Raw genomic sequence first — 72,089 nt, 5'->3', positions numbered from 1 at the left:
TTCAAATGGAAGTGCTGAAGGTGAATGTGCTCGTGCAATTGTAAGTAATTTTACAAACACAATTATGTTGTATGAAAGAATCAAAAGTGGATCAAATATATCCTACATATGATACCATAAACCACTTGTAAGGTTTTTATTGCATTTGAAGTAGACTCTTAGTGACTTTTACCTTCTTGATATGTTCCTACGCTTCAGTTGGGTTATTTAATCTTTAAGTTAATTAGTTGCAGTTGACACTTCAGACGGTAAGATAAAAATGTAACAGATCTAAGGATGTTGATAATCTTCTAGCCAATTTATTTGAGGTGAATAATAATAGAGTATTTAATTGGTAGTGACCACTTGCATTTCATTATGTCTTAATGTCGAATTCCCAAAATCACAGTTTAGCATTAATATGTTAAGCATTTCATATTTCTAATATCTAGGTGTGATTGGTCTATACTGTGATTGCGTATTGCATATATCGAATATCATAGTAAAATCATGTCTTCTGCCATACCGAAATATGTTGCATGACATATATTAATAAATCTGTTTAAATATTATAATTTTTATGCAGGAACAAATGAAAGAACTTAGCGAGAAACTGTGTGATGTTTTTGCCAAGATAATGGGTCAACATAAATATGGTTCTGCGGAAACGTATGGACTGGGTGTTCGCGCCAAAGATTTGTAGGGTGCAGTATCTGGTCCATCAGCTATTCGCCAAGAGAATGCTCAGCTGAAGTCTGAAAAAGCGGAACTTGTAGATGAAAATGAAAGGTTAAAAGCCCAGTTGGTAGAAAAGCAGAATGGTTCAGGGGTTCATAATGATGGTTCGGTTGTTCATGATTCGGGTTTTCAACGTTTAAAGGTATGTTTCAATTTAATAGCTTATTGTTTTTCTACCCTTTTAGTGTTCATAAATAGTTTATTTTAAACTAAATTTTAGGTCAAGGATGAGATATTTATAGAAGGCATTACAAATAATGAGAAGGTAGCAAGAGGAAGGTTGAAGAGCATGGATCCAAGTACGGTTGTTTTTTGAATAGAAATTGGACCTGGTTGGTTTTAGGTCGAGGTTTAAGTGGCCATAAATAAAGATGAAGTATTGTTTAGGCTATGATCATTTGATATACATTCATGACGTCATTGGTACGTCTATTGCTTGGCCTACTACGTTAAACGAGGCATGTCCTTATTAAATTTATAATAATTAAGATTAACATTAATTTTTAAAATGTGCATCTTTATGCTTATACATGGATGATTTAATTGTACGTGGTACGTGATGATTGATCAAGATGGATGGTGGCGGGTTGAAGAATTTGTGTGTTTGTTAATGTTGGCAGGTTTGATTATGAATGTTTGAACATAAATATTAGTTTATGAGTTTGTGTGTTTGAGACAATCTGTTTATGTATGTTTTGTTGTGTTTGAGACAATGATTGTTGATGTTAAACATGTTCATGTGGTGATGTTATTTGGATTTAAACAATATTATTGTACTTGTAATGTGGTGATCAATATTATGTTTTATATTTAAAATTTGTTTTGTAATTTAAAATTTTAAAATTACTGTAATTGTAATGAATAATAAATTGATGCATCAAAGAAAACAGGATCTGAACCGGGCCCAAAAGGCCCAAATAGCTAAAGCAGGCCCGTAAGGCACAAATAGCTGAATCAGAACTGTATGGCTAAAATGAAATGTCCCGTTCTTATTGATTAAAAACGTTCCATATTAATTGATTTCGTTGCGAGGTTTTGACCTCTATATGAGACGTTTTTCAAAGACTGCATTCATTTTTAAAACAAACCATAACCTTTATTTCATAGATAAAGGTTTTAAAAAACTTTACGTAGATTATCAAATACTGATAATCTAAAATATCCTGTTTACACACGACCATTACATAATGGTTTACAATACAAATATGTTACAACAAAATAAGTTTCTTGAATGCAGTTTTTACACAATATCATACAAGCATGGACTCCAAATCTCGTCCTTATTTAAGTATGCGACAGCGGAAGCTCTTAATAATCACCTGAGAATAAACATGCTTAAAACGTCAACAAAAATGTTGGTGAGTTATAGGTTTAACCTATATATATCAAATCATAATAATAGACCACAAGATTTCATATTTCAATACACATCCCATACATAGAGATAAAAATCATTCATATGGTGAACACCTGGTAACCGACATTAACAAGATGCATATATAAGAATATCCCCATCATTCCGGGACACCCTTCGGATATGATATAAATTTCGAAGTACTAAAGCATCCGGTACTTTGGATGGGGTTTGTTAGGCCCAATAGATCTATCTTTAGGATTCGCGTCAATTAGGGTGTCTGTTCCCTAATTCTTAGATTACCAGACTTAATAAAAAGGGGCATATTCCATTTCGATAATTCAACCATAGAATGTAGTTTCACGTACTTGTGTCTATTTTGTAAATCATTTATAAAACCTGCATGTATTCTCATCCCAAAAATATTAGATTTTAAAAGTGGGACTATAACTCACTTTCACAGATTTTTACTTCGTCGGGAAGTAAGACTTGGCCACTGGTTGATTCACAAACCTATTCATATATATCAAAGTATGTTCAAAATATATTTACAACACTTTTAATATATTTTGATGTTTTAAGTTTATTAAGTCAGCTGTCCTCGTTAATAACCTACAACTAGTTGTCCACAGTTAGATGTACAGAAATAAATCGATAAATATTATCTTGAATCAATCCACGACCCAGTGTATACGTATCTCAGTATTGATCACAACTCAAACTATATATATTTTGGAATCAACCTCAACCCTGTATAGCTAACTCCAACATTCACATATAGAGTGTCTATGATTGTTCCGAAATATATATAGATGTGTCAACATGATAGGTCGAAACATTGTATACGTGTCTATGGTATCTCAAGATTACATAATATACAATACAAGTTGATTAAGTTATGGTTGGAATAGATTTGTTACCAATTTTCACGTAGCTAAAATGAGAAAAATTATCCAATCTTGTTTTACCCATAACTTCTTCATTTTAAATCCGTTTTGAGTGAATCAAATTGCTATGGTTTCATATTGAACTCTATTTTATGAATCTAAACAGAAAAAAGTATAGGTTTATAGTCAGAAAAATAAGTTACAAGTCGTTTTTGTAAAGGTAGTCATTTCAGTCGAAAGAACGACGTCTAGATGACCATTTTAGAAAACATACTTCCACTTTGAGTTTAACCATAATTTTTGGATATAGTTTCATGTTCATAATAAAAATCATTTTCTCAGAATAACAACTTTTAAATCAAAGTTTATCATAGTTTTTAATTAACTAACCCAAAACAGCCCGCGGTGTTACTACGACGGCGTAAATCCGGTTTTACGGTGTTTTTCGTGTTTCCAGGTTTTAAATCATTAAGTTAGCATATCATATAGATATAGAACATGTGTTTAGTTGATTTTAAAAGTCAAGTTAGAAGGATTAACTTTTGTTTGCGAACAAGTTTAGAATTAACTAAACTATGTTCTAGTGATTACAAGTTTAAACCTTCGAATAAGATAGCTTTATATGTATGAATCGAATGATGTTATGAACATCATTACTACCTTAAGTTCCTTGGATAAACCTACTGGAAAAGAGAAAAATGGATCAAGCTTCAACGGATCCTTGGATGGCTCGAAGTTCTTGAAGCAGAATCATGACACGAAAACAAGTTCAAGTAAGATCATCACTTGAAATAAGATTGTTATAGTTATAGAAATTGAACCAAAGTTTGAATATGATTATTACCTTGTATTAGAATGATAACCTACTGTAAGAAACAAAGATTTCTTGAGATTGGATGATCACCTTACAAGATTGGAAGTGAGCTAGCAAACTTGAAAGTATTCTTGATTTTATGTAACTAGAACTTGTAAAATATATGAAGAACACTTAGAATTTGAAGATAGAACTTGAGAGAGATCAATTAGATGAAGAAAATTGAAGAATGAAAGTGTTTGTAGGTGTTTTTGGTCGTTGGTGTATGGATTAGATATAAAGGATATGTAATTTTGTTTTCATGTAAATAAGTCATGAATGATTACTCATATTTTTGTAATTTTATGAGATATTTCATGCTAGTTGCCAAATGATGGTTCCCACATGTGTTAGGTGACTCACATGGGCTGCTAAGAGCTGATCATTGGAGTGTATATACCAATAGTACATACATCTAAAAGCTGTGTATTGTACGAGTACGAATACGGGTGCATACGAGTAGAATTGTTGATGAAACTGAACGAGGATGTAATTGTAAGCATTTTTGTTAAGTAGAAGTATTTTGATAAGTGTATTGAAGTCTTTCAAAAGTGTATAAATACATATTAAAACACTACATGTATATACATTTTAACTGAGTCGTTAAGTCATCGTTAGTCGTTACATGTAAATGTTGTTTTGAAACCTTTAGGTCAACGATCTTGTTAAATGTTGTTAACCCAATGTTTATAATATCAAAAGATATTTTAAATTATTATATTATCATGATATTATGATGTACGAATATCTCTTAATATGATATATATACATTAAATGTCGTTACAACGATAATCGTTACATATATGTCTCGTTTCAAAATCATTAAGTTAGTAGTCTTGTTTTTACATATGTAGTTCATTGGTAATATACTTAACGATATGTTTAATTATCATAATATAATGTTAACTATATATATAACCATATATATGTCATCATATAGTTTTTACAAGTTTTAACGTTCGTGAATCACCGGTCAACTTGGGTGGTCAATTGTCTATATGAAACCTATTTCAATTAATCAAGTCTTAACAAGTTTGATTGCTTAACATGTTGGAAACATTTAATCATGTAAATATCAATCTCAATTAATATATATAAACATGGAAAAGTTTGGGTCATTACATAAAATAGCATTACCAGGCCCAAAAGGCCCAGTAAGCCTAAATGTAAGGACAGGCCTAATTAGCATAACCGGACCCAAAAGGCCCAATTATCTTAACTGGGCTTGAAAGGCCCAATTACCATAACCTGGCTCAAAAGGCAAAATGGACCCGAATATCTAAACCGGATATTTGAAACTCCTATGACTTGTTAGGACGTTTTTTTGTGGTACTAAATTAACATCTACTTATATTAGGACCCTTTTTTGTGGTACTAAATTAACATCTACTTATATTAGGACCCTTTTTGTGGTACTAAATTAACATCTAGTTATATTAGGATCTTTTTTTGTGGTACTAAATTAACATCTAGTTATATTAGGACCCTTAAGACTCTTTTTTCCTTGGTACTAACCTACTATATTTTTATAATACGACTCTTGGGTACTTAAATAGTTTATAATATTTTAGGACGCTTTTATTGGTACTAACATAGTTTATCTTTATATTATAACACTTTTTTGGGGTCCTAAGATGCTCTAACAATACAAATTTAGGCGTCATATAGTGTTTTTAAGACCCTCTGTGTGTCTCAAAATATTATAAAGTGTCCTAATATGTCACCTGATAGGACCATTTCGAAGTTGTTTATAAGATTCAAACAAACGTCCTATAAGCATATATGGCGTTTAGGACCCTTTTCAGTTAATAGGACAGCCTTAGATAATTCGTTTGGTTTGAGGGTCCTATTAGGCCAGAGGTCCTTAGAATGTGCTTTTTAGGACACTTATGTGTGTCCTAAGATTACAGTTTTCTTGTAATGACCCAAAACATCACAGAATCATCAACTCATCTGTACAAATGACATCTTCACTCATCTAAGTGACTACTCACTCGTACGAGTGACAACTCACTCATGGAGTAACAACTCACCCGTGCGAGTACGGACGAACATCAGCAGCTTAACAATATCGAGTTTTAATGCCCAAATCGATTTTGAACTGTTTCTAGTCAATTGATGGTTCACGAAGCTAGTATAACATATATACAAATCATCAAACATGCTTAAATCAATTTAGGGAAAGTATCCAGTCACAAGTTAAAATCGGCTATAATGCTATTCCGCATGTCACACGGGTACTTACTAGTTATCTAGTATCTTAACTACTTCATTAAACGACCCTAACAGAGTCTAAATTCAATAAACAAATATGTTTTTAACCCTTGTCACAAAATGCATCTAAATAATTTATCAAATAACTGTAAATACATAAGTAAAGTAAAACATACCCTGCGTGTTTCATGCACATCGAAAAAAGATTATTCCTTTGAATTTAAAGATTCAGATGGAGTAGATGCTTTCTTGGAAAAACAATTTGAAGACTTATTCAGATATCCCTTTTGCTTAACTACTAAGGCTAGTGGATCAACATGTACAAATTCTTTCATATCAACATGTACCAACAAGATCATGAATACTTGTTGATACATATTTATTAGTCCCTAGTCATCTATCGTATTTTTAACAATAACTTTGTACATTCGTTTCCTGATACAGTTTGATATAATTAACTGCTTATGGTTGTACTTTGATATATGTATGCGTGAATGTATAACGGGTATTCATAGCCAATTAAATCAGATAATGACATGATAGACTCAGCCAAACGCATGTGTGAAGACTCACACTTTCTAGTGACAATACTCATACATATAAGTGGCACTGAGTAGAGTCAAATGAACAACATGAGTGAGACATTAACTATACGGTTGAGTGATCTCGCACGTATGCGTGAGAAGTGATACGTGAAGTTGACAGACCATTAAGGAATATATAAGCATTATGTTCTTCATTTGTTGGTGAGGCTCACATTTTCACACACACTTGGAACCCTAGCCAATTTCTTTATTGTGCTTCATGTCCAAAACTTTTGTATATGGTGAATAACAAGCTCAAGGTGTTGATCCAATCACAAGTTCTCTTGTAGTTTGACTAAATCATCCCCAAAAGCTTCACATATTCACTAGAACCCTAATCACTTGATTTTGCATTGTGATTGAAGGTTTTGTTAGTTTCTAAAGATCTAAAGAATGTTTTAGTAGTGGTGTCAGATCTTGGATATAAAAAACAACATAGATCTAATGTTTTATGGAAGATCAAGAGCTTAAGCTTTTGGGCTTTTGTGTTCTTAAGAGAAATCATCATTAAAGTAAGTCATTCTATGTTTAACCATCGTGTTTAGGAGTGTGTTTACGTTATGCTAGTTATATTCCAACTTATAATCGTAAAATCTCAAGTTTTAATATCAATAATGAAAGATATAGATGATTACCCCTATAGCTCTGATGATATACGTGTGAGAACACGTTTGAGGTTCATGCGTACGGTTGACTACACGAGTCAATAGTGAAGCGCACACTTCAACTTTTTTTTTTTTAGTTATAAGATTTATTAGCTAGCTCACACGCAAGTTTGATTACAAGGTTGAGTACATGTTTAAGTGTCAGTGTCTCGTATGCTTGACCTATATCCTTAGAAGGTATTAAAGGTTTGATCACACGCACGAGTGACAACTGAAACACATGGTTCAATACACAATTGAGACCTGAAACTTACGTCTCATCACATATTTTACCTCAAACATACGCTTCATGTTTTTAAGTTTGTGTTTTCTACTTATTATTTCACTCACACTTTTGACTGTTCACTCATACATTTGATAAAGTAACTCCTGCACCTGAAGCCTCAAACGCATGCCTCATTTCCAATTTAGATTTTAGTCTTGTATAAATTGAACAATTATGCGATGGCTTCACAACTTATGCAAAGCATCCAAAGTATCTCTAAAGGTATGCTGTTAGCAGAGATTGAATCTGGTAGTGGAACGGAAATGTTCGAAATCATTCACGATGAATAAGTACTCTAGTTGGAAGTCGAAGCTCAGATTTGGTTCGACGGTCAAGATCTTAAGCTATGGAAAGCGATTGAGAGTGAGTACGAGTGGCCAATATCTCTAGTTACTGATGAAAAGTTCTCATTAGCAAACCTGCCATCCGAACACATGGAGGATTTCAACATGGAGAAAAAGATGTACTGAAACCTTACGAGTGCTCTTCATGGTCTGATATATCACCAGCTCGAGAGAAAGACTACTTCGTTTGTAGTCTGGGAAGCATTGACAATGTTTAATTACAAGGCCAGTAAAGGCATTGAGCTTCAGAATGAATTTGTCAAATTTCACTATCAAAAAGGAGAATCGGTGAGACAGATAGTCGAATGCTTTCAACACTTGTTAGTTGAACTTGTTAAGCTTAATATGATTATTGAAGATAAGGATTGTGTTAGCTGAACTTGTCAAGCTTAATAGATCTCTGATTTAAGTGCTATAGTAGTGGAAAAGAATGGATCGATTGTTTTATCTCCACTAACTGTGCAAACCCCTATTTGAAATCTGGATTCCAAGGGCGTAAAACAATCGATGGGATTAAGCTTATTCGATTGGGATCGAAAATATTAGAATTTTAGAGTGATGGCTAACTCCGATATCGACCGATATCTTTGTCGGAGTTGTGTTATCAGCTGGAGAAATGTTATCGTAATTAATTTGTGCAAAGTAACGTTAATGCATCCAGTGTTGTGGAATGAATGATCTTGTTCGTGTATTTATAGGTGTTATGAAGGAATGATTTTTTTTTTGACAGGCAAGGCCTCAAAGTGAAGTGGGTGGGGATTGAACCTGGGTCTTCTTTGGAGATTCCCAAGCACCCAACCACTCAACCACCACTTTGAGGGAATGATGACGTGACACATGTCCCTTTCATGATTATAACAAACTTCACTAATCCCTAGGGCTGACGTGGCGTCTGTCCCTTTCATAGGGATAAAAACAGTTCCTAATAAACATTCCTAGATTCATGGGCTGACGTGGTGTGCAGCCCATTTTTTTCTTTGTTCTAGGATCATGTGTTTGTTCTGGGATGGTGCACTTGTTCTGGGATGGTACGCTTGTTCCGGGACAGTGTGCTTGTTCCGTGACAAAGCGCTTGTCCCCGGGACTAGACACCTACGTTGGCAAGACATGGTAATTCCGGGAGTGTGGTAGATCCGTCTAGAGTGTGATGGTTGAATGTCTTGCTCAGACAAAAGGGTTTTACCTGATGTTTTATTCCAAGTGTTTCTTCATGGTAGTGTTATGTCCGGGTGAGATTGTAACCGCTTCATAGGTAATCTTGTAAAAGGTTATCGGGTACCCGGCGTACATGGTCTAGCAGGCCTTTTATGTGATGGTACGGTTCTTGACTTCTCGATGCTTTATACTCGACTAAGTGATGCCGGTAGCCTGCACACTTGTCTGGTTAGGATGATTTTTATGTAGCGTCCCGGCTAGCCTTTGTCCGGTATGCTTCTTCCCGGATACGTACGTAAGTAACCTTCTGATCAGGTTACTAATGTGGGGCCGGGAAGATATTCATTGCCTGGGATGGTTCATGTCAGATACACTCTAGGCGGAGTGATACTAATTGTGGGCCTTTCTGAGATGGATCGTTATGCGTATCATCAAGTCCCCCCAGTTTGATGATGATAGCCGGAACGGTTACCGTTATCAAACTCAAAAATGAACCCATGTTCCTGATTGAATGTGCATTAAATGCTAGTCAGTTTGAAAGGATAATTTCTGCAGACACGCCCCCTTTTTCTGTTTTTTCTATTTTTCAACTTTTTGGAACGGCGTTCGAGGAACAACCTTTTGCAATTTTAATCATTACTTCTTGTTATCTATCTCTTAATCTTGACCATTGGATCAACTTTCCTTAAACCTATAAATAGTTCCCCTTCTCATTTTTCCCACTTTTTACCACTTCTGCTCTTGCAAACGCTCTTGCATCTAAAAAATCAAACAGTTTTTTTCGAAAAAGGTATCCTCTTCTCTTTTCTTCTTCTTCTTTCTTTTTTGTGTTAGCCTTTTAGTTGTTGTATTTAAATACGTATATGGCGGATCATTCTTCCACATCTACCAGTGTAGGCGTTGCCGAATCATCTTCTAGGGCTTCCGTAGATATGGACGATATAATGAGTTGGGTATGCAATGAATACCTTAACGAATTAGTAGAAAAATACCCTTTTTTAAACAATTATATCTTAAGAGTTCCTGATGCTACCTATCGAGCACATAAAACTCCATCAGACATTGTTACCATGTACGGTGCAGCCATTACCATGGGCAACTTCCATTTGCCCTATTCCGAATTTATGTACCATTTGTTTACACATTATAAAATAGCACCTGCACAATTACATCCTCATGCATACCAGAATTTGGTAATGTGGGAGATGTATCTGAACTATTACCATATACTCCCGACGGTTCGCATGTTCCAATATTGCTTTACCGTGTCGAGGTCTGAGGTTGGTTGGTTCTCCATAAAGCGATGGGGATTCTTTAAGTTCACCAGTGACATGGATACCTCTTTAAAGGAATGGCGAGAGTCGTTCTTTTTTCTTGGTCGCTAAGAGTTACCGAAACGGTTTGTCTGTAGTGACCCGAACTTTTCCATGTTAATATATATTAAATGGAATTGTTATTTACATGATTAAGTGTTTCCAACATGTTAAGCAATCAAACTTGTTAAGACTTGATTATTTGAAATGAGTTTCATGTAGACAATTGACCACCCAAGTTGACCGGCGATTCACGAACATTAAAACTTGTAAAAACAACATGACGATATATATATGGATATACATAGAGTTAACATGAGATTATGATAAGTAAGTATCTCCATAAGTATATTAACAATGACTTATATACATAAAAATGAGACTACTAAGTTAAGAAACTCGAAACGATATATATAACGATTATCGTTATTACAACATCTTACTAAATACATATGTATCATATTAACATGATAAAATAATAATTATATATATCATTAAGTATGTTAACAATGAACTACATATGTAAAACAAGACTACTAACTTAAGAATTTTGAAACGAGGCATATATGTAACGATTATCGTTGTAACGACATTTTAATGTATATATATCATATTAAGATATATTCATACATCATAATATCTTGATAATGTAATAATTTAACATCTCATTAGATATAATAAACAATGGGTTAACAACATTAAATGAGATCGTTAACTTAAAGGTTTAAAAACAACACTTACATGTAATGACTAACGATGACTTAATGACTCAGTTAAAATGTGTATACATGTAGTGTATTTAGATGTATTAGTACACTTTTGAAAGACTTCAAGACACATATCAAAGTACTTCTAGTTAACAAAAATGCTTAAAATTGCATTCTCATTCATTTTCTTCAACATTTCTACTCGTATGCAACTGTATTCATACTCGTACAATACCCAGCTCCAAGACGTATATACTATTGGTATATACACATAATAATTCAGCTCTTAGCAGCCCTAGATAGTCAAAAAACATGTAGAACCAACAATTAAACAACCAGCATGACTTATGAGCAAGGAAACAAAAACAAGAACTCCTTTTAACCCCGCTCACCTTCACCACTCACCACCTACTCCATTTCACTTCCAATTTTCTTCCCAATTCTCTCTCAAAAAACACACACTCTTCTATGAACGTCTAAGTTACTATTTTTCTAGCAAAAATCATCAAATACAAACTTTGGTTATTACCTATAATCATCATAAAAATAATTACTCAAGAACACATCAAGAATACTTTCAAGTTTACAAGTTTACTTCCAAGTATCCTAATCCATTCCAAGCAATCATCTAAGATCAAGAAACCTTTGTTATTTACGGTAGGTTATCTTTCTAAATCAAGGTAATATTCATATTCAAGCTTTGATTCAATTTCTATAACTATAACTATCTTAATTCGAGTAATAATCTTACTTGAACTTGTTTTTGTGTCATGATTCTATTTCAAGAACTTCCAAGCCATCAAAGATCCTTTGAAGCTCAAGTTAATTTTTCATCATTTCCAGTAGTTTTACCTACTAAACTTGAGGTAGTAATGATGTTCATAACATCATTGGATTCATATATATAAAACTACCTTATTCGAAGGTTTAAACTTGTAATCACTAGAACATAGTTTAGTTAATTCTAAACTTGTTCGCAAACAAAAGTTAATCATTCTAACTTGACTTTTAAAATCAACTAAACACATGTTCTATATCTATATGATATGCTAACTTAATGATTTAAAACCTGAAAACACGAAAAACACCGTAAAACCGGATATACGCCATCGTAGTAACACCGCGGGCTGTTTTGGGTTAGTTAATTAAAAACTATGATAAACTTTGATTTAAAAGTTGTTCTTCTGGGAAAATGATTTTTCTTGTGAACATGAAACTATATCCAAAAATCATGGTTAAACTCAAAGTGGAAGTATGTTTTCCAAAATGGTCATCTAGACGTCGTTCTTTCGATTGAAATGACTACCTTTACAAAAATGACTTGTAACCTATATTTTCGACTATAAACTTATACTTTTTCTATTTATATTCATAAACTTAAGTTCAATATAAAACAATAGCAACTTGAATCACTCAAAACGGATTTAAAACGAAGAAGTTATGGGTAAAACAAGATTGGATAATTTTTCTTGTTGTAGCTACGTGAAAATTGGTAACAAATCTATATTAATCATATCCTAGCTAACTCATATTGTATTATACATGTATTATAATATATTATGTAATCTTGGGATACCATAGACACGTATGCAAATGTTTTGACATATCATATCGACCCATGTATATATATTATTTGGAACAACCATAGACACTCTATATGCAGTAATATTGGAGTTAGCTATACAGGATTAAGGTTGAATCAAAAAATATATATGTTTTGAGTTGTGATCTAGCCTGAGACGTGTATACACAGGGTCGTGGATTGATTCAAGATATATATATCAATTTATTTCTGTACATCTAACTGTCGACAACTAGTTATAGGTTACTAACGAGGACATGTGACTTAATAAATTTAAACATTAAAACGTATTAAAAATGTTGTAAATATATTTTAAACATACTTTGATATATATGTACATATTTGTTATAGGTTCGTGAATCGACCCGTGGCCAAGTCTTATTTTCCGACGAAGTGAAAATCTGTGAAAGTGAGTTATAATCCCACTTTTAAAATCTAATATTTTTGGGATGAGAATACATGCAGCTTTATAAATGTTTTACAAAATAGACATAAGTACATGAAACTACTTTCTATGGTTGAACGATCGAAGCCGAATACGCCCCATTTACTTGGTAACCTAAGAATTAGTAAACCAGTCTACTAATTGACGCGAATCCTAAAGATAGATCTATTGGGCCCAACAAACCCCATTCGTTGTAGCGGATGCTTTAGTACTTTGAGTTGTTTTATCATGTCTGATGGATGTCCCGGAATGATAGGGGATATTCTTATATGCATCTTGTTAATGTCGGTTACCAGGTGTTCAATCCATATGAATGATTTTTATCTCTATGTATGGGATGTTTATTGAAATATGAAATCTTGTGGTCTATTATTATTATGATTTGATAAATATATAGGTTAAACCTATAACTCACTAACATTTTTGTTGATGTTTAAAGCATGTTTATTCTCAGGTGATTATTAAGAGCTTCCGCTGTTGCATGCTAAAATAAGGACAAGATTTGGTGTCAGCATGCTTGTATAATATTGTTTAAAACTGCATTCGAGATTTACTTTGTTGTAACATATTAATATTGTAAACCAATATGTATTGGTAGTGTGTAAGTGTGATATTTTAGATTATCATTTCTGGATAATCTAAGTGATGTCCTTTTAACCTTGTCGATAAAGTAAAGGTAATGGTTTGTTTTTAAAAACGAATGCAGTCTTTGAAAAACGTCTCATATAGAGGTCAAAACCTCGCAACAAAATCAATTAATATGGAACGTTTATAATCAAAATGAACGGGACATTTCAGTTGGTATCCGAGCGTTGGTCTTAGAGAACCAAAAATTTGCATTAGTGTGTCTTATCGAGTTTGTTAGGATACATTAGTGAGTCTGGACTTCTACCGTGTTTTCTTTAAAAACGATTGCTTAACACTTTTGTTGAAAACTATATATTATTAACATGTAAATATTATGTGATATATTAACCTCTTAATGTGTTTGATATTGTGTGATAGATGTCTACCACTAGTACAAATCCCATCGACTCACCTAATAATAATGAAGAGTCGAATATACTTTGGAAAGATTCACAAATTCCCGAAGAGGAACCGAAAGAGGAGGAACCGGAAGAGGAGGAACCGGAAGAGGAGGAACTGGAAGAGGAGGAACCGGAAGAGGAAGAACCGGAAGAATAAGAGGTTCCGGAGGAAGAAATATTGATACCTAGAGTAAATTGATTAAATAAAAGAAAATCCTCAACAAACGGACCAAAGTTAAAAATGGTCAATGGTGTTTTCGCCGAGGAAGTAAAATATTGGGAAGGTTACCAATTTTCTGATGAATCGGATCCCGATGAGGATTCCGATGATGTTATAGAAATTACCCCGTCCCAATTTAATAAAGCAAAAGAAAATAATAAGGGAAAAGGTATAAAAATACAGAAACCTGATTCCAACCCCGATGAGCTTTATATGTATCGGCAACCTTCGTATTTCCTAAATTGTAACAATAACCCGGGAACCTCTAAACCACCAGGTTTTTCTAAACCATTGTGGAAAATGACGGCTCGTATTAGAGGAACACCATATATCCCTAGAAAATTAGGATAACGAACCAAGTTCGAAGAAGAAGAAACTAGTGATTCAGATTAGAGGGTTGTAATCATGTTGTGTATTATATGTATTGTAGTGTGCTTGTACTTTTATGTTCTATGTAAAAATTGCTTGTATTGTTTGTTAATTATTTTTTACGAATCTAATCCTTATCTATTTTATAGTATAAAAACAAAATGGAAGTTAAGGGTAGACAATCGAATATTTTAGAAGACCTACCAGAGGATATGATTGAGGAAATCTTGTCTAGAGTCGGTCAGAATTCATCAGCACATTTAGTTATGGCGAAATTAACTTGTCAAACATTTGAACGACTTTCCAGAAATGCCTTAGTTTATAAAAGGCTTTCCTTTGATAGGTGGGGAATATATCACATTGGGGAGACCGTAAGTTACACCGTGTTTTCTTTAAAGCGTTAAATGCGGGGAACCCAAATGCAATTTTACGCTACGGGTTAAGAACCTATTTTGACTCAACATATCCCAACATAGGATTTCGTGAGTTAGAAAGAGCTTCTAACATGCAACATAAAGAAGCATGTTATACTTACGGGTTAGTGATGTTCGCTTCTTACCAAAGTGAGAAAAAGAACATCGGATTACAACTTTTAAATAAAACCTACCCACAAGTGACGGATTCAGTAGTTGGGGTGAGAAACAAGGTTTTGAGATTATTACGGGGCTGTTGGACATTACGAAACCCTCGTCCTTTTGACGATATTACAACATACTGCCTAGCCAATGGTCATAACGGTTACTTTCCACAAGACTAAGGATGGGAAGTCGTCTTAGTAAAACCAGAATGCATGACTTGTTTCTGGACTTATGAATTACGTGTCTTTATTTCTTTTGCTGAACAACTTGCATATTAACTAGAATTGCCTTTATAGCTGCCGAGTAGCAAAGTTATTATGTGCTATATTTCATCCTATATGTATAATAGCGATATTGTAAGTTTGTAAAATATTGTAAAAAATTTGAACGCGAAATTTTATTATAATCAGTTTTTTTCATATAGAATTGTAGTAGTTGAATTGTATATTAGCTACTAAGTATGAACTTAACAGGTAGATACTACTCGAATTAAAAACTATAAAACGCTAATATGAAGAAAAAGCTTTTATAAATAAGTTCATACTATGCTACGAAATACTATTGACTACTCTTAAAATTCTATATGATTAACTTAATTCTTTTGGGCTATTTTTGAAAGAAATGGAACCGGCGACTCGTCAAAATTTGAACATGAGCGAGGAAGACTTCCGTGTTTTCCTTGCAGCAAACATAGCCGCATTACAGGATGCGATGCAAAATAACAATAACTCTGGATCTAGAGTGGAACTAATTTCACAAGAAATCGTGTAGGATGCTCCTACAAAGAATTCACTGCCTGCAAACCTTTGGAATTTGATGGAACCGAGGGTCCAATTGGATTGAAATGGTGGACCGAGAAGGTTGAATCGGTGTTTGCCATAAGTAAATGTACTGAAGAAGACAAAGTAAAGTACGCTACGCATACCTTCACGGGTACGGCGCTAGCATGGTGGAATACCTATCTCGAGCAAGTAGGACAAGATGCTACTTACGCACTACCGTGGTCAGCATTTAAGCAATTGATGAACGAGTAGTATCGTCCCAGAAACGAGGTCAACAAGCTCAAGGTAGAGCTTAGAGGATTACGAACGCAAGGTTTCGATATCACCATGTACGAACGACGATTCACATAATTGTGCCTATTGTGTCCCAGAACGTTCGAAGACGAAGATGTGCCTATTGACGCATTTGTAAAAAGGTTACCGGAAAGGATTCAAGAAGATGTGAGTTCACACAAGCCCGCCTCCATACAAAAGGCAAGTCGAATGGCTCACAAATTAGTGAACCAGATCGAAGGAAGGATTAAAGAGCAGGCGACCGAAGAGGCTAACTTGAAACAAGTCAAGAGAAAGTAGGAAGAAACCAATGACAAGAGTCACCAATACAACAACGACAATCACAAACACAATCGCAATCACTATTCCAATAATTGCAACATTAATCACAACAACAACTTCAACAAACGTCCCAACAACAACAACAATAACCGTCCCAACAACAATAACAACAACAACAATAACAACAACAGCAACAATAACAATCCCAACAACAATCTCAATAACAACAATGGCAATAAAAAATAAAAAATAGCCATGCCAAAGATGTGAAGAGCATCACCTGAGGTTCTGCACTACATTTTGCAACAAGTGTAAAAGAAATGCTCATAGCGCGAAGAAGTACGAAATCTACGGACCAATGCATAACAGAACTAAAAGAACAAATAATGTCGAAACAAATAACACCGCCATAGTTTATTTTGGATGTGGAAAACCGGGCCACTTTAGTAGAAATTGCCCGAATCAGGGGAATACTAATGGGTAGGTCCGCATAAGAGTTTTCAATATTAATACGGCAGAAGCGCAGTAAGACCCGGAGCTTGTTACGGGTACGTTTCTCATTGACAATAAATCTGCTTATGTTTTATTTGATTCGGGTGCGGATAGAAGCTATATGAGTAGAGATTTTTGTGCTAAACTAAGTTGCTCACCGATACCTTTGGATAATAAATTTTTACTCGAATTAGCAAACGGTAAATTAATTATAGCAGATAATATATGTCGGAATCGAGAAATTAAACTGGTTAGTGCAAAATTTAAGATTGACTTGATACCAGTAGAGTTAGGGAGTTTTGATGTGATAATCGGTATGGACTGGTTGAAAGAAGTGAAAGCAGAGATCGTTTGTTACAAAAATGCAATTTGCATTATACGAGAAAAAGGAAAACCCTTAATGGTGTACGGAGAAAAGAGAAACGCGAAGTTAAATCTTATTAGTAACCTGAAGGCATAAAAACTAATAAGAAAAGGATGCTATGCTGTGCTAGCACACGTCGAGAAAGTCGATTCCGAAGAAAAGAACATCAATGATGTTCCCGTCGCAAAAGAATTTCCCGATGTATTTTCGAAAGAATTACCGGGACTACCTCCACACCGATCCGTTGAATTTCAAATAGACCTTGTACCGGGAGCTGCACCAATAGCTCATACTCCATACAGACTCGAACCCAGCGAAATGAAGGAACTTCAGAGCTAATTACAAGAACTTTTAGAGCGTGGTTTCATTCGACCAAGCACATCACCGTGGGGAGCTCCTGTTTTGTTTGTCAAGAAGAAGGATGGTACATTTAGGTTGTGTATCGACTACCGAGAGTTGAACAAACTTACCATCAAGAACCGTTACCTACTACCAAGAATCGATGACTTATTTGATCAACTACAAGGCTCGTCGGTTTATTTGAAGATTGATTTACGTTCTGGGTATCATCAAATGCGAGTGAAAGAGGATGATATTCCAAAGATTGCTTTTAGGACGCGTTACGGTCATTACGAGTTTATGGTTATGCCGTTTGGATTGACTAACGCACCAGCTGTATTCATGGACCTCATGAACCGAGTGTGTGGGCCATATCTTGACAAGTTTTTCATTGTTTTCATTGATGACATACTTATTTACTCCAAGAATGATCAAGAGCACGAAGAACATTTAAGAAAAGTGCTAGAGTTGCTGAGAAAAGAAAAACTGTACGCTAAGTTTTCAAAGTGTGCATTTTGGTTGGAAGAAGTTCAATTCCTCGGTCACATAGTGAACAAAGAAGGTATTCAGTTGGATCCAGCAAATATTGAAACCGTTGAAAAATGGAAAACCCCGAAAACTCTGAAGCATATACGCCAATTTTTAGGACTAGCTGGTTACTATAGAAGGTTCATCCAAGATTTTTCCAGAATAGCAAAACCCTAGACTGCATTAACGCATAAAGGGAGGAAATTTGAATGGAAGGATGAACAAGAGAAAGCGTTTCAATTGTTAAAGAAAAAGTTAACTACGGCACCTATATTGTCATTACCTTAAGGGAATGATGATTTTGTGATATATTGTGATGCTTCAAAGCAAGGTCTTGGTTATGTATTAATGCAACGAACGAAGGTAATTTCTTATGCATCTAGACAATTGAAGATTCACCAGCAGAATTATACGATGCATGATTTGGAATCAGGTGCGGTTGTTTTTGCATTAAATACTTGGAGGCACTACTTATATGGGATCAAAAGTATTATATATATCGACCACAAAAGTCTTCAATACATATTTAATCAGAGACAACTGAACATGAGGCAGCGCAGGTGGATTGAATTGTTGAATGATTACGACTTTGAGATTCGTTACCACTCGGGGAAGGCGATTGTGGTAGCCGACGCTTCGAGCAGAAAGGACAGAGAACCCATTCGAGTAAAAGCTATGAATATAATGATTCACAATAACCTTACTACTCAAATAAAGGAGGCGCAACAAGGAGTTTTAAAAGAGGGAAATTTAAAGGATGAAATACCCAAAGGATCGGAGAAACATCTTAATATTTGGGAAGACGGAGATCGGTATAGGGCTGAAAGAATTTGGGTACCAAAACTTGGAGATATGAGAGAAATGGTACTTAGAGAAGCTCATAAAACCAAATACTCAATACATCCTGGAACGGGAAAGATGTACAAGGATCTCAAGAAACATTTTTGGTGGCCGGGTATGAAAGCCGATGTTGCTAAATACGTAGGAGAATGTTTGACATGTTCTAAGGTCAAAGCGGAGCATCAGAAACCATCAGGTCTACTTTAACAACCTGAAATCCCGGAATGCAAATAGAAAAACATTACCATGGATTTCATCACTAAATTGCCAAGGACTGCAAGTGGTTTTGATACTATTTGGGTAATAGTTGATCGTCTCACCAAATCAGCACACTTCCTGCCAATAAGAGAAGATGACAAGCTGGAGAAGTTAGCACGATTGTATTTGAAGGAAGTCGTCTCCAGACATGAAATACCAATCTCTATTATCTCTGATAGGGATGGCAGATTTATTTCAAGATTCTGGCAGACATTACAGCAAGCATTAGGAACTCGTCTAGACATGAGTACTGCTTATCATCCACAAACTGATGGGCAGAACGAAAGGACAATACAAACGCTTGAAGACATGCTACGAGCATGTGTTATTGATTTCAGAAACAGTTGGGATCGACACCTTCCGTTAGCAGAATTTTCCTACAACAATAGCTACCATTCAAGCATTGAGATGGCGACGTTTGAAGTACTCTATGGTAGAAAGTGCAGGTCTCTAATTTTTTGGAGTGAAGTGGGGGATAGACAGATTATGGGTCCAGAGATAATACGAGAAACTACCGAGAAGATCATCCAATTTCAACAACGGTTGAAAACCGCCCAAAGTCGACAAAAGAGCTACGCTGACATTAAAAGAAAAGATATAGAATTCGAAATTGGAGAGATGGTCATGCTTAAAGTTGCGAGGGAAATTAAATCGAGCTATATTTGGTAAATGAGGGAAATTAAATCCAAGGTATATTAGACCATTCAAGATTATTGATCGTGTCGGACCAGTAGCTTACCGACTTGAGTTACCTCAACAACTCGCGGCTGTACATAACACTTTCCATGTCCCAAATTTGAAGAAATGTTTTGCTAAGGAAGACCTCACTATTCCGTTAGACGAAATCCAAATCAACGAAAAACTTCAATTCATCGAAGAACCCTTCGAAATAATGGATCGTGAGGTTAAAAGACTTAAGCAAAACAAGATACCAATTGTTTAAGTACGATGGAATGCTCGTAGAGGACCTTAGTTTACTTGGGAATGAGAAGATCAGATGAAGAAGAAATACCCGCACCTATTTCCAGAATATACGTCAACACCTCCAACTGCTTAAAATTTCAGGACGAAATTTATTTAATGGGTAGGTACTGTAGTGACCCAAACTTTTCCATGTTAATATATATTAAATGAAATTGTTATTTACATGATTAAGTGTTTCCAACATGTTAAGCAATCAAATTTGTTAAGACTTGATTATTTGAAATGAGTTTCATGTAGCAATTGACCACCCAAGTTGACCGGCGATTCACGAACGTTAAAACTTGTAAAAACGACATGACGATATATATATAGATATACATATAGTTAACATGAGATTATGATAAGTAAGTATCTCCATAAGTATATTAACAATGAGTTATATACATAAAAATGAGACTACTAAGTTAAGAAACTCGAAACGATATATATAACGATTATCGTTATTACAACGTCTTACTAAATACATATGTATCAAATTAACATGATAAAATAATAATTATATATATCATTAAGTATGTTAACAATGAACTACATATATAAAACAAGACTACTAACTTAAGAATTTTGAAACGAGGCATATATGTAACGATTATCGTTGTAACGACATTTTAATGTATATATATATATATATATATCATATTAAGATATATTCATACATCATAATATCTTGATAATATAATAATTTAACATCTCATTAGATATAATAAACAATGGGTTAACAACATTAACTGAGATCGTTAACTTAAAGGTTTCAAAACAACACTTACATGTAACGACTAACGATGACTTAACGACTCAGTTAAAATGTATATACATGTAGTGTATTTAGATGTATTAGTACACTTTTGAAAGACTTCAAGACACATATCAAAGTACTTCTACTTAACAAAAATGCTTACAATTGCATTCTCATTCATTTTCATCAACAATTCTACTCGTATGCAACTGTATTCGTACTCGTACAATACCCAGCTCCTAGATGTATATACTATTGGTATATACACATAATAATTCAGCTCTTAGCAGCCCTAGATAGTCAAAAAACATGTGGAACCAATAATTAAACAACTAGCATGACTTATGAGCAAGGAAACAAAAACAAGAACTCCTTTTAACTCCACTCACCTTCACCACTCACCACCTACTCCATTTCACTTCCAATTTTCTTCCCAATTCTCTCTCAAAACACATACACACTCTTCCATGAACGTCTAAGTTACTATTTTTCAGCAAAAATCATCAAATACAAGCTTTGGTTATTACCTATAATCATCATAAAAACAATTACTCAAGAACACATCAAGAACACATCAAGAACACTTCCAAGTTTACAAGTTTACTTCCAAGTTTCCTAATCCATTCCAAGCAATCATCTAAGATCAAGAAACCTTTGTTATTTACAGTAGGTTATCTTTCTAAATCAAGGTAATATTCATATTCAAGCTTTGATTCAATTTCTATAACTATAACTATCTTAATTCGAGTAATAATCTTACATGAACTTGTTTTTGTGTCATGATTCTATTTCAAGAACTTCCAAGCCATTAATGATCCTTTGAAGCTCAAGTTATTTTTTCATCATTTCTAGTAGGTTTACCTACTAAACTTGAGGTAGTAATGATGTTCATAACATCATTCGATTCATATATATAAAACTACCTTATTCGAAGGTTTAAACTTGTAATCACTAGAACATAGTTTGGTTAATTCTAAACTTGTTCGCAAACAAAAGTTAATTCTTCTAACTTGACTTTTAAAATCAACTAAACACATGTTCTATATCTATATGATATGCTAACTTAATGATTTAAAACTTGAAAACACGAAAACACCGTAAAACCGGATATACGCCGTCGTAGTAACACCGCGGGCTGTTTTGGGTTAGTTAATTAAAAACTATGATAAACTTTGATTTAAAATTTGTACTTATGGGAAAATGATTTTTCTTATGAACATGAAACTATATTCAAAAATCATGGTTAAACGCAAAGTGGAAGTATGTTTTCCAAAATGGTCATCTAGACGTCGTTCTTTCGACTGAAATGACTACCTTTACAAAAATGACTTGTAACCTGTATTTCTGACAATAAACTTATACTTTTTTTGTTTAGATTCATAAAATTAAGTTCAATATGAAACCCTAGCAACTTGAATCACTCAAAACGGATTTAAAACGAAGAAGTTATGGGTAAAACAAGATTGGATAATTTTTCTTGTTGTAGCTATGTGAAAATTGGTAACAAATCTATATTAATCATATCCTAGCTAACTCATATTGTATTATACATGTATTCTAATATATTATGTAATCTTGGGATACCATAGATACGTATGCAAATGTTTTGACATATCATATCGACCCATGTATATATATTATTTGGAACAAACATAGACACTCTATATGCAGTAATGTTGGAGTTAGCTATACAGGGTTGAGGTTGATTCCAAAAATATATATGCTTTGAGTTGTGATCTAGCATGAGACGTGTATACATTGGGTCGTGGATTGATTCAAGATATATATATCAATTTATTTCTGTACATGTAACTGTGGACAACTAGTTGTAGGTTACTAACGAGGACAGCTGACTTAATAAACTTAAAACATTAAAACGTATTAAAAATGTTGTAAATATATTTTGAACATACTTTGATATATATGTACATATTTGTTATAAGTTCGTGAATCGACCCGTGGCCAAGTCTTATTTTCCGACGAAGTGAAAATCTGTGAAAGTGAGTTATAGTCCCACTTTTAAAATCTAATATCTTTGGGATGAGAATACATGCAGCTTTATAAATGTTTTACAAAATAGACACAAGTACATGAAAATACTTTCTATGGTTGAACGATCGAAACCGAATATGCCCCTTTTACTTGGTAACCTAAGAATTAGTAAACCAGTCTACTAATTGACGCAAATCCTAAAGATAGAACTATTGGGCCCAACAAACCCCATCCGTTGTAGCGGATGCTTTAGTACTTCGAGTTATTTTATCATGTCCGATGGATGTCCCGGAATGATAGGGAATATTCTTATATGCATCTTGTTAATGTCGGTTACCATGTGTTCAATCCATATGAATGATTTTTATCTCTATGTATGGGATGTTTATTAAAATATGAAATCTTGTGGTCCATTATTATTATGATTTGATAAATATATAGGTTAAACCTATAACTCACCAACATTTTTGTTGACGTTTAAAGCATGTTTATTCTCAGGTGATTATTAAGAGCTTCCGCTGTTGCATGCTAAAATAAGGACAAGATTTGGTGTCAGTATGCTTGTATAATATTGTTTAAAACTGCATTCTAGATTTACTTTGTTGTAACATATTAATATTGTAAACCAATATGTATTGGTAGTGTGTAAGTGTGATATTTTAGATTATCATTTCTGGATAATCTAGGTGATGTCCTTTTAACCTTGTCGATAAAATAAAGGTTATGGTTGGTTTTTAAAAACGAATGCAGTCTTTGAAAAAACGTCTCATATAGAGGTCAAAATCTCTCAATGAAATCAATTAATATGGAACGTTTATAATCAATATGAAAGGGACATTTCATTGTCTGTCTTTGTAAATGGGCGAGCAAGGTAAAGAAGGGAGCCAATAAGGTCCCGAAATTGAATGATGCCGAGAAGGCGTGCATATTGGCCATACAGAACTTCAGATTTCCTCAACAGCTATATCCGGAGGCCATGCTTGTGTTGGGGGCAGTCAGTCATCAATTGCCGATGCAAGCACCGAACCCGTCATTCGTTATAGTTGAGAAGGTGGGGACTGATCCTAGCCGATGCTTATCCTTTTGTTAGCTGTTAGCATGATAATCATAGTTATTTGTTTGTAACAGCGATGGATTTCAGCACTGCGATGGCTTTCGGTGATCTTGACAAAATTCAGTTCGAGAGTATTTCGATAAATCCGGGTGGTGAGCCGGATAGTGCTCCGCAAGACCTGGAGCATATTACCGGGGACGGGGCTGATTTAGTCCTCCTTCCTCTAACTGTTACTAAAGAACAGTCAATTGTTAAGAGCAACATTAAGGAGCTTCCTCAGCTACGGTCGAAGAGGGCTAAAGGTAACTTACCTGTTCTGGCATACTTGTGATTCTGTATTACAACCTACTTTACGTTTTTAATCTTTGTTATGTTTTCAAGCGCTGTGGAGTCTTCTGCTGAAGGTGGGGTTACCTTGATGAAGCCCATTCATGTTGAGGATGAAGAGGGTGGTGGGCAGTACATCTATACGCTCGAGAATTTTGAGGATGTTCACTTTGAGGTCCCCATTGAGGATGACATCATTCGTGCCTTCTCTCAGCTGGACGTAGACTACAACGGTTTCATGGATGCCCTGGAGAAGGGATCCTCCTCCACCCTGTTGAAAACTGTTTCTGCCATCTCTTCGGATGATGCGAAGGTTGCCCATGCTCGGGCAATCGTGATGTTAAATGCCTTTCCTCTGGACAACTTAATCGGGATGAGGAGGTGGTTAAGGCCCAAGATGCTGTGAATGACTTGGAGAGCCGGCTGAAGGCTGTCGAGGATAAGCTGGCAGAGGTGGTGGCAGAGAAGGACAAAGAAATATCCTCCGTCACCCTTATGAAGGATGCAGCCGTGGCTGAATGCAATCGGTTGCAGGCCGCCCTGCCTTCTGTTTTGAAAAGGGCCATTAACTCCAGCATTGTGAAGGCACATTTTGATGCGTATTTGCAGAGCTTTGGGGCGGCCAACTTTACTCAGGCGGTGCGGTTGATGCAAAAACATCATCTTGGAGGGGAAGTTCCTTTGCACCCGGATATTGCCGGGAAGGTGGTCCCGGGTGCCGTGAAGGAATTGCAGGCTGCCGAGAAGACGTTGGCGGAGTTCTGGTTTGGTAATTTTGAGGATCTTTGTGCTGTCGAAGGTACAACCGTGCAGCAGTTGTTAGATTTTCAGTTGTAGTATCTTATAATGCACGTTATTACACGTATTTGGCATAACCTGTAATGAAACCTTGTGTGATTAATGAAATTTCAGTTTAATGTATTGTGATGATTTTTCTTTTAGTCGAACTAGTTCGTGCCTTCGTATGTAGATCTAGACTACATTTGTATTAGTTTTGACGTGTACACTGTGCAGTCACACGTGTTTATGCCATCTACTCATTGGCCGTTTATCAGTATAAACTTGTACCGACTAGGGAAAAGTAATCACCTCTTGAGGGGGTACAAATAACTTGCATGGGGCTTATTTAGATGTTGGAATCCGTCTGCCGCTAGTCGATTATTTTCATGTGAGTAATGTTGTAAATAACATAATGACTAAGTTATTGTAAACAGAGAAATTCTTTATTCATCTTAAAAAGGAAAACACATACAGAGATTCTTATTTGAAAAGAAAAACATAAATATCAAGATAACCATGATTAAAGTAATCAGTTTCAACTAAGATATCCATCTAAACTTCAGTGTGGCATCTAGCCACTTTTGTTTCCCTTAGCGGGTGTACCATCTTGGTTGGAGCTCTTGCAACTTTCTGGCCTGGAACGTTTTAGTGTCGGGCTCAAGGGTTCTAATGATACGCGTACCTACACACATAGCGCTCGTGCGTATCACGTGCGGCGCGCACGTCCTGAATATTGCCAGAACATTTGATTAGGACGTGTGCATGCGTTTATTGCTTAGCGAACACAAAAGCAATCAGATTTAATCTTATCCATAATTAAACGTGATCCTTTTCCAACTATAAACCCATTATTTATGGTTGATATTCGAAAAGATCTAGAACTTAATTATGAGACAATCTGGGGTTAGGGTTTTATTATAAATACGACCCTAACCTCCTTCATTCAACCACAACATTTTCTGTATTACTCGAATATACGGTTGCACCTAGAAAACACTCCTATGGTAACAGGTATGTTCTATGAACATAAACCCTATGCAACCACCTTTAGTAGCCATTGTTGCGGCAACTGCCATCAATTGTGGACATAGCTTTGATCACCCTTTCGTAGATAATCATCTCAATAAGGGTTATTCACGGTAAAATGGACCGGAGGTCAAAGCTATAAACGTTCTTAAACACTCCGTCATGCACTCAACATCAACTTTTCTATTTGAGCAGATTTATGTTCAAATATATGGCGCCATCCATGGGACCATAACTAGATTTGCGTAAAAAAATTTATATGGTACAAACGATTAACTATAAAGCTTTTAATCTTTTTATGGTTGTTCTTGTGTAACATGTTACTATGGGAAAGTCTGGTAGCAATCAGTCATCTCGTTCTCAGGGTCCTGATGTTACGGGGTCAAAACAAGCAAGCCACGACAAGACTCCTATCACAAGCAAAACTCCAAACTCTGGAGCGGTAAAGCTCCCAGAAAAATCTAAAACATCATCAAGTGTTGTTCCCCCGGTGTCTCAACCATTAACATGAAAAGCAACTGCTGAGTATTGGGCACGGGTGACGAAGATGATGAAGAAGATGATTATGAGGAACAGATCCCTATCACTACAGTGGGGTCCTTTCCCATATACTCTACGCCAAAATCAATGGTTCATACCAGACGAGTAATGATACCTGCGAGTGCATGCAATTATTTAGCAGGGCAGAACATCGATGTTGGTTGTCCAATTGTTGATCGCACTCCCTTGGACAAAATACAAAGAAAGCGTATGTCCTCGCCCATTCCTAGCTTATCATCTTTGCTTTCACCAAGTACACCTTCAGGGTGCACTACCAATTCTGCAGGCGAATGCAAGAAAAAGAGTCAAGAAGATTTACTTGCCATACTGGCCCAAGCTGCGCCAAAAAAATATGCGCAGGCATTCACGGTGCCAGATAAAGTGATGAGGTGTTGGATAATTTCTATGCAGGAATAATGGGGCAAAAGGTAAAGCCCTTCATGGAGGTTGCACCAGCTAATGAAAAGTTTATACCCCATGTTGCTAATTATGTGTCGGAAGCTCCGCATATCATTCCTTTGACTATGGAATGGTATGATGGCACAACAGATCCAGATGATTTCTTACAGAGATATGAAGGAACAGCCCGCGCTTAGGCCTGGAATGATGAAACCAAGTGCGTTGAATTTCAAACTTTGTTACAAGGGGTCGCAAGGGAGTGGTTCAGTAACTTGCCACTATAGCTTGTTACCTCTTATAATGATCTTCGCGCACGATTTTTGTTAAACTTTCATAACATTCGCGCCCGTAAAAGGACGCATGTTGAATGTCATGATATCAGATATGGGCAAGAGAATCCCTTGGGAAGTTCATAGATCGGTACACCAAAGAGGTCGCTAAGATGGCTGGACTCCCTGAAAGCCAAAAAGTATCCAGTTTTATAAACGGGTTGTGTAGAGAGCAACATCTTGCCCTATGGCAGCGCTTGCACATGAAGGTCCCTGATACCTTAGTCGAGGCAATAATATAAGCGCACGAGCATATGCATGTGAGGGAAGATACCACTAAGAATAGTGGGAAAATTTCCGCTAGCAGAGGTAACAAAGATGACGATCCTTATCACAGTCAAGCAGTGGGATCGACGCGCAAGGGTGACAATTACAGCCAGGGCTCTGCGCCGTCAAAATACAACAAGTTCTAGAAGTCAAGCAATTCTGATCAAGGAAGGGGTCACTTCCCAAGTCAGAACTTCGCGATCATGCGCAAATTAACTAAAACACTGAAGGAGATCCTAGCTACCGAACCAATCTGTCGGACATTCTCAGCTCCTGCAAAAATGTCAGAATATGCTAGGAGAGACAAGTCAAAATTTTGTGAGTTTCATGACGATTATGGATACAAAATTAATCGTTGCAAGTCTTTCATTGAGAAAGTGATCGAATGTCTGAGGAGGGGTGAGCTTAATCACCTAAAACTAGTAAAAAAGCAAGGAGATATGTTGCATGGCAATCAATCAGAGTAAGTCGACCCAAACCAAAAGAATTGCGGTGACAAAAGCTCTGACAAAACAATAAACATGGTGCATGCTTGGCACTCTGGTCAGAGGCGCAAGGCCGAGCAATTGGAAGAGTGGGAAGCGGAAGCTATTATCTTCCCTCCAATGAAAACAATTAATTCTTCGCATGCGCCCATAATCATTAAGGGTTGCATCACTGACTGTGGATATAATGTGCGACGGTTAAATGTCGACATAGGCAGTAATGTCGATGTAATGTATGAATACTGCTTCAAGCAGCTACCGGAGATAATCAAGTCCAAGATGCGGGCACTCAAAACTGTTTTGTCGGGGTTCTCCTGCGAATCGACATGGCCTTTAGGGTGCATCGAACTTGAACTAGAGCTGTTTGATGATAACGACTTGACCCGCACACGAGATGTCCTTGTTGAATTCTGTGTGGTACATTCTTATTCCTATTACAACGCGCTCCTGGAGTGAGTTACTTTGCAGAAGTTTGGTGCAGTAACCTCCACTGTTCACGGCATGATCAAGTTTCCTACTAAGCAAGGTATTGCTACTGTCCGTACGGAGTCTGGAAGAGCGCTATGCGCCTCGGTAACACTGCCCAAGCTGCGCCAAAATGATGAAGAAGATGGTTATGAGGAAGAGATACCTATCACTACAGTAGGGTCTGAAGATATTTCGTATGCCCGAGAGACATATTAAATTAATGTGGCTAATATGTTTTGATCCAAGTCGGGTCATACCCAATAACAAGCTTACCGACACCTTAATTGTATTTTGATCTTAACGATTGGATCGTTGATTGAATTACACAACACTTGAGATTTAAGAAAAAAGGTTTTCTTAAATAATATTATTTGATGTGTATATAAATTATGGTATAATTTATATAACAAGAATTTAATTATTTATAGGTTAAATAATTAATAAAGTTTAATTACATTTTATAAAATTAGTTTTATAAAATAATGTAAACATAACTTATAATATGTATTTAATTATTTATAGGTTAAATAATTAATTAAGTTATGTTACATTTTGTAAAGTTGGTTTTGTAATATATATAATGTGCAAATTTATAAAAATATATTTTATAAACTCTAGTTTTATAAAAACTAGTTTTATAAAAACTAGTTTTATAAAATCTAGCCTTATAAAATAAGTTTATAAAATAATTGGAAGTGACATGGGAGTATGGAGAAGGCATGCTCTTTTGACTTGCTTTTTCCTTGTTACTTGCATTCCATGTGCATTATAACCAATACATTTTGCAAGACCAAGATATACATGCATTAACACATCAAAAGAACTTAAAAAAAAAAATTGCACTCTCCCATTTTTTCCAGCTACTGCCGTGAGCTTTTGAGGGAAGGAGAGAGTCCATTTTATTTTTTTTAAGCTACATTCAAGTGTTAGAAAAATCCTAACCAAAAGCTAGGTGTTGGTGCACAAGTTTGGGGTATATCTACTTGAGGTTTCATCCATTTGGAGCTCTATTCTTCATCATCATCTTCATCACTCACTACCTAGCTTGGAGAAGGTATAAACTCCTTACTTTCTTGTAGTTTGTAAGCATATTTCATAACTTGATCCTAATTGGGATTTTAACTTTAATTGGTTAAATATTAACAAGTCTATAAATGGTTATTTACATGCTTCCGCTTTGAATGATTCTTAAAAGCTTTTAAGTATTATGAAACTTGTTAAATCCCAACAATGGTATCTAGAGCCGAAGTTGTTGAAATATGCTTCGAGATGATTATTAAACTCACTATATATTTTGCATTTTATGTACATGCATGATTGTAAAATGCAAAAATTTATGATTTTGGGTGGGTTTATTATATGGCCAAATTTATGAAGTTCCAAAAGTGGGTTTTGGTTCTTCCATTTGGTTCATACTTGGTTGTATGTTAAAGTTCACAATCTAAGCCTTGACCTTGTGTTTGGTTGCATGCATGGTTGATTAATATTTATTCAATTGGTTTGTAATAATATTTATTCATTTGGCATGTAATAATTCATTTGGTTATGTAATTTACTTTATATTTGGTATGTAAAGTAGATTAGGTTGTATTTTCATTTTCTAGAAAAATGTATTAGGATATGTTTTTTTTGTAAACATGAAGATACAAGATGAAGACTTGGAAGATGCATTTGGATGCAAGATTAAGTGGGAGATTTTGAAATCTCCTACTTTGTATTATAACCCATTTACCGGTGACATTTGTTTTCGGCTAAATAAATGTCCACCAAAAGGCTAGATTGTGAACATATGATTTTGCATGCGTGGTTGTTTTGTATGATTATGTGGATTGTATGTTTGTATGCTACAAGTTAATCACACAAGTCAACAACAAGAAAATGGCAATTTAATTGGTTAAATTAATATATTATTAACGACATGTAAAACGTCAATTTAAATGGTTAAATGAAAAATGGCTAAAAGGACATTAATAATCGGTTATTAACAACATGATAAGGATCATATATATATATAAAATGGTTTATATCATGTAATTGGCTAAAATTACAAGACATGAAAATGGATTTTCATAAGAACCATACACTAAATGCATGTTGGTGTATGGCATAAAAGTTTTCTCAAACTAGAAATAATGAAAACTTAAAATCCCTTTAACACACTAGGTTAACAAGTTTAAACGCCATCCTATTGTATGACACTTAGACGTATTAAGGAACTTATAATGGGATAAAGGTCACCTAACCGTTATGAGCTAACTAATATGGTTAAGGTAAAATTCTCATGCTTGTGGGATAAAGGTCACCTAACCACTTGTATGTTAATTTTACATGTTTACACAAGTAGGACGACTTGATTTGGGAATCATGAACTTAGGGTCACCGAAGCATGAGGAAAAAATAGCCGTTGATGGGATAAATATGCCATGCAAAAGGATTGCATGATCCCATAATTTAGAAGTTGCAAAAGGATTGCAATTGTCATATAAATGACTACCTAGCTAAATCAAATAACGGGATAAAGGTCACCTAACCGAAATTTGATTTACCGTTGGATTCTAATATTTAATAAGTCAATTAAAATTTAAAAGGGTATTGTTTATTAAATTTAAAATCGATACTTAAATGAACTTTGTTAAATTTTGTAGATGGCCGCCAATAACAACAACATGCAAAACGCACCTATTAACTTGAACAACCTATCGTTAAGGTCTCTCCTCGAGAAAGACAAACTCAACCATACGAACTTTATGGATTGGTTCCACAATCTTAGGATTGTTCTCAAACTTGAGGATAGGGTGTATGTGTTGGAAGACCCCATTCCCGATCAACCCGACGAGGATGATACGGAAGGCATGGCTTATTGGGATAAGTATTGCGCCGATTCAGTGCAAGTCGCTTGCCTAATGCTTGGGACTATGATACCCGAACTCCAAAAGGATTTCGAGCATCATACTGCATACGACATGATCACACAATTGAAGGAGATGTTCCTTCAACAAGTACGTGTCGAGCGCTTCGAGACCGTTCGAGCGCTTCATACAAGTCGTATGGACGACTCCCAATCCGTTTCATCTTATGTCCTTAAGATGAAAAGCCTGATTAATCGCGCAAACAATCTTAATCTCAACATATCTAATGAGCTAGCCACGGATCTTATCCTAAACTCCTTGTCAAATAGGTTTGACCAATTTGTAATAAATTACAATATGAATGGGATGGATAAGACCATTGGCGAACTTCATGGCATGCTTAGGACGGCAGAAACTAGCATGGGCAAGAGGGCTTCACCCGTGCTAATGATCAATGATGGTGGATCCAAAGGTAACAACACCTCTAAGCCAAAGGCGGCTAAGAGGAAAGGACCCACCCATCAAGGCAAGGGAAAGGGGAGGATGGTTACCCTAACCAAAAACAAGAACAAGAAGTAAAAGGTTGCCGGGCAAGCAAACCCCAAGGAAGACCCGTGCTTCGGTTGCGGTGAAATGGCTCACTGGAAACGCAAATGTCCGGTCTACCTTAAGGAGTTGAAGGAAAAGAGGGATGCGGGGCAAACCTCAGGTAATATATATATGGTATATACAGAGCTTAGTATTACTTCTTCTAATACATGGGTATTAGACACTGGATGTGGAACTCACATTTTCAATTCTTTGCAGGAGTTCAAAAGAAGTAGCAAGCAAATGGGAACATCAAGTCTCTTTATTGGTAATGGAGCCAAAGTGCAAGTGAAGGCTCAAGGAGACTTTGTATTAAAGCTTCCAAGTGGTTTGGAACTTATTTTGAACAATGTTTTGTATGCACCGGATTTATGTTGAAACATTATTTCAGTTTCCCGTTTAAAACAATGTGGTTTTTATCTTAATTTTGTTAATGATGATATCCACGTTTATTTAGATAATGTATTCTATTTTAAGGCTTCGCCTTCAAATGGAATTTATGAATTGGTTCATGATGACACATCATCTAGTAGCTCAATATACCATACTAGCAAAAAGAAACTCAAAAGGGATTTGAGTGATTCCTACTTATGGCACTGTCGCCTTGGTCACATAAACAAGAATCAAATGCATACACTCCAAAAGAATGGCCTTTTGAAATCAAATGAACTAGACACGTTTGATGTATGTGAATCTTGTTTACAAGGCAAAATGACTAAAGCACCTTTCAAAGGGACCTACGAAAGGGCTAAGGACTTATTGGGATTAATACATTCGGATGTATGTAGACCCTTTAAGCCCATAACTAGGAATAGTGAAAGATACTTCGTTACTTTTATTGATGACTTCAGTCATTTCGGATATCTACTTGTTAAGACATAGGGACAAAACTTTTGAAGCATTCAAAGAGTATCAAAACGAAGTACAAAATCAACTCAATAAGACAATCAAGGTACTTCGTACCGATAGAGGAGGTGAATACCTAAACGATGCCTTCCAAGATCATCTTAGAAGTTGTGGGATTATCTCGCAACTTACTCCACCCGGGACACCACAGCTTAATGGTGTGTCCGAAAGCAGGAACCGAACCCTAATGGATATGGTTTGATCTATGATGGCTAGAAGCTCGTTACCTCTATCATTTTGGGGTTATTGTCTATGCTCCGCGGCTCGTATTTTAAATATGGCCCCAACTGAGAAAGTGGAACGAACTCCTCATGAGATGTGGTTTGGAAAACCTCCATCTCTATCATACTTAAAGGTATGGGGATGTGAAGCTTATCCTAAGCATTACGTTCCTAATAAGTTGAATGCTCCATCCACGAAGTGTATCTTCATAGGATACCCCAAGGATGATATGGGATATTATTTCTATGATCCAACCGAGCAAAATGTATTTGTTGCTCGAAAAGCTGAATTCCTTGAAACTAAGTTCCTAATGGAAGGAAATAGTGAAAGGAAGATAGATCTTGAAGAGGTTTAAGATCGAGTAGATGATACACAATTGGTTGACACTGGCACTCAACATGAAAATGTTGAGAATGATCAAATGGATGATCAAAATACACAAGACGTTCGCAGATCTGGTAGGATTAGTAATCCTCCTGAGAGATATGGGTTTCTCATGGATGGTTGCTATGTAGTTAATTTGGATGAACCAACAAACTACCAAGATGCTTTATCAAGGATTGATAAGGATAAATGGTAGGAAGCCATGGACGCTGAGATGCAATCCATGTATGACAACCAAGTTTGGAAACTTGTTGCACAACCTGCTGGCTCAAGGCTAGTTGATTGTAAATGGCTTTTCAAAATGAAAACCGACATACATGGAAACTTGGATACATATAAAGCTAGACTTGTAGCAAAAGGTTTCACTCAAACTCAAGGGGTTGACTATGATGAAACTTTTTCGCCTGTGGCAATGCTAAAGTCTATTAGGATATTATTTGCCATTGCTGCTCATTATGATTATGAAATATGGCAAATGGATGTCAAGACCGCTTTCCTAAATGGATATCTTGTAGAAGATGTCTATATGGTTCAGCCTGAAGGTTTTGTTGATCCAATATATCCTAAAAAGGTATGCAAGTTAAAGAAGTCAATCTACGGATTGAAACAAGCATCTAGAATGTGGAATCATCGTTTTAATGAGGAAGCCGAGAAATTTGGCTTCATTAAAAATGGTGATGAAGCTTGTGCATATAAGAAAGCTAGTGGGAGCACTATCATGTTCCTTGTACTATATGTGGATGATATATTGTTATTTGGAAATGATATCTCGGCAATGCAAGGATTTAAAACTTGGCTAAGTAAATGCTTCTCCATTAAGGATCTTGGAGAAGCACAATACGTTTTGGGGATTGGGATCTACAGGGATAGATCCAAGAAACTGATAGGTTTGAATTAAAGTGCATACATTGAAAAGATCTTGAAAAGGTTCAAAATGGAGAACTCTAAGAAAGGTTTGGTACCTATTCAAAGAGGAACGCTCCTTAGTTCATCTCAGTGCCCCACCACGAAAGATGAACAGGAGAGAATGAAGAAAGTCCCATATACGTCTGCCATTGGGTCAATCATGTATGCAATGATATGCACTAGACCGGATGTGTCATGCGCTCTTAGCCTGACAAGTAGGTACCAGAATAACCCAGGAAACAGTCATTGGATTGCTGTTAAAAGTATATTGAAATACCTTAGGAGGACTAAGGATATGTTTCTAATATATAGGTCTGGTGAGGAGGAACTCGTTGTAAAAGGTTACGTGGACGCGAGCTTCCAAACTGATCGAGATGATTCTCGATCACTATCCGGCTATGTCTTCACATTAAATGGAGGTGCGGTCTCTTGGAAGAGTTCAAAACAGGATGTTGTTGCTTTATCCACTACAGAGTCAGAGTACATCGCCGCATCATTGGCAGCTTAGGAAGCTGCATGGATGAAGAAATTCATCGACGACTTAGGAGTAGTCCCTTCTATTCAGGACCCTCTTAAGATCTTTTGTGACAACGAAGGTGCGATTGCTCAAATCAAGGAACCTCGTGCTCACCAAAAGACCCGTCACATTGAGCGGAGATTCAACTACATAAGGGATGAAGTTGAAAAGGGAAAGATATGTATTCGCAAAGTTCACACAGATCTTAATATAGCGGATCCTCTCACGAAGCTCTTACATGGATCAAAACATACAGTACATGTTTGTGCATTAGGGCTTCGATATTCTAGTGATTGGTCATGATCTGTTTTGAGTATTGTAATGGAACGAAATTGTTCAAACTCATAAATATTATTATGGTATTAATTTATTTTGAGTCAAGTTCCTATTTTGCATATTTTATCCATGAATAAGTAATTATTCTAAATTCCGTAGTCGATCACATTTGTGGGAACAAGTGTGAGGTTTAGACTATTATGAACTTGGATTGGTATACATTCACGGGATGAATGTGGGGCAAGGTTGCAACCAAGGTTCATAGATATTTGTGAGATACAAATTTTGGAAGACCCGCCCTCAAGATTTACTAAATGGAGCCTTTGTGGTTGATCACATGTAATCTTGAGTAAAGGCGAATATCATTGTATCCTCTGACCTGAGATACATATTGGGTTCGGATATTTACCAAGTATCGTGGGTTGATTCTTTCCTTCACTATTCTGAAATATGGTAGTTCACAAGGAAGAGCTCAGGCATAATGCAAGGTACATATTTAGGACGTATGTAGTCAAGATGGAATTTGTCCCTCTTATTCGTTGAGAGTCAGATGTCTAAGGCCTGATAAAGTTAAATCTAAAAGGGAGTGATCACTCCGTGTCTCTTGGATTTAACATGACATCTAGGACGAAAGGAAATAATGAAAGATTCACCTGTTCATATTCGAGATGGGAACTCGAAAGGGATGATGTTGTTGAATGGCACAAAGTCATAGCATATTGGGGGTGATGGACGGTCGTTAGGTGGTATCCATCACTTGCATTAATTTCTTATGTTTCTCGTGCAAGTGGGAGATTGAAGGTATTTCGTATGCCCGAGAGACATATTAAATTAATGTGGCTAATATGTTTTGATCCAAGTCGGGTCATACCCAATAACAAGCTAACCGACACCTTAATCGTAATTTGATCTTAATGATTGGATCGTTGATTGAATTACACAACACTTGAGATTTAAGAAAAAAGGTTTTCTTAAATAATATTATTTGATGTGTATATAAATTATGGTATAATTTATATAACAAGAATTTAATTATTTATAGGTTAAATAATTAATAAAGTTTAATTACATTTTATAAAATTGGTTTTATAAAATAATGTAAACATAACTTATAATATGGATTTAATTATTTATAGGTTAAATAATTAATTACGTTATGTTACATTTTGTAAAGTTGGTTTTGTAAAATATATAATGTGCAAATTTATAAAAATGTATTTTATAAACTCTAGTTTTATAAAAACTAGTTTTATAAAATCTAGCCTTATAAAATAAGTTTATAAAAAATAATTGGAAGTGACATGGGAGTATGGAGAAGGCATGCTCTTTTGACTTGCTTTTACCTTGTTACTTGCATTCCATGTGCATTATAACCAATACAATTTGCAAGACCAAGATATACATGCATTAACACATCAAAAGAACTTAAAAAAAAAACTGTACTCTCCCATTTTTTCCAGCTGCTGCCGTGAGCTTTTGAGGGAAGGAGAGAGTCCATTTTATTTTTTTTAAGCTACATTCAAGTGTTAGAAAAATCCTAACCAAAAGCTAGGTGTTGGTGCACAAGTTTGGGGTATATCTACTTGAGGTTTCATCCATTTGGAGCTCTATTCTTCATCATCATCTTCATCACTCACTACCTAGCTTGGAGAAGGTATAAACTCCTTACTTGCTTGTAGTTTGTAAGCATATTTCATAACTTGATCCTAATTGGGATTTTAACTTTAGTTGGTTAAATATTAACAAGTCTATAAATGGTTATTTACATGCTTCCGCTTTGAATGATTCTTAAAAGGTTTTAAGTATTATGAAACTTGTTAAATCCCAACAGGGTCCCTATCACTACAGTCTGGAAGAGCGGTAAGATGATGAAGAAGATGATTATGAGGAAGAGATCCCTATCACTACAATGGGGTCCTTTCCCATATACTCTACGCCAAAATCAATGGTTCATACTAGACGAGTAATGATACCTGCGAGTGCATGCAATTATTTAGCAGGGCAGAACATCGGTAACACTGCCTAAACCATTGCTTACCAATGAAGAACATATACAAAGCAGTTCTATCCTTGTCAATCTGAAATACCCTGACAAACGAATTCAAGTTGGGGGCAACCTTTCAGATGAAATCAAAGATCAGCTGCGCGACATATTGGTAGCTAACATGGACATCTTCGTGTGGTGTGAGGATGATATGACTGGGGTACCACGAAATATAGCTGAGCACAAGCTGAATGCGAATCCAAACTTAACTCCAGTGCACCAAAAGAAGCGTCCGATGTCGCCTGAAAGAATCGAATGTTTGAGTTTGGAGGTAGACAAGCTGGTTCATGCGAACATTCTTAGAGAGGTGCGATATCATACTTGGGTCGCAAATCCTGTTTTGGTTAAAAAGGAGATAGCTCATGGCGCTTCTGCGTCGATTTTAAGAATATTAATAAGGCGTTCCCTAAGGACAATTATCCTTTGCCTGAAATTGACTGGAAAGTTGAATCTTTTTCCGATTTCAGGTTCAAATGGTTTTAGGATGCGTATAAGGGGTATCACCATATTCAGATGGCAGAAGCGGATGAAGACAAAACCGCATTCCACGCCGACCAGGGTATTTATTGTTACACAAAAATGCTCTTCGGGTTGAAGAATGTGGGGGCAACGTACCAGAGGGTAGTGGATTTGGTGTTCAAAGATTAAATCGGTAGAAATCTTGAGGCTTACGTAGATGATTTAGTCATCAAAAGATATACAGAGGTACAACTATTGGCCGATACCCTGGAAATGTTCAACTCTCTGTGAAAAATCAACTTGAAGCTTAATCCTACAAAGTGCAGTTTTGGAGAAGAAGAGGACATATTCTTGGGGCACATAGTGACGCCAAGAGGAATCAAGGCTAATCTGAAGAAAATTGAGGCTGTAGAACGCATGAACTCCCCAAAATCAAGGAAAGAAGTGCAAAGTTTGACAGGCAAGTTGGCCGCGCTAAATAGATTCTTGTCAAAAGCCGCGGAGTGGTCATTACCTTTTTTCCACACTCTAAAAAATTCATTGAAAAAATTAGACTTCTGATGGACTGAAGAGGACAAAAAAGCTTTTGTCGAGATGAAGTCGCTCCTAAAGGAGTTGCCTACTTTGACTACACCAATCGCGGGAGAGATGTTGATGCTGTATCTTGTGACTTCAAAGGAAGCAATCAGTTCTGTTCTTGTCGCAGATAGGGAGTAGGTATGTCTCATATTGAGACTTGAAATAAGTACTGAATGTAATGCTTACTGTGTATTTCCCACTATTTTGGCGTAGGTACAAATGTCTGTGTATTTTATCAGTATAGCACTTAGCGGCAGTGAAGTTAACTACCCGCCTATTGAAATCGTATATGCGCTAGTACACACAGCTCGTCAGCCACGCAGGTACTTGCAGGTGCACCCAATAGTAGTGTTAACTGATCCACCGATAAGACATGTATAATTCTTTAGTTCGTAACAAGGCTCAAAGACCTCCGGCTAGATTTGAGATGGATCAGATAGGGCATCCATTTACGGCGTGCTGGAATTTTAGCATTGACTTTGGAACACAGGCCAAACTACGCTCCTAGGCATTGCTCAATCTTCCTTTTCTGATTGATCTTAGTACATTAGTAAAGCTATATCTTGTACTTTCCTGGGCCTAACTAAGAAAGGAGAACAAGAGAAGAAAAGCAAAAGAAAATACGACTTTCAGCCAGGCTGCTTCATTCAAGTCTAGGCTTAGAAAAGGTCAGGAAAGGAGCAGAGAAGGGGTTGGATTTCACCTATGATCAGATCAGTAGGCAACCATAGTTTACTTTTTTCGTAGTGTTGTTAACGTTGTTGAAAGCTCATCATCATTTACACTAAAGTCGTGGAACCGGATTCCATCTAAAAAAAGATGATTAGTTTCATCTATATAACTGGATCATTCTCAGTTGGCCGAAGGCAACCTAATGAACCCAACTACGGCAGGGTAGCCTTTATTCTGGGTGGCGGCATGCGCATCCCAATCTATTTTTTACACAATCTTATAAGATGCCAAATACGCGCTTAAATTAATTGTGATATGTTGATAACATGTGATGACGGGTGTTGTACAAGCCTGAGATTTCGGGTAGATTAGCCAAATGGGTCATTTTATTAGGAGAGCATGAAATCAATTACTCCCCGCGCACGGCGGTAAAAGGTCAGATACTTGCAGATTACTTGGCCAAAACAATAGGAGAAGTGGAGGCGCTCGCAGAAAGCACTGCGATTGGCTGTGACAAGAATCAGGTCTAAGAACTACATACAGATGGAGCTTGTGGGCTCGAAGGCGCTGGCACTAGATTGGTCCTTACAAGTCTCAAAGGAGAGGAGCATACTTATGCACTCCAGTTCACGTTTGTTGCAAACAACAATGAGTCCGAATATGAAGCATTACTGTCTGGGATGCGCATAGCACAACAACTCAGAACAAAGCACTTGGACGTATACGTTAACTCACAGTTGGTCGCTAACCAGGTCAGTGGGCCGTTTGGGGCGCATGAAGCCTCTATGCAGCGGTACATGGAACAGGTGCACAAATGTGTAAGCGAATTTGATGTTTTTAGATTAACGCATGTACCCAGGGGCAACACAAGAAAGCGGACGCACTAAGAAAATTGGCTGCTTTGGCCTTCGATCATCTGCACAAAAATGTATGGGTTGAAGTGTTAACTGAAAAGTCTATTGATGAGAAAGTAATTGTTGTGACCATTGAGGACGAAAGCCCAAATTGGATGACACCATTGGTGAAATTCATAATCGAGGGTGAACTACCTGTAGACGAAAAAGTAGCGCGGAAAGTTCGCATGAAAGCTCCCATGTATGCGCTAATCGAAGGTGTTTTGTATAGGAAATCTTATTTAGGCCTGAGCCTGTTATGCATTGGACCTAATCAAGCTAAAGTGGGGCTCTGAGAAATTCATGAGGGCTCTTGTGCTTTACACATGGGGTACAGAACAATTACTGCGAAAGTAATGCGCATCGGGTATTAAGTGCCAATCATGTCAATAGCACGCGCTAATAAGTCGAGCACCATGGCATCCTATGATACCAATAATGGTCGAATTTTCGTTCATCAAATGGGTCATCGACATTGTCTGTCCTATTCCCGCGTGCTTAGGTATGCATGAAATAATGCACTTATGTAATACTTTGTAATATACATGCTTTAACAGTATTCACATTATCATTGCTTGCTCAGGAGGAATAAAATTCTTGGTAGTGGCAATCGACTATTTCACCAAGTGGTTAGAGGCAAAGGCATTGGCAACAATTACTAGAAGGCGCATTCGTAACTTCTTTTGGGAAGATATTGTATGCAGTTTTGGTATCCCTAATGAAATTGTCAGTGACAACGGTACTCAATTTGAAGGCGAGCCTTTCAGGAGCTGATGTTAAGAGCTGAATATCAAACGGTCTTTTACTTCGATCACTCACCTGCAGGCCAATGGCCAATATGAAGTAACAAACCGAGATATTGTAAAGGGGATAAAAGCGCGCATGGGCTTATATGGTAATGAATGGGTCTACAAGCTCCCAAGTTATTTGTGGGTGCATGGCACCATGCATAAAAACACCACAGGTCAAACATCATTCAGCTTGGTTTGTGGGGCGGAAGCAATAATCCCTGCCGAATTAATAGTTCCAACGAAACGCATACACAGCTTCGATGATGTAGTGACCCGAACTTTTCCATGTTTATATATATTAATTGAGATTGATATTTACATGATTAAATGTTTCCAGCATGTTAAGCAATCAAACTTATTAAGATTTGATTAATTGAAATATGTTTCATATAGACAATTGACCACCCAAGTTGACCGGTGATTCACGAACGTTAAAAATTGTAAAAACTATATGATGACATATATATAGATATATATATAGTTAACATGATACTATGATAAGTAAACATATCATTAAGTATATTAACAATGAACTACATATGTAAAAACAAGACTACTAACTTAATGATTTTTAAATGAGACATATATGTAACGATTATAGTTGTAAAGACATTTAATGTATATATATATATATCATATTAAGAGATATTCATACATGATAATATCATGATAATATAATAATTTAAAATCTCATTTGATATTATAAACATTGGGTTAACAACATTTAACAAGATCGTTAACCTAAAGGTTTCAAAACAACACTTACATGTAACGACTAACGATGACTTAACGACTCAGTTAAAATGTATATACATGTAGTGTTTTAATATGTATTTATACACTTTTGAAAGACTTCAATACACTTATCAAAATACTTCTACTTAACAAAAATGCTTACAATTACATCCTCGTTCAGTTTAATCAACAATTCTACTCGTATGCACCCGTATTCGTACTCGTACAATACACAGCTTTAAGATGTATGTACTATTGGTATATACACTCCAATGATCAGCTCTTAGCAGCCCATGTGAGTCACCTAACACATGTGGGAACCATCATTTGGAAACTAGCATTAAATATATCATAAAATTACAAAAATATGAGTAATCATTCATGACTTATTTAAATGAAAACAAAATAACATATCCTTTATATCTAATCCATACACCAACGACCAAAAACACCTACAAACACTTTCATTCTTCAATTTTTTCATCTAATTGATCTCTCTCAAGTTCTATCTTCAAGTTCTAAGTGTTCATCATATATTCTACAAGTTCTAGTTACATAAAATCAAGAATACTTTCAAGTTTGCTAGCTCACTTCCAATCTTGTAAGGTGATCATCCAACCTCAAGAAATCTTTGTTTCTTACAGTAGGTTATCATTCTAATACAAGGTAATAATCATATTCAAACTTTGGTTCAATTTCTATAACTATAACAATCTTATTTTAAGTGATGATCTTACTTGAACTTGTTTTCGTGTCATGATTCTGCTTCAAGAACTTCGAGCCATCCAAGGATCCGTGAAGCTAGATCCATTTTTCTCTTTTCCAGTAGGTTTATCCAAGGAACTTAAGGTAGTAATGATGTTCATAACATCATTCGATTCATACATATAAAGCTATCTTATTCGAAGGTTTAAACTTGTAATCACTAGAACATAGTTTAGTTAATTCTTGTAAGACCCAAATATTTATTGTACATAATGTATTTATGGTGTACGATGCGTATACGAAGTGTACGAAGCAGGTACGTGTTGCTTGCTCGAACGTCGAAGAAAACTGGACGTTGTTTGAGGTACAAAGTGTGTACGTATCTTTTCAACCGCAAATAAAGTTTGAGTTGATGTTTCAAAGCCTTACCATTGGAAAGAATATCTTATTACGTTTCCAACGATATTTGGTTCATCGAAAACGGAGCTACGGTCAAAAAGTTATGGCCAAAACAAGTTTCTGAAATCTGACCTGCAGTGTGGAGCGGCGCGCGACCTTTTGGCGCTGCGCGCCGAATGGGTCTGATGCGTTTTTTTCAGCATTTTAAGTGTCTAAATGAAGGGTATTATGGTCCTTTCACTTGTGGACGGATTTGTGGCTTTTAGATCAGTTTTAGATCCACTTTTGGATCATTTTCAAGTCCACAAACACTCTCATCTTCAACCTCAAGTTCTAGAGAGAGAGAAGAGTGAGAAAGCTTGGGAAAGGGAAGAAGGAGCTTGAATCGATCAAAGGCCCGAGTGTTAAAGTTGTTCCTCTCGTTCACGGCTACGTCGTGGTTGTTGTGGTAAGCTCTAACTCCGATTTTCATTGATTGGATTTGATATTCAAAGTTAGGGTTTTGATTATGTGTTCTTGAATAAGACCCACTAGTTGGTGAATGGATGTTTAAGCTAGCAAATGGTGTTGAAGACCATTGTTGGTGGGTTTTGGGTGGATGATGAAATTGGTTAGTTAATAATCATTTTCGGGTGTTAATATCACTAGTTAACTTAATGAAAAGTGATTATTAGTGAAAACTTGCAAATGGGTGTTTGACTTGAAATTTGGTCAAAATGGGTTTTTGTATAAATTGATGCAAGTAGGATGTTTTGATGATGAAACTTTGAGTAAAATAGGTTGTTGGAACATAATCACAAGTTAATGGTGATTATGGGTGTTTTGGGCTAGATTTGACTTAGTCAAAGTGGAAGTAAGTGCTAATGGGTCGAAATTGCACTTATTGGTGTTTTGGGCATAAGCTAGAGTGTTTAGCTTATTTATTTGTGAATTACTTAGGTAATTGCATTTGGACAATTAGGAGCTCAAGCGGGATTGCTTTTCAAGTAATCGAGGTGAGTGGAATATTTATATGCTTATGTATATAATTTGGTTGCTTGTGTGCGGTGTGGTAAGTGACATCCGTTAGGACTCACTTTTCGGGGACCACAAATGGGGTTGGAAAATATAATGAGTGATATCCGCGTGGATAGCTCTTCGTTGACTATATTTGTTTTGCGTATGTGGCGAGTGATAAACGTTTGACCTATCGCTCTTTGTCGGCCACGTGTGTATGTGTGTGTTTGGTTATGTGACGAGTGATTAATGTTTGACCTATCGCTCTTCGTCGGTCACATGTGTGTGTTTGGGCATGTAGCGAGTGATTAACGTTTGACCTATCACTCTTCGTCGGCTACATGTGTATGTTTAGATATGTGGTGAGTGATTAATGTTTGACCTATCGCTCTTCGTCGGCCACATATGTGTGTTGGGGTAAGTGGTGAGTGTTATCCGTTTGGGGATCCGCTCTTCGTTGGCCACTTATCGTGGGATGGTAAGCGGTTCCGCTTTTCGTCGGCCATCCTTGTGATTGAGGTAAGTGTTAACGTTTCGGTTGCACTTTTCGTCGGCCTCATGGTGCGTAGTGGTGAGTAGTTAACGATTTTGACCTACTACTCTTCGTCGGCCACTTACGCGTGCGATGGGTGGTGAGTAGTTAACGATTTTGACCTACTACTCTTCGTCGGCCACCATCGAGTCGAATGTCGACATTGGGTATATTGGGATGTGTAATTTTATTAGCATTGTACGTATTCGTTTTTTGGCATGTATTATTGTTGAGATCTCTATACTAATGATGTTGACTTGTTGTACGTACGATTAATCGTTTATTTGTTATTGCGGTTTGCTAATGTTATTGTGTTGTTGTGTAGGTGTATGAAAGTAATTGGATTATGTATGTATGCGTATAAGTATTGCATTCACTAAGCATTAGCTTACCCTCTCGTTGTTTACATTTTTAGGTCCGAAGGCGGACGTGGCAAGGGTATGCTCGGGATTAGATGATTTTCCCATTTTTGATGCTTGCTTGGATTCGACCTAGGATTGGGTAGTTTATCCCCAACATCATGCTCGTAGTTTGTTGGAACTTAAACTCATTGGGTCGAAGTTGTATTTTGTATTAAAAGGGGTATTTTGGGCATATGTGGGCCCGCGATGTAAAACTCGTTTTAATTAATTAATCATGTTAGTTTTACTTATATTAATGTGTTGTAAAAAGCGTTTCGTCTGAAAGTGTCGAGAACGAGTCTATCTTTTTCGCATTTAAAAAGCCCGGGGACAGGCCGTTTTGGCGCGGCGCGCCAGATAGGGGGCGTGGCGCGCGGGGTCACTGTACAGCAAATTTTTTTTTTGTTTGTATTTTCACGGGGTTTGGTCGAGGGTTGGTTTGGGTTGTTACAAGTGGTATCAGAGCATGGTCTAAGGGATTTAGGTGACTTGACATAGGCGCCTAGACTTAGACTTTTGTGTGTGCTATTATCGGGACTTGTAGGATTACGGGTCGGTTCGGGTTTCTAGTTAGTGCCTTTGAGAATAGGTGCTTTAACTATGTGTTGTTTATGTTGATACTAATTGTGTTGTTTTGTGTTGAATATCTAGCGAAATGGTTGTTGTATTCATGAGTTCGGCACGGCGTGTGAGCGTAATAATGCGTCGCGAAATTACGGTTGCAAGCCAAGTCATGCAAGTGATGTACAACAAGTATTGGACTAGATGGGATGCACGAACGTTGGCATACTTATGTGATGTGATTATTGTTCGTGGCGGTGTATGTGATTTACTTGTGTTGCGTTCCTAACCAAGTTCATTTCTTAGAATGAAGACGAGGAACGGACATGATAATGGTGATCAAAGCGACGACTCCGAGTTCACGGCTAAGGTTGAGGCCATCTTTAAACGTCAAAAAGCGGAGTTTCTCGAGGATGTTAGAAAGGTGTTCCAGGAATTGGTTGATGGGCAAGTAACCGAACTAATCGACGAACGAGTGGATGCCGCGATCGAAAAGGCATTCGAGGCTAGAAACATTTACCCTCGTGGTGAAGAGAGCGATGGTAACGGTGGACATGGAAGGCGGGACTTCCATTACAAGAACTTCAAGGATGCTCAACCTCCTATGTTTAATGGGGTGAGGGATCCGTTGAAGAGTACATGTTGGGTTTTCGATATCGAGGGGGCTTTTCGTACTAGTGAATGTCCTCCCGAGAAGAAAACGAGGTACGGGTCTAGCATGTTACGTGAAGTAGCCAAGTTGTGGTGGGATGACAAGATTCAATTGTATGGCGAGGAACAATGTATGAGCTTGTCATGGGATGAGTTCAAAGAGGAGTTCTTTAACGAGTACCGAACTTCTTCCGACCTTGATAAAATCCGGGACGAGTTACACAATTTGCGACAAGGTTCGATGGACTTGGTTACTCTCAAGTCTACCTTCTTGGCAAAGACTCGTTTTTGTCCGGAGTATGTTGGTGACGATCACAAGTTGATGAAAGATTTTTACTGTACGATGAATGATGAATTGAAGGGTAAAATTAGTCGGGGAATGGCTAAGTCTTTTGAGGAGCTATTCGAATTGGCTCGGGGTTTCGAACCGGAGGTGTCGAAGCCAAGTGTGTCTGATGTTAGTAAACGGAAGTCCGAGACTACGATGCATTCGAACAAGAAAAGTAAGAGTATTTCCGAGGGTCGCGGGAGCATGAAAAGGAGTGGCAACGGTGGTTTTGTGCCCACGTGTTATAATTGTGGCGAACGAGGTCATTTGTTGCGCGAGTGTACGAATGCAAAGTCTAACAAGGTTATGTGTTTTAATTGTCAAAAGGAGGGACACCGAAGGTCGACGTGTCCGGATTTAGTTAGTGATGCATGAGAACCTGACGATGGTGTTCAGGTAATTTTTCGACTATCTTATTGAAACGTACTTATGATGTTGTTTGTTGCATTTTGTGTTAGTGCGTAGTGTAATGAGGGGTAGTGTTCCTCATGGAATTACCCTATGTTGTTGATCCAGTTGTCGGGCGAAGGGCATAAGACTTGGTGCAACCAAGCATTCCTTGATATTTGGAAAATGTTTATACCAAGCCACATGGGTGGGTTTTGGTGTTCGAATGATAGAGCGTGTTCGCTCTCGTGTAGAGGTTGTTAAACCGTGAGGTTCGTCGGGTGGGTAAAACCCGAGAGATCTAGTGTTGATCTCGACGTGTATTGGTGAAGGAGTCTACATGACGCGACGTTAGGTGCCTTTTTCCATACCTACAAGCGTAGTGTTCGACTTCGATGGTGATGCGGTTATGTTGTACTTAGGGTACCCAAGATAAACCCTTAGGTACATGAGTGACTAGGTGAAACTTTGATTAGTTACGGCAATCGGAGAATTTGCAAGGTTAAAGTTTGGGTAAATTATGGTACACTTTTCGTTCGAAGTGTTTGAAGATAGGTTTTTAGTGTGAGATTTCGGATGATGCTCATAGTGGATCTGAAATTTGTGTAGGGACCTAGATTTGGTCGGTTTGCGGTAGAGTACAATTTCGGTTAAAATTGTACTTATGATTTTGGACTTAAATTATCACCGAGGTGGTAATGTGGTAAATCTCGTTGAGAGGTAATGGACGTGTTTGACGAGCAAGGTGAAATCCCTCGGTTAAGGGATGTGTGTGTCGGATTCTCTTCTAGAGAATTATTGTTTTGTGCCTATGTGCGATATAGGTTGTTCTTGCTCGGTTGTGATGGCGATATTCGCGCGTGCGGATATTTCGTGTGCGAAAATTCCTAGATGTGTGGAATGATTCCAAGTATGCACATATACTTAATTTGTTTATATGTATTGTGGCAAGTGTCATCCAATTGTGAGGGTTCACTTTTCGTTGGCCACGGTTGAAGTGTGATAAGTAGTAAGTGTTATCCGTTAAGATTCACTTTTCGTCGGCTACTTATTGGTGTGTGGAATGCGTTTTCCGTAAGGGATCGCTTTTGTTTGGCCATGTGTGGGTAGAGGTAAGTGTGATCCGTAAGGATGCGCTTTTTGTCAGCCTCTTGTTGCGTAGTGGTAAGTGGTTAACGTTTGATCTACCGCTTTTCGTCGGCCACGTACGCGTAAGGATGTGGGGCAAGTGGTATCCAATCGTGAGGATTCACTTTTCGTCGGCTCCATTGTGTTGTTTATTGGCCATGTTATTGGTGTGTTGTTACTTTAGCGATGTACGTGATAAGGGTACGCTAAAGGGATTGCTAACTTGGTACGAGGATATGGAATGTTAGCTTGTTTATGTCATGCGGTCGAGGCATGAGTTTGTCCCGGTTCGGGGACGAAGCGAGACTTAGTGCTCGGTTTGGTAGAATTGGTGAATCACGGATGATGATTCTAAACGGAAAGGTAACCTTGTGTAAGGTCGCCTAAAGGATTTTTATGAAATCTTCGAATTTGGGGGAAATGTTGTGGACATCGAGTTTGGACGCATGTCGAAGGACCATGGATTTTGGTACTTGCTAATTTAAGTGACGAGGATCACGAGGACGTGATCGATTCTAAGTGGGGGAGAGTTGTAAGACCCAAATATTTATTGTACATAATGTATTTATGGTGTACGATGCGTATACGAAGTGTACGAAGCAGGTACGTGTTGCTTGCTCGAACGTCGAAGAAAACTGGACGTTGTTTGAGGTACAAAGTGTGTACGTATCTTTTCAACCCCAAATAAAGTTTGAGTTGATGTTTCAAAGCCTTACCATTGGAAAGAATATCTTATTACGTTTCCAACGATATTTGGTTCATCGAAAACGGAGCTACGGTCAAAAAGTTATGGCCAAAACAAGTTTCTGAAATCTGACCTACAGTGTGGAGCGGCGCGCGACCTTTTGGCGCGGCGCTCCGAATGGGTCTGATGCATTTTTTTCAGCATTTTAAGTGTCTAAATGAAGGGTATTATGGTCCTTTCACTTGTGGACGGATTTGTGGCTTTTAGATCAGTTTTAGATCCACTTTTGGATCATTTTCAAGTCCACAAACACTCTCATCTTCAACCTCAAGTTCTAGAGAGAGAGAAGAGTGAGAAAGCTTGGGAAAGGGAAGAAGGAGCTTGAATCGATCAAAGGCCCGAGTGTTAAAGTTGTTCCTCTCGTTCACGGCTACGTCGTGGTTGTTGTGGTAAGCTCTAACTCCGATTTTCATTGATTGGATTTGATATTCAAAGTTAGGGTTTTGATTATGTGTTCTTGAATAAGACCCACTAGTTGGTGAATGGATGTTTAAGCTAGCAAATGGTGTTGAAGACCATTATTGGTGGGTTTTGGGTGGATGATGAAATTGGTTAATTAATAATCATTTTCGGGTGTTAATATCACTAGTTAACTTAATGAAAAGTGATTATTAGTGAAAACTTGCAAATGGGTGTTTGACTTGAAATTTGGTCAAAATGGGTTTTTGTATAAATTGATGCAAGTAGGATGTTTTGATGATGAAACTTTGAGTAAAATAGGTTGTTGGAACATAATCACTAGTTAATGGTGATTATGGGTGTTTTGGGCGAGATTTGACTTAGTCAAAGTGGAAGTAAGTGCTAATGGGTCAAAATTTCACTTATTGGTGTTTTGGGCATAAGCTAGAGTGTTTAGCTTATTTATTTGTGAATTACTTAGGTAATTGCATTTGGACAATTAGGAGCTCAAGCGGGATTGCTTTTCAAGTAATCGAGGTGAGTGGAATATTTATACGCTTATGTATATAATTTGGTTGCTTGTGTGCGGTGTGGTAAGTGACATCCGTTAGGACTCACTTTTCGGGGACCACAAATGGGGTTGGAAAATATAATGAGTGATATCCGCGTGGATAGCTCTTCGTTGACTATATTTGTTTTGCGTATGTGGCGAGTGATAAACGTTTGACCTATCGCTCTTTGTCGGCCACGTGTGTATGTGTGTGTTTGGTTATGTGACGAGTGATTAATGTTTGACCTATCGCTCTTCGTCGATCACATGTGTGTGTTTGGGCATGTAGCTAGTGATTAACGTTTGACCTATCACTCTTCGTCGGCTACATGTGTATGTTTAGATATGTGGTGAGTGATTAATGTTTGACCTATCGCTCTTCGTCGGCCACATATGTGTGTTGGGGTAAGTGGTGAGTGTTATCCGTTTGGGGATCCGCTCTTCGTTGGCCACTTATCGTGGGATGGTAAGCGGTTCCGCTTTTCGTCGGCCATCCTTGTGATTGAGGTAAGTGTTAACGTTTCGGTTGCACTTTTCGTCGGCCTCATGGTGCGTAGTGGTGAGTAGTTAACGATTTTGACCTACTACTCTTCGTCGGCCACTTACGCGTGCGATGGGTGGTGAGTAGTTAACGATTTTGACCTACTACTCTTCGTCGGCCACCATCGAGTCGAATGTCGACATTGGGTATATTGGGATGTGTAATTTTATTAGCATTGTACGTATTCGTTTTTGGCATGTAGTATTGTTGAGATCTCTATACTAGTGATGTTGACTTGTTGTACGTACGATTAATCGTTTATTTGTTATTGCGGTTTGCTAATGTTATTGTGTTGTTGTGTAGGTGTATGCAAGTAATTAGATTATGTATGTATGCGTATAAGTATTGCATTCACTAAGCATTAGCTTACCCTCTCGTTGTTTACATTTTTAGGTTCGAAGGCGGACGTGGCAAGGGTATGCTCGGGATTAGATGATTTTCCCATTTTTGATGCTTGCTTGGATTCGACCTAGGATTGGGTAGTTTATCCCCAACATCATGCTCGTAGTTTGTTGGAACTTAAACTCATTGGGTCGAAGTTGTATTTTGTATTAAAAGGGGTATTTTGGGCATATGTGGGCCCGCGATGTAAAACTCGTTTTAATTAATTAATCATGTTAGTTTTACTTATATTAATGTGTTGTAAAAAGCGTTTCGTCTGAAAGTGTCGGGAACGAGTCTATCTTTTTCGCATTTAAAAAGCCCGGGGACAGGCCGTTTTGGCGCGGCGCGCCAGATAGGGGGCGCGGCGCGCGGGGTCACTGTACAGCAAATTTTTTTTTTGTTTGTATTTTCACGGGGTTTGGTCGAGGGTTGGTTTGGGTTGTTACAATTCTAAACTTGTTCGCAAACAAAAGTTAATCCTTCTAACTTGACTTTTAAAATCAACTAAACACATGTTCTATATCTATATGATATGCTAACTTAATGATTTAAAACCTGGAAACACGAAAAACACCGTAAAACCGGATTTACGCCGTCGTAGTAACACCGCGGACTATTTTGGGTTAGTTAATTAAAAACTATGATAAACTTTGATTTAAAAGTTGTTATTCTGAGAAAATTATTGTTATTATGAACATGAAACTATATCCAAAAATTATGGTTAAACTCAAAGTGGAAGTATGTTTTCTAAAATGGTCATCTAGACGTCGTTCTTTCGACTGAAATGACTACCTTTACAAAAATGACTTGTAACTTATTTTTCCGACTATAAACCTATACTTTTTCTGTTTAGATTCATAAAATAGAGTTCAATATGAAACCATAGCAATTTGATTCACTCAAAACGGATTTAAAATGAAGAAGTTATGGGTAAAACAAGATTGGATAATTTTTCTCATTTTAGCTACGTGAAAATTGGTAACAAATCTATTCCAACCATAACTTAATCAACTTGTATTGTATATTATGTAATCTTGAGATACCATAGACACGTATACAATGTTTCGACCTATCATGTCGACACATCTACATATATTTCGGAACAACCATAGACACTCTATATGTGAATGTTGGAGTTAGCTATACAGGGTTGAGGTTGATTCCAAAATATATATAGTTTGAGTTGTGATCAATACTGAGATACGTATACACTGGGTCGTGGATTGATTCAAGATAATATTTATCGATTTATTTCTGTACATCTAACTGTGGACAACTAGTTGTAGGTTACTAACGAGGACAGCTGACTTAATAAATTTAAAACATCAAAATATATTAAAAGTGTTGTAAATATATTTTAAACATACTTTGATATATATGTATATATTGTTATAGGTTCGTGAATCAACCAGTGGCCAAGTCTTACTTCCCGACGAAGTAAAAATCTGTGAAAGTGAGTTATAGTCCCACTTTTAAAATCTAATATTTTTAGGATGAGAATACAAGCATGTTTTATAAATGATTTACAAAATAGACACAAGTACGTGAAACTACATTCTATGGTTGAATTATCGAAATCGAATATGCCCCTTTTTATTAAGTCTGGTAATCTAAGAATTAGGGAACAGACACCCTAATTGACGCGAATCCTAAAGATAGATCTATTGGGCCTAACAAACCCCATCCAAAGTACCGGATGCTTTAGTACTTCGAAATTTATATCATATCCGAAGGGTGTCCCGGAATGATGGGGATATTCTTATATATGCATCTTGTTAATGTCGGTTACCAGGTGTTCACCATATGAATGATTTTTATCTCTATGTATGGGATGTGTATTGAAATATGAAATCTTGTGGTCTATTATTATGATTTGATATATATAGGTTAAACCTATAACTCACCAACATTTTTGTTGACGTTTTAAGCATGTTTATTCTCAGGTGATTATTAAGAGCTTCTGCTGTCGCATACTTAAATAAGGACGAGATTTGGAGTCCATGCTTGTATGATATTGTGTAAAAACTGCATTCAAGAAACTTATTTTGTTGTAACATATTTGTATTGTAAACCATTATGTAATGGTCGTGTGTAAATAGGATATTTTAGATTATCATTATTTGATAATCTACGTAAAGCTTTTTAAACCTTTATTGATGAAATAAAGGTTATGGTATGTTTTAAAATGAATGCAATCTTTGAAAAACGTCTCATATAGAGGTCAAAACCTCGCAACGAAATCAATTAATATGGAACGTTTTTAATCAATAAGAACGGGACATTTCAGTTGGTATCCGAGCGTTGGTCTTAGAGAACCAGAATTTTGCATTAGTGTGTCTTATCGAGTTTGTTAGGATGCATTAGTGAGTCTGGACTTCGACCGTGTTTACTTGAAAAATGATTGCTTAACAAATTTTGTTGGAAACTATATATTTTTAACATGTGAATATTATGTGATATATTAATCTCTTAACGCGTTTGATATTATGTGATAGAGGTAGACATCTAGAACAAGTCCCATTGACTCACCTAATAATAATGAAGAGTCAAATGTAAATTGGAATGATTCGTGGACTGATTCACAAGTTCCCGAAGAGGAACCGGAAGAAGAGTCGGAACCGGAAGAAGAATCGGAACCGGAAGAAGAATCGGAACCGGATGAAGAATCGGAACCGGTGGGGGAAATAATAAAACGGTTAAGTAAAAGAAAATCCTCAACCAACCGACCAAGGTTAATTATGGTCAATGGTGTTTCCGCCAAGGAAGCAAAATATTGGGAGGATTACCAATTCTACGATGAATCGGATTCCGACGAGAATTCCGATGATGTTATAGAAATTACCCCAACTGAATTTAAAAAGACAAAAGAAAATAATAAGGGAAAGGGCATAAAAATAGAGAAATCTAATTCCAACCCCGATGAACTTTATATGTATCGTCAACCCCCGAAGTCCTTAAGTTGTAACAATGACCCGGGAACCTCTAAACCACCAGGTTTTTCTAAACCAATGTGGAAAACGACGGCTCATATTAGGGGAACATCATATATCCCTAGAAACTTGGCAAAAAGAACCAAAACCGAAGAATAAGAAACAAGCGAGTCGGAATAAGATAGTTGTATTCGTATGGTGTAATATATGTAATATAGTGTGCTTATGCTTTATGATATATGTAAAAATTGCTTGTATTAATAAGTATTTTTTTTTATGAATCTAACTCTTGTCTATTTTACAGTATAAAAACACAAAATGGATAGACAACCCAATATTTTAAGAGACCTACCCGGATACATGATTGATGAAATCTTGTCTAGAGTCGGTCAGAATTCTTCGGCACAATTATTTAAGGCGAGATCAGTTTGTAAGACATTCGAAGAACGTTCCAAGAATGCCTTGGTTTATAAAAGGCTTTCGTTCGAAAGATGGGGGATATCACATTGGGAAATCCATAAGTTACGATGTGTTTACTTTGACGCATATATTGCGGGGAACCCAAATGCTATTTTACGCAATGGGTTAAGAAATTATTTTGACTCAATATATCCGAATATTGGACTTCGTGATTTAGAAAAAGCGGCTAACATGCAACATAAAGAAGCATGTTATGCTTACGGATTAGTAATGTTCGCTTCTCACCAAAGTGAGAACAAGAACATCGGGCTACAACTATTAAACAAAACGTTCCCACAAGTGACGGAGTCGGTAATTGGGGTAAGAAATGAGGTTTTTAGATTGTTACGGGACTGTTGGACATTACGTAACCCTCGTCCCTTTGACGACGTTACAACACGCTGTCTTATCAACGGCCATAACGGTTATGTTCCACAAGACCAAGGATGGGAAGTAATCCTAGTAAAACCAGAATGCATGACTTGTTTTTGGACGTATGAATTACGTGTCTTTATTGCCTTTGCTGAACGACTTGTGTACTAGCTAGAATTATCTTCACAACCATCTTGTATCAAATTTATTGTGTGCTATATTTTATGCTATATGTAAAATAAGCGGTATTGTAAGTTTGTAAAATATTGTGTAAAAGTTTGAACGCGAAATATTATTATAATCAGTTTTTCATATAGAATTGTAGTAGTTGAATTGTATATTAGCTACTAAGTATGAACTTAACGGGTAAGTACTACCCGAATTTAAACTTATAAAACGCTAATATGAAGAAAAAGCTTTTATAAATAAGTTCATATTATGCTACGAAATACTATTAACTACTCTTAATATTCTGTATGATTAACTTGTTCCATTTGACTATTTTGAAGGAAATGGCACCGACTACTCGACACACCGTGAATATGAATGAAGAGGAATTTCGTACTTTTCTAGCTTCAAACATAGCCGCAGTACAGGCTGCGCTACATACCAACAATAACCTTGGATCTAGCAGTACAGGAAATCGTGTAGGATGCACCTACAAAGAATTCACTGCCTGCAAACCTTTGGAATTTGATGGAACCGAAGGACCGATCGGATTGAAACGGTGGACCGAGAAGGTCGAATCGGTGTTTGCCATAAGTTAGTGTACTGAAGAGTACAAAGTGAAGTACGCTACGCATACCTTCACAGGTTCTGCGTTAACATGGTGGAATACCTATCTAGAGCAAGTGGGACAAGACGATGCGTACGCACTACCGTGGTCAGCATTCAAGCACTTGATGAACGGGAAGTACCGTCCCAGAACCGAGGTCAATAAGCTCAAGACAGAACTTAGAGGGTTACAAACCCAAGGATTTGATATTATCACGTACGAAAGACGATTCACAGAATTGTGCCTATTGTGTCCGGGAGCATTCGAAGATGAGGAAGAGAAGATCGACGTGTTTGTGAAAGGATTACCAGAAAGAATCCAAGAAGATATAAGTTCACACAAGCCCGCCTCCATACAACAGGCATGTAGAATGGCTCACAAACTAGTGAACCAGATTGAAGAAAGAATTAAAGAACAGACTACTGAAGAGGCCAATGTGAAGCAAGTTAAAAGAAAGTGGGAGGAAAACGGTGATAAGAATCACCAATACAACAACAACAGCAATTACAACAATAATCGCAACAATTATCCCAACAATCGCAACATCAATCGCAACTACAACAAACGGCCCAACAACAACATCAACTACAACAATCATCCCAACAACAATAATAACCGCAACAACAACAACAATCACAAGCAGCTATGCCAAAGGTGTGAAAAGTATCACTCGGGGTTCTGCACCAAATTTTGCAACAAGTGTAAAAGAAATGGTCATAGCGCGGCGAAGTGTGAGGTCTACGGACCAGGGGTTAATAGAACGAAAGGAACAAATGGTGTTGGAACGAGTAATGGCGGAGCAAGTAGTGTCGGAGCAAGTTATGCCAATGTAGTTTGTTATAAATGTGGAAAACCGGGCCACATTATTAGAAATTGCCCGAACCAGGAGAACACGAATGGACAAGGTCACGGAAGAGTTTTCAATATTAATGCGGCAGAGGCACAGGAAGACCCAGAGCTTGTTACGGGTACGTTTCTTATTGACAATAAATCTTCTTACGTTTTATTTGATTCGGGTGCGGATAGAAGCTATATGAGTAGAGATTTTTGTGCTAAATTAAGTTGTCCATTGACGCCTTTGGATAGTAAATTTTTACTCGAATTAGCAAATGGTAAATTAATTTCAGCAGATAATATATGTCGGAATCGAGAAATTAAACTGGTTAGCGAAACATTTAAGATTGATTTGATACCAGTAGAGTTAGGGAGTTTTGATGTGATAATCGGTATGGACTGGTTGAAAGAAGTGAAAGCAGAGATCGTTTGTTACAAAAATGCAATTCGCATTATACGAGAAAAAGGAAAACCCTTAATGGTGTACGGAGAAAAGGGCAACACGAAGCTACATCTTATTAGTAATTTGAAGGCACAAAAACTAATAAGAAAAGGTTGCTATGCTGTTCTAGCACACGTCGAGAAAGTACAAACTGAAGAAAAGAGCATCAATGATGTTCTCATTGCAAAAGAATTTCCCGATGTATTTCCGAAAGAATTACCGGGATTACCCCCACATCGATCCGTTGAATTTCAAATAGATCTTGTACCAGGAGCTGCACCAATAGCTCGTGCTCCTTACAGACTCGCACCCAGCGAGATGAAAGAACTGCAAAGCCAATTACAAGAACTTTTAGAGCGTGGTTTCATTCGACCAAGCACATCACCGTGGGGAGCTCCTGTTTTGTTTGTCAAGAATAAAGATGGTACATTCAGGTTGTGTATCGACTACCGAGAGTTGAACAAACTTACCATCAAGAACCGCTACCCACTACCGAGAATCGATGACTTATTTGATCAACTACAAGGCTCGTCTGTTTATTCAAAGATTGACTTACGTTCCGGGTATCATCAAATGCTGGTGAAAGAAGATGATATTCCAAAGACTGCTTTCAGAACACGTTACGGTCATTACGAGTTTATGGTCATGCCGTTTGGTTTAACTAATGCACCAGCTGTGTTCATGGACCTTATGAACCGAGTGTGTGGACCATACCTTGACAAGTTTGTCATTGTTTTCATTGATGACATACTTATTTACGCAAAGAATGACCAAGAACATGGTGAACATTTGAGAAAGGTGTTAGAAGTATTGAGGAAGCAAGAATTGTACGCTAAGTTTTCAAAGTGTGCATTTTGGTTGGAAGAAGTTCAATTCCTCGGTCACATAGTGAACAAAGAAGGTATTAAGGTGGATCCGGCAAAGATAGAAACTGTTGAAAAGTGGGAAACCCCGAAAACTCCGAAACACATACGCCAGTTTTTAGGACTAGCTGGTTACTACAGAAGGTTCATCCAAGACTTTTCCAGAATAGCAAAACCCTTGACTGCATTAACGCATAAAGGGAAGAAATTTGAATGGAATGATGAACAAGAGAAAGCGCTTCAGTTATTGAAGAAAAAGCTAACTACGGCACCTATATTGTCATTGCCTGAAGGGAATGATGATTTTGTGATTTATTGTGATGCATCAAAGCAAGGTCTCGGTTGTGTATTAATGCAACGAACGAAGGTGATTGCTTATGCGTCTAGACAATTGAAGATTCACGAACAAAATTATACGACGCATGATTTGGAATTAGGCGCGGTTGTTTTTGCATTAAAGACTTGGAGGCACTACTTATATGGGGTCAAAAGTATTATATATACCGACCACAAAAGTCTTCAACACATATTTAATCAGAAACAACTGAATATGAGGCAGCGTAGGTGGATTGAATTATTGAATGATTACGACTTTGAGATTCGTTACCACCCGGGGAAGGCAAATGTGGTAGCCGATACCTTGAGCAGGAAGGACAGAGAACCCATTCGAGTAAAATCTATGAATATAATGATTCATAATAACCTTACTACTCAAATAAAGGAGGCGCAACAAGGAGTTTTAAAAGAGGGAAATTTAAAGGATGAAATACCCAAAGGATCGGAGGAGCATCTTAATATTCAGGAAGACGGAACCCGGTATAGGGCTGAAAGGATTTGGGTACCAAAATTTGGAGATATGAGAGAAATGGTACTTAGAGAAGCCCATAAAACCAGATACTCAATACATCCTGGAACGGGGAAGATGTACAAGGATCTCAAGAAACATTTTTGGTGGCCGGGTATGAAAGCTGATGTTGCTAAATACGTAGGAGAATGTTTGATGTGTTCTAAGGTCAAAGCTGAGCATCAGAAACCATCAGGTCTACTTCAATAACCCGAAATCCCGGAATGGAAATGGGAAAACATTACCATGGATTTCATCACTAAATTGCCAAGGACTGCAAGTGGTTTTGATACTATTTGGGTAATAGTTGATCATCTCACCAAATCAGCACATTTCCTTCCAATAAGAGAAGATGACAAGATGGAGAAGTTAGCACGACTGTATTTGAAGGAAGTCGTCTCCAGACATGGAATACCAATCTCTATTATCTCTGATAGGGATGGCAGATTTATTTCAAGATTCTGGCAGACATTACAGCAAGCATTAGGAACTCGTCTAGACGTGAGTACTGCCTATCATCCACAAACTGATGGGCAGAGCGAAAGGACGATACAAACGCTTGAAGACATGCTACGAGCATGTGTTATTGATTTCGGAAACAGTTGGGATCGACATCTACCGTTAGCAGAATTTTCCTACAACAACAGCTACCATTCAAGCATTGAGATGGCGCCGTTTGAAGCACTTTATGGTAGAAAGTGCAGGTCTCCGATTTGTTGGAGTGAAGTGGGGGATAGACAGATTACGGGTCCGAAGATTATACAAGAAACTACCGAGAAGATCATCCAAATTCAACAACGGTTGAAAACCGCCCAAAGTCGACAAAAGAGCTACGCTGACATTAAAAGAAAAGATATAGAATTTGAAATTGGAGAGATGGTCATGCTTAAAGTTGCACCTTGGAAAGGCGTTGTTCGATTTGGTAAACGAGGGAAATTAAATCCAAGGTATATTGGACCATTCAAGATTATTGATCGTGTCGGACCAGTAGCTTACCGACTTGAGTTACCTCAACAACTCACGGCTGTACATAACACTTTCCACGTCTCGAATTTGAAGAAATGTTTTGCTAAAGAAGATCTCACTATTCCGTTAGATGAAATCCAAATCAACGAAAAACTTCAATTCATCGAAGAACCCGTCGAAATAATGGATCGTGAGGTTAAAAGACTTAAGCAAAACAAGATACCAATTGTTAAGGTTCGATGGAATGCTCGTAGAGGACCCGAGTTCACCTGGGAGCATGAAGATCAGATGAAGAAGAAATACCCGCATCTATTTCCAGAAGATTCGTCAACACCTTCAACAGCTTAAAATTTCGGGACGAAATTTATTTAACGGGTAGGTACTGTAGTGACCCGAACTTTTTCATGTTTATATATATTAATTGAGATTGATATTTACATGATTAAATGTTTCCAACATGTTAAGCAATCAAACTTGTTAAGACTTGATTAATTGAAATATGTTTCATATAGACAATTGACCACCCAAGTTGACCGGTGATTCACGAACGTTAAAACTTGTAAAAACTATATGATGACATATATATGGATATATATATAGTTAACATGGTACTATGATAAGTAAACATATCATTAAGTATATTAACAATGAACTACATATGTAAAAACAAGACTACTAACTTAATGATTTTTAAACGAGACATATATGTAACGATTATCGTTGTAAAGACATTTAATGTATATATATCATATTAAGAGATATTCATACATGATAATATCATGATAATATAATAATTTAAAATCTCATTTGATATTATAAACATTGGGTTAACAACATTTAACAAGATCGTTAACCTAAAGGTTTCAAAACAACACTTACATGTAACGACTAACGATGACTTAACGACTCAGTTAAAATGTATATACATGTAGTGTTTTAATATGTATTTATACACTTTTGAAAGACTTCAATACACTTATCAAAATACTTCTACTTAACAAAAATGCTTACAATTACATCCTCGTTCAGTTTCATCAACAATTCTACTCGTATGCACCAGTATTCGTACTCGTACAATACACAGCTTTTAGATGTATGTACTATTGGTATATACACTCTAATGATCAGCTCTTAGCAGCCCATGTGAGTCACCTAACACATGTGGGAACCATCATTTAGAAACTAGCATGAAATATCTCATAAAATTACAAAAATATGAGTAATCATTCATGACTTATTTACATGAAAACAAAATTACATATCCTTTATTTCTAATCCATACACCAATGACCAAAAACACCTACAAACACTTTCATTCTTCAATTTTCTTCATCTAATTGATCTCTCTCAAGTTCTATCTTCAAGTTCTAAGTGTTCTTCATATATTCTACAAGTTCTAGTTACATAAAATCAAGAATACTTTCAAGTTTGCTAGCTCACTTCCAATCTTGTAAGGTGATCATCCAACCTCAAGAAATCTTTGTTTCTTACAGTAGGTTACATTCTAATACAAGGTAATAATCATATTCAAACTTTGATTCAATTTCTATAACTATAACAATCTTATTTCAAGTGATGATCTTACTTGAACTTGTTTTCGTGTCATGATTCTGCTTCAAGAACTTCGAGCCATCCAAGGATCCGTTGAAGCTAGATCCATTTTTCTCTTTTCTAGTAGGTTTATCCAAGGAACTTAAGGTAGTAATGATGTTCATAACATCATTCGATTCATACATATAAAGCTATCTTATTCGAAGGTTTAAACTTGTAATCACTAGAACATAGTTTAGTTAATTCTAAACTTGTTCGCAAACAAAAGTTAATCCTTCTAACTTGAATTTTAAAATAAACTAAACACATGTTCTATATCTATATGATATGCTAACTTAATGATTTAATACCTGGAAACACGAAAAACACCGTAAAACCGGATTTACGCCGTCGTAGTAACACCGCGGACTGTTTTGGGTTAGTTAATTAAAAACTATGATAAACTTTGATTTAAAAGTTGTTATTCTGAGAAAATAATTTTTATTATGAACATGAAACTATATCCAAAAATTATGGTTAAACTCAAAGTGGAAGTATGTTTTCTAAAATGGTCATCTAGACGTCGTTCTTTCGACTGAAATGACTACCTTTACAAAAATAACTTGTAACTTATTTTTCCGACAATAAACCTATACTTTTTCTATTTAGATTCATAAAATATAGTTCAATATGAAACCATAGCAATTTGATTCACTCAAAACGGATTTAAAATGAAGAAGTTATGGGTAAAACAAGATTGGATAATTTTTCTCATTTTAGCTACGTGAAAATTGGTAACAAATCTATTCCAACCATAACTTAATCAACTTGTATTGTATATTATGTAATCTTGAGATACCATAGACACGTATACAATGTTTCGACCTATCATGTCGACACATCTATATATATTTCGGAACAACCATAGACACTCTATATGTGAATGTTGGAGTTAGCTATACAGGGTTGAGGTTGATTCCAAAATATATATAGTTTGAGTTGTGATCAATACTGAGATACGTATACACTGGGTCGTGGATTGATTCAAGATAATATTTATCGATTTATTTCTGTACATCTAACTGTGGACAACTAGTTGTAGGTTACTAACGAGGACAGCTGACTTAATAAACTTAAAATATCAAAATATATTAAAAGTGTTGTAAATATATTTTGAACATACTTTGATATATATGTATATATTGTTATAGGTTTGTGAATCAACCAGTGGCCAAATCTTACTTCCCGACGAAGTAAAAATCTGTGAAAGTGAGTTATAGTCCCACTTTTAAAATCTAATATTTTTAGGATGAGAATACAAGCAGGTTTTATAAATGATTTACAAAATAGACACAAGTACGTGAAACTACATTCTATGGTTGAATTATTGAAATCGAATATGCCCCTTTTTATTAAGTCTGGTAATCTAAGAATTAGGGAACAGACACCCTAATTGACGCGAATCCTAAAGATAGATCTATTGGGCCTAACAAACCCCATCCAAAGTACCGGATGCTTTAGTACTTCGAAATTTATATCATATCCGAAGGGTGTCCCGGAATGATGGGGATATTCTTATATATGCATCTTGTTAATGTCGGTTACCAGGTGTTTACCATATGAATGATTTTTATCTCTATGTATGGGATGTGTATTGAAATATGAAATCTTGTGGTCTATTATTATGATTTGATATATTTAGGTTAAACCTATAACTCACCAACATTTTTGTTGACGTTTTAAGCATGTTTATTCTCAGGTGATTATTAAGAGCTTCTGCTGTCGCATACTTAAATAAGGACGAGATTTGGAGTCCATGCTTGTATGATATTGTGTAAAAACTGCATTCAAGAAACTTATTTTGTTGTAACATATTTATATTGTAAACCATTATGTAATGGTCGTGTGTAAACAGGATATTTTAGATTATCATTATTTGATAATCTACGTAAAGATTTTTAAACCTTTATTGATGAAATAAAGGTTATGGTTTGTTTTAAAATGAATGCAATCTTTGAAAAACGTCTCATATAGAGGTCAAAACCTCGCAACGAAATCAATTAATATGGAACATTTTTAATCAATAAGAACGGGACATTTCAGATGAGTCGAGTAATGATGAAGGTTTGCACGCTAACCTAGATATGCTAGAGGAGCGCGGAGAGCTAGCTGCCATACGCGAAGTCGTTAACAAGCAGAAGATCTCTGAGTACTACAACAAGCGCGTTAAGCCTATGTCATTCAGGGTTTGGAGATTATGTGTGGTGCAACAATGAGGCAAGTCGATCAGAGAATACTGGAAAGCTGGGGCCTAACTGGAAAGGTTCCTATGAAGTTATTGGAATAGGTGCAATGGGGTCCTATATCCTGTCACGATTAAATGGAGAGTGAATACCTCGCACTTGGCATGCAACCAAATTGAAAAGATGTTACATATAATTTTCAGGCTAGAGCACTAGGGATTGATCACCCGGACTTTTAAACACTTGCATTTATTATTTCATTTAAAATGTTGCTTTGTTTACTTTTAAGACAATTCGTATCTCTTTCATGGTTGCAATAAATTGTCATTTGGATATGACTTGAGAATTTGATTTATTTTGTAATAAATGAATTTAATTTTTTGAATGGAAGTGTTTGGTTACATTTCAACGCACAATATGATAGCTATTACGTGCATCCTGCCTCATTAAGGGATGACCACTAGCTCCCGCGTGGCAGAAGCGTGTTTGGTTACAACGCTAGATTATAGGGTAGGTAACGGGCATTGGTTTGCCTAGACCAACACACTCTCGCAGACTAGAAGACTGCAAGTCATGACTATAAACGACAAGCATTGGGGTTGCTTGCCCACTAACCTAAGTTTTGGTTCACTTGGAAGACTCTAAATAATTTACTTAATAATGCAATGAAAAGCGTTGGCTATGTGCACAATAGTTTAGCGTCGGTTAGTATTATTAAATTTGGAGTATAAACGAGTATACATTAGTTTGTATGCAAATAAAATTTTAAGTGTTGAGAACTTAATACGCCTAATGACGCAAACAATACAATAAGAAAGTTATTGAATTACTTTACTTATTAACACGAAAGAAACAATGCATAACATTGCTTACATAGTACCATTACAAAAAAAAGTGCTTATAGAAAAAAGTTAAAACTGGCACGCAGGCCAATACGATTACAATGAAATTGAAATCTAAACTACGTAGCTTATCTGGAACGGTGCCCTACACTAATGGAAACAATCCTTCGAACCCTCGCTCGCAGCGATCAGGCGGATTACCCCATGAAAATAGAAAATAAAAAACTAAACTAAGAATGGTGGCACACCCATGATGTTAGAAGCGTGAAAGCAACGGGCCAAAAGCATTACTTGCAACCCCACACGGCAAGCATTGGTTCGCCAACTTAAAACTTCATTGACAAAAGATCCTGGACCGAAACTGCAGGATCGACGGCGGCATTCTCAAGGGTTTAGATCGAAATTTTCTCCAGCACTTTGCTGGGCTCAAGCACCTTCTCATACGTATCTTCTTCGAGTTGATCAGTGATAATTTAGGAAATAACAGCAGGTACTTCAATGTTTTTTGAGATCAGATCTCATAAGCGCACTCATTCAAGCGCTTTGGTAGCCTTGAGAGCTTGCGATCAAAGCTCTGTAACAATGGAGGTGCCCAACGCATGGGTGGAAATGGTCGGAAGTGCTGCGCGTAGATATGCATAAGTTTGTTGAATGACGTCACTACTCGCAGACACTTCAGTAACCTGGGTGGTAAGATCGTTTCTCTCAAAAGTTAGCAAGTCAACATTGGAGGTAGCAACAGCAAGCTCCTCCCTTAATAAACTATTTTCCTCTTCATAATTGTCATATCCCCAAATAGGGCCGGGGAAATATGACTTCACAATATCACAACACAAGTATGTATAAACGAGAACGACTCTATATGAGACGTTTTAATTAAAAACCAATGTACTATAAGCAGCGGAAAGTATTAAGTCATTACAAATGACTCCTTAAAATTTAAATGTAATCTAAAATGTTCTAATGCAATAATATGAATGATGATATGCGGACTCCAAAAGCAGCAAAGTCCAAATAGCAAATAATCTTTAGCAATCTTCACCTGAGACAAAACATGCTTAAAGTGTCAACCAAAAACGGTTGAGTGAACAACATAGGTTTAATAGTTATAACAAGTTTTTAGACCACAAGATTTAATTATCAAAAGTAAATACTGAAGTTATGATATCGAAACATGAACAAAGTTACCCCTGGACACCTTGAACTGTCAGTGTCGTAATCATTATTATGTAACCAAAGACCAACGGTCAAATGGTTAGAGACGTTACTCTCAATAGCGCTATTCACAATAACTAAGCTTACCAAAATTCCAGTAATTAACGATATCATGGTAGGGATTTAGCATGAATCAAAGCATGTCAGCACAGTTTGAACTAATCAAGTTTGAGTACTTGTGTCTAACCGTAAAACAGTTTAAAAAGCAAGCATGTGTCGCACCCCAAAGTTTATAAAACAGTTAAGAAATAGTAAAAAGAGGGGCTATGAAGTTCACCTTAATAGCAGATAGATATTCCACGCAAGTTAAATGATTGGAGTGTTGAACACGGAGATCTCAACCTAGAGATGTTATGTTCGATTAGTTAATGTCTAATAGACATAAAGTTTGTTTATTAATATAGTAAACTATATTAACAGTGACCGTTTTCGAGAAAGTTATATTTATATAAGTGATAATATACTTAGTATTATAAGTGTTACTATATAGGTATGTGTACACGTTATACTAATAATAGTATTATTAATCTTTAATTATTCAACCATTGTGTAAGTTATCATTATATGTTACGTATATAATTATATCTACGTGATACATACATATATATTCTTTATTATTATTATTCATGTATGTATTCAATACTATATGATACATATATAGTAGGTGTATGTGTTACATATATATAAGTATATGATGGTACATATACATATTCTTATTACTTTTCTTATTATATTTACTAACGTATACAACTTACATAATGAACATTCATATATACATACACACGTACATATACATACACATATACACATACATATACACGTATGCATATATTTACATATACACACACACATATACATACCGTGTATACATGCACATACGTACGTATGCATGCATGCATACGTACACTATGATTATAATTACTTAACTAATCACAATAATCATACTTTTAACATATTCTTAACCTAATCAATACATAAAATCATAACTTTATTCATACTTTTAATCCATTTAATTATCTAGCCTATATTTATTCATAATCATAATCTTTTACCTTCTTCACCTACATAAAATCATAAGCCTTATATTTGTATTAACCTTAATATTAACATAATCCTTACAAACCTAACATGTTAAATCTCATTAATCATACCCTATGTCATATTCATATTCTTTATCAACTTTTAACACATAAAATCATATCCTTTCTTCATAATTACTAGTTACATTCATTAACCCTAATCATAATAGCCATAATCATACTTGTTATCATCTTTTAATTATATTTTTACTTTGGTCATAACCATTATTATTTAACTAATCAACCTTAATCAAACCTACTTAACCTTTTTACCATAACATCTTTAACATAAAATCATAACTTTTTATTAACAACTATTTATAATACTTGATCAAATTCTTTACCATTAATCATTATACAATACACAATACTTATTAATATACTTATAAGTAATTAATTTAAACACATAATGACTAGGGTAAAAGGCTACCTTAAGTAAGATTGGATACAAGGTTTGATGATGATGTGAATGAGCAGAAAATAGAAACAAGTAGCAGCAATAACCAACCCAAAACAGGTCTTTTTGGGTCTGGATAAACATGACAGAAACAACAGCAGATCAGATCTCTTATGGGCTGATTAATCACGCAAGAAATAGGAGAAAACAAGCAACAACAATAAGTGATTTTGGGCTGTAAAAGGTCTCGAATAATGCAGCAGAAATAGATGCACTTACTTGATGTTTTCTTGGGTTGTTTTAGACTGAACAGCAGAAACAAGTAGGCGAATTTTGCAGTAGGAAAAGGGATGAATTCGAGCAGGTTTTAAGGCTGTGATGGTGGTGGTGATTCTCGACTGTAGAGGGATGCAGGTGGAGGGTTTAGTCGACAAAAAACTGGAGAGGATGCAGGAGAAAAGTCGACTGAATGGAAGCTGGGTTTGGGGTTTAATTCGACATAATATTGAGGGAATGCAGATGATTATGATTGACTGGAAAGCAGGAGAATTATTGGTTATTAAATCAGGAAATCACGATGGTTTTATAGGTCATGTAGGTTTCCTAATGGTTCTCTAATACTTGGAGATTAAGGATAGGAATTAGAGTTAAACTTGGATAGTGAACTTAGGGATCAAGTTGTATTTCTTAAAACAAAACCTACAGACTTATACAGCCGATCTTATTTGATGCATACGATTTCTTTATCTTTTTTTATACGGTATACTTATTTATTTATATGTATTATTTATATTTTTTTTCTTTTATTAATATTATTAGGGTTAGATTTATTTTAATTACATCTTATTTATTTATTAGCCCCTAATCTTTTATAAATTTTTATTTGTTCCAATTTGTTTTGTATTTATTTTTATAGTTTATATAATATCACTTTTAAGTATATATATATATATATATATATATATATATATATATATATATATATATATATATATATATATATATATATATATATATATATATATATATATATATATAGTCGGTATAATAAAGATAACACACAAAAGCATAAACTTTATATAACGGAAATATTGATCAAAAGATAATATTTAATCAAAGTTTATTACTAAAGTTTACGATCACATACAGTCTTAATAATGGAATAGATATAACAGATATAACAGAACTGAAAATTTGATGGTCATCATAATAATCAACCTGCGAAGATAACAGATCAACTTTCTCCTTTTTCAAAGATTCAATGGTGGCCTCAGCTGTTTTTAGCGCGTCATTGGCCACTTTAATATGCATTTCAAGAAGCCGCACCCTCTTCTGCAGCTGCCCGGACCTGTGAAGATCTGCGCAATGAGTGAGCTTGGTGCTCGACCTATCAACGTCCCTTGCCCATGTTAGAAATGACAGCTGCGTGTCAAAGTTTAGCTTCTGGTTCGATGTCTTCTTCTCAAACTTTTCCTTATGACAGCTGGAGCACACTCCTGCATATACAGATTCTGCTTTAGTGCGGTGCGCTTGGAAACATTCAATATTGCAGCCAAGTTGTCCACTTGAATGGGCAAGTATCGGTTGTCATTCAAAATTGGCGCTCGGGCGGAAGGGTGGCGCTAGCACGACTGGCAGTAGGAGTTGAAGAAGAAGGAGAAATCATGGCAAGAAGGACTGGTGTGATTGGTTAAATGTGAGCAGTTGAAGGCGCATGGGGCGCCTAGGCAATAGACGGAGTAGCGGCAGAAACAGTAGGCTCCATATCCTCGTCAATATGAACAACCGGCAGGAAAATTCCGCAATCAGCCATGGACAATGTAAGATATTAACTTCAGAAAAATAAATTAAGTTATGTTTTACCTTCAGACGAACTTGCAGCTTTACTCTTCTTAATGGGAGGGTTGAGGCGCATAGAGGAGCGGCGCTTCGATGTAGCCTCATCTGCTACCTCCTCATTAGTCATTGCATCGGCGTCCCTCACAATAGCATCTTGGTCAATAGCTTCCTTCTTGATAATGTAGCCTTTGAAGTCTTCGTCCAACAGAATGTCACGAGCATTCATCACTGCAAGATAGCGCACATAGGTTAGCATGAACCAAAGTAAATCATTTATCAATTGATATAGGCAAATACAGAATATACCCTTTCTCGTAAGCATGATGACCGGCTGGGTACCAATAAACGGCCAGTAGGATGAAACTTTGGTAAGAAACAGGTTTTCGTTTGGATAGATGCGAAGTTACAACTTTTTTCCGGAGCACAGGTCGAACAGTTCCTGCTCAGCCTGGTCCATGGGTGAGGGTCTATTCAAAGAGGAGTTTGAACTGGTGTGCCATTGAAGAATGTTGGCAAATTTAGGAGGAACGAACTTGTTTTCAATGAAGTAAAAGGAATCTTTCCATAAACTTTGTAAACCCTTCTTTTGACAGGCGGTAAAGGCGAATCGATCGGAAAAACTTTACCAATCATGGTCGCTTAACTGATAACGGAAGATGTTTTAAAAAACTACCAAAGATGGATCGCGATTGTTAGCCTAACACCACATCTCAAACTGGGATAAACGAATAGCACTATAAGGGTGCAATTGGCCTAAGCAGAAAGAACTCTCATAAAAAAGGTGGTTGGGGAATGCGAAGGTTCCCTACATCAAGCGTTTGATCATACACAGCAATCATGTTAAGGGGTGGTTTGTGGGCTCGCTCGTTTGCCTTTGGAAGGGTAGGATTAAAGTGAGTGATGGGTGGATTCCATTCGATGATGCATTTCATTGACTTTTGGTCAAGGGTCGATGAAATTGAGTGAACGTGAATAACACTCGAGCTAGCAAACGAGGTCGACATGATAAAGAGATTAAAGCGAAGAGTAAACTGACCTGAGGGTGGTAAGGTTATTGAAATCAAATCGGAAGTTTGGGAGCGAAGATGAAAAAGAATTGATTTGAATTATTTACCCTAATTGGTAAAAAGATGGATCCTATTTATATTCGGAACGATTAGGGCTCCAAAATGTGTAATTTGATGAGCACCGTACACGTGTCATGATCTGAACAAATGACAAGGTGAATGAACGGTTAACGATAAGAATTTTATATGGTTTAGTTACGGTGTGGTGCAGGTTAGCATTGTCTGGTTGTTATTCAAGCTTTGATTTGACAGCCTCTCATGATTATCTGCATTGCAGCCGTTTCCAGAACTGCATTAGCAGACGTTTGATTAACAGCGGCTGTCCGTTATTAATGCCACATAATGATAAAATTTTGGCCAAACGATTTGGTTACTTGATATTATTAAATTAATCAATACGTTTTATGAAGGTTGAAACGTGTTATTTCATTTTAAGTGCTCCTAATTAGTAGTTTAACATGATGCGCCATGGTGATCGCACATCTTATTAAATTGGGGGGATTAATGATACGCGCATCTACTCGCATAGCGCTCGTGCGTATCACGTGCGGCGCGCACGTCCTGAATATTTTCAGAACATTTGATTAGGAGGTTCGCACGCGTGTATTTCTTAGTGCACACAAACGTAATCGAATTTAATCTTATTCATAATTAAACGTGATCATTTTCCAACTATAAACCCGTTATTTATAATTTTTTTTCGGAAAGATATGGAAGTTAATTATGAGACAATCTAGGGTTAGGGTTTTATTATAAATATGACCCTAACCACCTTCATTCAACAACAACATTTTCTGTATTACTCCAATATATGATTGCATCTAGAAAACACTCTTACGGTAACAGGTATGTTCTACGAACATAAATCCTATGCAACTACCTTTTGTGGCCATTGCTGTGGCAACTGCCATCAATGGTGGATGTAGCTTTGATCACCCTTTCGTAGATCATCATCTCAATAAGGGTTATTCATGGTAAATTGGACCGGAGATCAAAGCTATACACGTTCTTAAGCAGTTCATCATGCACTCAACATCAACTTTGCTATTTGGGCAGATTCATGTTCGATCAGGTTCATTTGCTTCATGTATATTGATAAATTATTCCTCCCATTCTGGCCGACGATGCCAACCGACACTTCCTTGTCCAATCTCATAAGGAGTGACTGGTGTGTTTCTAGTTGAGTGCGTCGGTAGAGAGAAGTAACTTAGCCATAAAAGAATTGACAAACATTCTTCTTCCAGAATGTGTGGCGCCTTCTTTGTTTCGACGTTTTTCCTAGCTTGTGTGTTCTCTCCTTCCGGGAAGGGATGTCGGGTGGATTTGACCGTTTCCACACCTTTTCGGGTTGGAAATTTAAGAAAATCGTGAGCGGTGGAGGCTATTGAACTAAAATTTCTGAAGAACTTTCTTCCCAATATCACATTTGTGGTGGTCATGGATTTAACGACGTAAAAGTCAATGATCTCACTACAGTGGTAAGGTTGAGTGCCTACCGTGACCGTTGCCTTGAGTTTACCCATGGGTTCCTTAGTAAATCCTATGAACCCGGAGATCATAGCGTTGGACTGTCGCATTTTCCTTCCGACACATCTTGGGAGTTGGAAAAGGCAATAGGCATACAGAACATCAACCTCACTCCTTGTGTCTGTGTACATTTCTCGACTCAAAAACCATCTATCAGACCATCAATCACTATCGGTTCCTCCCGAGAGTATCGTGTCAGTAGTTTTGGGAATGTGATTGCAGCGTCTTTCCAGGAACTACATGGGACATGCTCATCTTTTTCAATACTAATCATGTTAGTCACCACTTTGTCCTTTGGATTTTCACGCTTCTTGCCGTCTTCTTTATGCCAGCTGAACGTCTTGTTTGGATCTGCTTTTTTGATTTTTCAACCCTGTAACAAGTGGTTGAGTTCTACGACTTTGATTTTTGTAATAATCTCACTTATTAACGCTTTGCATTCGTCGGTGTCATGGCCGTTATCTTTGTGGAATTCACAGTATTTATCTGACTTTTAGCCATCCCGTTTTTCTATTGATGCCGGAGGGGTGAATTTGGCTTTCACCGGCTCCGTTAGTAGTATCTCACTTGGCTTTTTGGTCAGACTGTCGATTAAGATCCCTTATCATATGGCCTACGGTTGCCTCTGTCATGCTTAAGGCTGTCATGGCTTTTGATGTGGCTTTTATGGCTTCTGTGATGGCTGTCATCTCGTCGGCTACTGTAATGACAGTGCCGGCTATCGCTTCTCCTTTCATCGTTGATAACTCCTAAATTATACAGAATTTTGATAACATTGTAAGGAGTTATCTTGCTATTTTAGAGTCATTTTAATCCTAAAACACACTAAAATGGGTAAATTGGGGAAAAAGGTAATTCTAAAGATTTTATTTAAGTTATGTATCAAACAGGATCAAAAACAGGTAAAAACTGCAGAATTGAAGATAAAGCCGCCGGCTTGGCAACTGAAGCCGCCGACTTGGGTAGGATATTCTAGAATTTTCTTGTTTTAAGCACAGAATTTGATGAAATTGGCGACCAAGCAAAATACAGTCAAAGCCGTCGGCTTCAGTCGGCTTCACACTGAAGCCGTCGGCCTAAATTACAATGTTTTATCTATGTGCTGACCAAGTTCAAGCTAAAAATGGAAACGAAATCAAAAAGATTGTCGGATCTTTGAAGTCGCCGACTTCCCAATGAAGTCGCCGACCTAACTTTGACGGTTACGCATTTATCTGCTTGCGGCTTATGTTCAACTTACGAAAGGAGTCACCGACCCACTGAAGCCGCCGACTTCCTATTAAAGCCGCCGGCTTGGCCACCGAGTTAGAAATGTATAAATAGAGGCCTTATGCATCAGTTTTTAATGTACCAGTTTCATTTTTCTTTTAGGGTTTTCTAAAAATCACGAAAACTCTTAGATAGGTTTAATTTACAAGTTGTAATCAAGATTATCAAGTTATCATTTAAATTTTCTTTTCATCTACCGTCTTTTTGAGGTATGAATCTATCTTTATATTCTTGTTTATCGCA

General features: G+C 36.6%; 1 protein-coding gene across 1 annotated transcript; it reads left to right on the top strand.

The window, feature by feature from the left end:
* Window positions 1-28,393: 28,393 nt before the first annotated feature.
* LOC139875405 (uncharacterized) lies at window positions 28,394-40,416 on the top strand. Its single transcript, XM_071862741.1, has 9 exons — window positions 28,394-28,774; window positions 28,826-28,999; window positions 37,474-38,076; window positions 38,283-38,436; window positions 38,548-38,689; window positions 38,795-38,888; window positions 39,578-39,662; window positions 39,771-39,979; window positions 40,087-40,416. The coding sequence occupies exons 1-9, from the start codon at window positions 28,394-28,396 to the stop codon at window positions 40,414-40,416; spliced, it is 2,172 nt and encodes a 723-aa protein (XP_071718842.1).
* The last annotated feature ends 31,673 nt before the right edge of the window (window positions 40,417-72,089 follow it).

Source organism: Rutidosis leptorrhynchoides, chromosome 11 (genome assembly GCF_046630445.1).
Source record: "Rutidosis leptorrhynchoides isolate AG116_Rl617_1_P2 chromosome 11, CSIRO_AGI_Rlap_v1, whole genome shotgun sequence".
NCBI lineage: Eukaryota > Viridiplantae > Streptophyta > Magnoliopsida > Asterales > Asteraceae > Rutidosis > Rutidosis leptorrhynchoides.
Note: the sequence above shows the minus strand (reverse complement) of the source record. Positions and strands in the feature narration are given on the sequence as shown.

Excerpts from the sequence above, each read along its gene's own strand:
- LOC139875405 (XM_071862741.1), top strand. The coding sequence starts at position 28,394 with ATGGTGCATGCTTGGCACTCTGGTCAGAGGCGCAAGGCCGAGCAATTG. Across the intron at positions 29,000-37,473 it reads AAGAGATACCTATCACTACA|GGCAGAACATCGGTAACACT; the intron begins GTAGGGTCTGAA and ends ATTATTTAGCAG. Across the intron at positions 38,077-38,282 it reads CGCATTCCACGCCGACCAGG|CTTAATCCTACAAAGTGCAG; the intron begins GTATTTATTGTT and ends ATCAACTTGAAG.